The following is a 71,460-nucleotide window of genomic DNA, read 5'->3' on the forward strand; positions in this document are numbered from 1 at the left end:
CCCCTAACCCTAACCCTAACCCTAACCCTAACCCTAACCCTAACCCTAACCCTAACCCTAACCCTAACCCTAACCCTAACCCTAACCCTAACCCTAACCCTAACCCTAACCCTAACCCTAACCCTAACCCTAACCCTAACCCTAACCCTAACCCTAACCCTAACCCTAACCCTAACCCTAACCCTAACCCTAACCCTAACCCTAACCCTAACCCTAACCCTAACCCTAACCCTAACCCTAACCCTAACCCTAACCCTAACCCTAACCCTAACCCTAACCCTAACCCTAACCCTAACCCTAACCCTAACCCTAACCCTAACCCTAACCCTAACCCTAACCCTAACCCTAACCCTAACCCTAACCCTAACCCTAACCCTAACCCTAACCCTAACCCTAACCCTAACCCTAACCCTAACCCTAACCCTAACCCTAACCCTAACCCTAACCCTAACCCTAACCCTAACCCTAACCCTAACCCTAACCCTAACCCTAACCCTAACCCTAACCCTAACCCTAACCCTAACCCTAACCCTAACCCTAACCCTAACCCTAACCCTAACCCTAACCCTAACCCTAACCCTAACCCTAACCCTAACCCTAACCCTAACCCTAACCCTAACCCTAACCCTAACCCTAACCCTAACCCTAACCCTAACCCTAACCCTAACCCTAACCCTAACCCTAACCCTAACCCTAACCCTAACCCTAACCCTAACCCTAACCCTAACCCTAACCCTAACCCTAACCCTAACCCTAACCCTAACCCTAACCCTAACCCTAACCCTAACCCTAACCCTAACCCTAACCCTAACCCTAACCCTAACCCTAACCCTAACCCTAACCCTAACCCTAACCCTAACCCTAACCCTAACCCTAACCCTAACCCTAACCCTAACCCTAACCCTAACCCTAACCCTAACCCTAACCCTAACCCTAACCCTAACCCTAACCCTAACCCTAACCCTAACCCTAACCCTAACCCTAACCCTAACCCTAACCCTAACCCTAACCCTAACCCTAACCCTAACCCTAACCCTAACCCTAACCCTAACCCTAACCCTAACCCTAACCCTAACCCTAACCCTAACCCTAACCCTAACCCTAACCCTAACCCTAACCCTAACCCTAACCCTAACCCTAACCCTAACCCTAACCCTAACCCTAACCCTAACCCTAACCCTAACCCTAACCCTAACCCTAACCCTAACCCTAACCCTAACCCTAACCCTAACCCTAACCCTAACCCTAACCCTAACCCTAACCCTAACCCTAACCCTAACCCTAACCCTAACCCTAACCCTAACCCTAACCCTAACCCTAACCCTAACCCTAACCCTAACCCTAACCCTAACCCTAACCCTAACCCTAACCCTAACCCTAACCCTAACCCTAACCCTAACCCTAACCCTAACCCTAACCCTAACCCTAACCCTAACCCTAACCCTAACCCTAACCCTAACCCTAACCCTAACCCTAACCCTAACCCTAACCCTAACCCTAACCCTAACCCTAACCCTAACCCTAACCCTAACCCTAACCCTAACCCTAACCCTAACCCTAACCCTAACCCTAACCCTAACCCTAACCCTAACCCTAACCCTAACCCTAACCCTAACCCTAACCCTAACCCTAACCCTAACCCTAACCCTAACCCTAACCCTAACCCTAACCCTAACCCTAACCCTAACCCTAACCCTAACCCTAACCCTAACCCTAACCCTAACCCTAACCCTAACCCTAACCCTAACCCTAACCCTAACCCTAACCCTAACCCTAACCCTAACCCTAACCCTAACCCTAACCCTAACCCTAACCCTAACCCTAACCCTAACCCTAACCCTAACCCTAACCCTAACCCTAACCCTAACCCTAACCCTAACCCTAACCCTAACCCTAACCCTAACCCTAACCCTAACCCTAACCCTAACCCTAACCCTAACCCTAACCCTAACCCTAACCCTAACCCTAACCCTAACCCTAACCCTAACCCTAACCCTAACCCTAACCCTAACCCTAACCCTAACCCTAACCCTAACCCTAACCCTAACCCTAACCCTAACCCTAACCCTAACCCTAACCCTAACCCTAACCCTAACCCTAACCCTAACCCTAACCCTAACCCTAACCCTAACCCTAACCCTAACCCTAACCCTAACCCTAACCCTAACCCTAACCCTAACCCTAACCCTAACCCTAACCCTAACCCTAACCCTAACCCTAACCCTAACCCTAACCCTAACCCTAACCCTAACCCTAACCCTAACCCTAACCCTAACCCTAACCCTAACCCTAACCCTAACCCTAACCCTAACCCTAACCCTAACCCTAACCCTAACCCTAACCCTAACCCTAACCCTAACCCTAACCCTAACCCTAACCCTAACCCTAACCCTAACCCTAACCCTAACCCTAACCCTAACCCTAACCCTAACCCTAACCCTAACCCTAACCCTAACCCTAACCCTAACCCTAACCCTAACCCTAACCCTAACCCTAACCCTAACCCTAACCCTAACCCTAACCCTAACCCTAACCCTAACCCTAACCCTAACCCTAACCCTAACCCTAACCCTAACCCTAACCCTAACCCTAACCCTAACCCTAACCCTAACCCTAACCCTAACCCTAACCCTAACCCTAACCCTAACCCTAACCCTAACCCTAACCCTAACCCTAACCCTAACCCTAACCCTAACCCTAACCCTAACCCTAACCCTAACCCTAACCCTAACCCTAACCCTAACCCTAACCCTAACCCTAACCCTAACCCTAACCCTAACCCTAACCCTAACCCTAACCCTAACCCTAACCCTAACCCTAACCCTAACCCTAACCCTAACCCTAACCCTAACCCTAACCCTAACCCTAACCCTAACCCTAACCCTAACCCTAACCCTAACCCTAACCCTAACCCTAACCCTAACCCTAACCCTAACCCTAACCCTAACCCTAACCCTAACCCTAACCCTAACCCTAACCCTAACCCTAACCCTAACCCTAACCCTAACCCTAACCCTAACCCTAACCCTAACCCTAACCCTAACCCTAACCCTAACCCTAACCCTAACCCTAACCCTAACCCTAACCCTAACCCTAACCCTAACCCTAACCCTAACCCTAACCCTAACCCTAACCCTAACCCTAACCCTAACCCTAACCCTAACCCTAACCCTAACCCTAACCCTAACCCTAACCCTAACCCTAACCCTAACCCTAACCCTAACCCTAACCCTAACCCTAACCCTAACCCTAACCCTAACCCTAACCCTAACCCTAACCCTAACCCTAACCCTAACCCTAACCCTAACCCTAACCCTAACCCTAACCCTAACCCTAACCCTAACCCTAACCCTAACCCTAACCCTAACCCTAACCCTAACCCTAACCCTAACCCTAACCCTAACCCTAACCCTAACCCTAACCCTAACCCTAACCCTAACCCTAACCCTAACCCTAACCCTAACCCTAACCCTAACCCTAACCCTAACCCTAACCCTAACCCTAACCCTAACCCTAACCCTAACCCTAACCCTAACCCTAACCCTAACCCTAACCCTAACCCTAACCCTAACCCTAACCCTAACCCTAACCCTAACCCTAACCCTAACCCTAACCCTAACCCTAACCCTAACCCTAACCCTAACCCTAACCCTAACCCTAACCCTAACCCTAACCCTAACCCTAACCCTAACCCTAACCCTAACCCTAACCCTAACCCTAACCCTAACCCTAACCCTAACCCTAACCCTAACCCTAACCCTAACCCTAACCCTAACCCTAACCCTAACCCTAACCCTAACCCTAACCCTAACCCTAACCCTAACCCTAACCCTAACCCTAACCCTAACCCTAACCCTAACCCTAACCCTAACCCTAACCCTAACCCTAACCCTAACCCTAACCCTAACCCTAACCCTAACCCTAACCCTAACCCTAACCCTAACCCTAACCCTAACCCTAACCCTAACCCTAACCCTAACCCTAACCCTAACCCTAACCCTAACCCTAACCCTAACCCTAACCCTAACCCTAACCCTAACCCTAACCCTAACCCTAACCCTAACCCTAACCCTAACCCTAACCCTAACCCTAACCCTAACCCTAACCCTAACCCTAACCCTAACCCTAACCCTAACCCTAACCCTAACCCTAACCCTAACCCTAACCCTAACCCTAACCCTAACCCTAACCCTAACCCTAACCCTAACCCTAACCCTAACCCTAACCCTAACCCTAACCCTAACCCTAACCCTAACCCTAACCCTAACCCTAACCCTAACCCTAACCCTAACCCTAACCCTAACCCTAACCCTAACCCTAACCCTAACCCTAACCCTAACCCTAACCCTAACCCTAACCCTAACCCTAACCCTAACCCTAACCCTAACCCTAACCCTAACCCTAACCCTAACCCTAACCCTAACCCTAACCCTAACCCTAACCCTAACCCTAACCCTAACCCTAACCCTAACCCTAACCCTAACCCTAACCCTAACCCTAACCCTAACCCTAACCCTAACCCTAACCCTAACCCTAACCCTAACCCTAACCCTAACCCTAACCCTAACCCTAACCCTAACCCTAACCCTAACCCTAACCCTAACCCTAACCCTAACCCTAACCCTAACCCTAACCCTAACCCTAACCCTAACCCTAACCCTAACCCTAACCCTAACCCTAACCCTAACCCTAACCCTAACCCTAACCCTAACCCTAACCCTAACCCTAACCCTAACCCTAACCCTAACCCTAACCCTAACCCTAACCCTAACCCTAACCCTAACCCTAACCCTAACCCTAACCCTAACCCTAACCCTAACCCTAACCCTAACCCTAACCCTAACCCTAACCCTAACCCTAACCCTAACCCTAACCCTAACCCTAACCCTAACCCTAACCCTAACCCTAACCCTAACCCTAACCCTAACCCTAACCCTAACCCTAACCCTAACCCTAACCCTAACCCTAACCCTAACCCTAACCCTAACCCTAACCCTAACCCTAACCCTAACCCTAACCCTAACCCTAACCCTAACCCTAACCCTAACCCTAACCCTAACCCTAACCCTAACCCTAACCCTAACCCTAACCCTAACCCTAACCCTAACCCTAACCCTAACCCTAACCCTAACCCTAACCCTAACCCTAACCCTAACCCTAACCCTAACCCTAACCCTAACCCTAACCCTAACCCTAACCCTAACCCTAACCCTAACCCTAACCCTAACCCTAACCCTAACCCTAACCCTAACCCTAACCCTAACCCTAACCCTAACCCTAACCCTAACCCTAACCCTAACCCTAACCCTAACCCTAACCCTAACCCTAACCCTAACCCTAACCCTAACCCTAACCCTAACCCTAACCCTAACCCTAACCCTAACCCTAACCCTAACCCTAACCCTAACCCTAACCCTAACCCTAACCCTAACCCTAACCCTAACCCTAACCCTAACCCTAACCCTAACCCTAACCCTAACCCTAACCCTAACCCTAACCCTAACCCTAACCCTAACCCTAACCCTAACCCTAACCCTAACCCTAACCCTAACCCTAACCCTAACCCTAACCCTAACCCTAACCCTAACCCTAACCCTAACCCTAACCCTAACCCTAACCCTAACCCTAACCCTAACCCTAACCCTAACCCTAACCCTAACCCTAACCCTAACCCTAACCCTAACCCTAACCCTAACCCTAACCCTAACCCTAACCCTAACCCTAACCCTAACCCTAACCCTAACCCTAACCCTAACCCTAACCCTAACCCTAACCCTAACCCTAACCCTAACCCTAACCCTAACCCTAACCCTAACCCTAACCCTAACCCTAACCCTAACCCTAACCCTAACCCTAACCCTAACCCTAACCCTAACCCTAACCCTAACCCTAACCCTAACCCTAACCCTAACCCTAACCCTAACCCTAACCCTAACCCTAACCCTAACCCTAACCCTAACCCTAACCCTAACCCTAACCCTAACCCTAACCCTAACCCTAACCCTAACCCTAACCCTAACCCTAACCCTAACCCTAACCCTAACCCTAACCCTAACCCTAACCCTAACCCTAACCCTAACCCTAACCCTAACCCTAACCCTAACCCTAACCCTAACCCTAACCCTAACCCTAACCCTAACCCTAACCCTAACCCTAACCCTAACCCTAACCCTAACCCTAACCCTAACCCTAACCCTAACCCTAACCCTAACCCTAACCCTAACCCTAACCCTAACCCTAACCCTAACCCTAACCCTAACCCTAACCCTAAACCCTAACCCTAACCCTAACCCTAACCCTAACCCTAACCCTAACCCTAACCCTAACCCTAACCCTAACCCTAACCCTAACCCTAACCCTAACCCTAACCCTAACCCTAACCCTAACCCTAACCCTAACCCTAACCCTAACCCTAACCCTAACCCTAACCCTAACCCTAACCCTAACCCTAACCCTAACCCTAACCCTAACCCTAACCCTAACCCTAACCCTAACCCTAACCCTAACCCTAACCCTAACCCTAACCCTAACCCTAACCCTAACCCTAACCCTAACCCTAACCCTAACCCTAACCCTAACCCTAACCCTAACCCTAACCCTAACCCTAACCCTAACCCTAACCCTAACCCTAACCCTAACCCTAACCCTAACCCTAACCCTAACCCTAACCCTAACCCTAACCCTAACCCTAACCCTAACCCTAACCCTAACCCTAACCCTAACCCTAACCCTAACCCTAACCCTAACCCTAACCCTAACCCTAACCCTAACCCTAACCCTAACCCTAACCCTAACCCTAACCCTAACCCTAACCCTAACCCTAACCCTAACCCTAACCCTAACCCTAACCCTAACCCTAACCCTAACCCTAACCCTAACCCTAACCCTAACCCTAACCCTAACCCTAACCCTAACCCTAACCCTAACCCTAACCCTAACCCTAACCCTAACCCTAACCCTAACCCTAACCCTAACCCTAACCCTAACCCTAACCCTAACCCTAACCCTAACCCTAACCCTAACCCTAACCCTAACCCTAACCCTAACCCTAACCCTAACCCTAACCCTAACCCTAACCCTAACCCTAACCCTAACCCTAACCCTAACCCTAACCCTAACCCTAACCCTAACCCTAACCCTAACCCTAACCCTAACCCTAACCCTAACCCTAACCCTAACCCTAACCCTAACCCTAACCCTAACCCTAACCCTAACCCTAACCCTAACCCTAACCCTAACCCTAACCCTAACCCTAACCCTAACCCTAACCCTAACCCTAACCCTAACCCTAACCCTAACCCTAACCCTAACCCTAACCCTAACCCTAACCCTAACCCTAACCCTAACCCTAACCCTAACCCTAACCCTAACCCTAACCCTAACCCTAACCCTAACCCTAACCCTAACCCTAACCCTAACCCTAACCCTAACCCTAACCCTAACCCTAACCCTAACCCTAACCCTAACCCTAACCCTAACCCTAACCCTAACCCTAACCCTAACCCTAACCCTAACCCTAACCCTAACCCTAACCCTAACCCTAACCCTAACCCTAACCCTAACCCTAACCCTAACCCTAACCCTAACCCTAATGGCCCTAACCCTAACCCTAACCCTAACCCTAACCCTAACCCTAACCCTAACCCTAACCCTAACCCTAACCCTAACCCTAACCCTAACCCTAACCCTAACCCTAACCCTAACCCTAACCCTAACCCTAACCCCTAACCCCTAACCCCTAACCCCTAACCCTAACCCCTAACCCTAACCCTAACCCTGACCCTAACCCTAACCCTGACCCTAAACCCTAACCCTAACCCTAAACCCAACCCTAACCCTAACCCTACACCCCTACACCCCTACACCCCTAACCCTAAACTCTACTGCTAACGCCGATGAGGCCTAACCGGTACTGTAACCTGAAATGGTAACTCTAACAGTAACCTGCTAAACCGTTAACCCCTACTGTAACCCCCTAACCCCTGGAAGTGGAAATGTTAACCGCTCTGTAGTATGTAAGGTTCTGAAGCATTCTCCTGTATTTGGGTTTCTCGGTGGTGTGTGTTGTACTGGTTGGTTGGTTTGAGTGTTGGTAATTTTGTGTGTTGTAATTAGTTTTTGGGGTTCTGTGTGTTTGTGGTAGTGTGTGTTGTGGTTTCTGTGTTCTGCTGGGTAGTTCTGGTGTCTGGTGGAACAGATAATTGGGTCTGTGTGGTTATTTCTGGTTGTGTGTTCGGTGCCTATGTGTGTGTCTGGTAGAGTTCTGGTCGGGGGTGTTATTTGTCAAGGGTGTGTATTGGTGATTGTTGTGTTCTCTGTAGTGGTTACAGGGCTGGTTCTTGTGGGTGGTGATTGTTTTGTGTGGAGGTTTATGTTAGGTGTTGTGGTTTTGGTTTCTGAATGGTTATTGTTATGTGTAGTTTTTTCTTTATTAGTGTGTCTCTGGTGGGTGTTTTTCTATTTGTGGTTTTTGTTTTTTGGTTGTTGTGTGTTGTGGCAGGTGTTTATTTGTGTTTCAGATCGGGGGGGTTATTTTTTATTTGGTAGTACTGTCATCAGGAAGAGGAAAAAAATTAAAAATAATAAGAGTGGTGCAGCAGTAGAGAATGGCTTTTGGCTCTGGGAGTAAATTTTTTTCTTTTCATTGATAACATTTAGGTTTAATTTTTCTTATTTACTCAAAGAGCCAAAAGCCATTCTCTACTGCTGCTTTTTTTCCTTTAATTACCTCCCATAGAGTTTAAGGGCTACATAGAGCCCTGTGATTAAATCCCACCCGCTGGAAATTACACCCCGCCCACAAATAACACACAGGAGGCCTGAATAAAACAATGACACACATGTTTTCATTTCCTTTATTATTGTATTAGTAATGCTCTTTTATTATGCCTCCAGTTTTGGGAAACACTGGACATAAAGCGTGCTTTTCCACCTGTCGCATTCCTCTAGGACCTCTCCACCTGCAATGGAACAGAGGCATGATAAGCACAACTCCTAACAGCCTTCATTTCTGTTACTACACCACATTGTTACCATATCATTAGCATGGGAAACCCTCAAAGTGCCCCGCCTCCCCCCACCTAACCCCCCTCACTGCATGTAAACAACATGTGTTTCCACAACTTACGATACTTACAATACCTACTGCGGCAACATTTCTTTTCCTCCTCACACAACTACATTTACTCGGCCTGCCTCGCTCCTCTCCCTCCGATACCAGCTTCATCATTACCCTTATGCATCGAGTCGTTCCTTACCTAGCTCCCCGGCAACACCTCTACGTGCTTGTACACATCTCCACATCCACGCTTCAATCTCATCCTTGCACTGAGGCCGAGTGGTAGCGCTTAGGCCCGTGCAGTTATTTGCTGTTACTAATACAATCACTGTACTAGACAACATCTCCTACGCTTAAACCCCTTTTTCCCCCTGGATAAATCCATTTCCGCTGTTCATTCATCTACCGAGCGGTACCTGTCTCCTCTCATTGCCATAATTCACTTCTCCTGCAAGGATAACATTACCTCCCTAGGTCCGACACTTCCCGTCCCTACTAATTGGGTCAACTCTTACTCAATAGTCCTCTAATTGTACTACGACTGTAACTCCTTTAGGCTCCTAGCAAGCGCTTACCACCCGAGCCTCAGACCCTGTTACCTTACACACAAAGCTCGCTCTCATTATGTAGTCCACTTACTGCTCTGCTAATATAGCTTTTCCTCTCCCAAACCACACTGCCTCTGTGATGACGACATGCCTCCTCGCATCTCTGCGGACCTTAGACTTCAATGCCCCTATGACAGACAAACCGGCATCCTTATAACATACGCTAACCGCACAAAAGGTACTTCCCTACACCCTAGGCATACACAATTACCATAAACCCACATCATTCTCAAGCTGCCCCACCTAAACAATGGACACCTACTCCAACTCCCCATACCCAAAACCCACCGTATGCAATTTCATCAACACCGAGCCAGACCTATCATATCATACATCCCAACATCAACCCTTCAATGCCATATACCCAGACAGCACACAAAACCCTATGCCTAGCGGGACAGCTACCCAAACGTGCCTATTACGCATTGCCTGACACACTGGCTGTAGAATGCCTATAAACGCTTCAGGAAACCAGCACCGGCCATGGAAGACAAAACCCAGATTCAGAAATCCCCCATCTCTAAGCCTCTTCAAAGACTGGATCTCAGCCCCACAAGAACATCTCCAACAACACCCCACACCACCAAACATCAGACCTCTACTGACACACACATTCAACCCAGCAACCTCACAAAGGTTTCAAACAGACCGCTCATCCGCCCACCGGGTCCATCGCCCCTTCCTCTCCACCGAGCCGTTCCGCCGCCTGTCGCCCTGCTCCTCCGGCACTCCCTGGGAACTCCGCTCCCAGGTGCCTCAAAAAATTGCCCTGCCTGCCAAAACCCCGTCCCAGAGCCTGACCTCCGCCCAAACATTGGCGATGAACGTCGCCTCGCAGAGTGGCCGGGACCGGGGAAAAAAAACCCCAGCCGGGGGAGAAAAAAAAAATCCCCCAGCTGGGGTTTTTTTATTCTAATTTTATTTTTACTCCTGTGGAAAAAGTTTGCTGTTAGTTACCACCACCAAACCCAACCCTCAAAACACCATGAACACCCCACGCCGCACAACCCTATCAAAGGAGGTAGATGCAAAGGACTGCCACATACCAGGGACGCATGTAGTCCCATACCTACATTCACCCACAAAACCCAGGGCCTCAAGAAAGGGCCCTGCCTGCAAAAAACCCGTATCACCAAGCCTCACAACCCTACCGAAGCACGCATTCAACCCGGCAACCTCACAAAGGTTTCAAACAGACCGCTCATCCGCCCACCGGGTCCATCGCCCCTTCCTCTCCACCGAGCCGTTCCGCCACCTGTCGCCCTGCTCCTCCGGCACTCCCTGGGAACTCCGCTCCCAGGTGCCTCAAAAAATTGCCCTGCCTGCCAAAACCCCGTCCCAGATCCTGACCTCCGCCCAAACATTGGCGATGAACGTCACCTCGCAGAGTGGCCGGGACCGGGGAAAAAAAACCCCAGCCGGGGGAGAAAAAAAAAATCCCCCAGCTGGGGTTTTTTTATTCTAATTTTATTTTTACTCCTGTGGAAAAAGTATGCTGTTAGTTACCACCACCAAACCCAACCCTCAAAACACCGTGAACACCCCACGCCGCACAACCCTATCAAAGGAGGTAGATGCAAAGGACTGCCACATACCAGGGACGCATGTAGTCCCGTACCTACATTCACCCACACAACCCAGGGCCTCAAGAAAGGGCCCTGCCTGCAAAAAACCCATATCACCAAGCCTCACAACCCTACCGAAGCACGCATTCAACCCGGCAACCTCACAAAGGTTTCAAACAGACCGCTCATCCGCCCGCCGGGTCCATCGCCCCTTCCTCTCCACCGAGCCGTTCCGCCGCCTGTCGCCCTGCTCCTCCGGCACTCCCTGGGAACTCCGCTCCCAGGTGCCTCAAAAAATTGCCCTGCCTGCCAAAACCCCGTCCCAGATCCTGACCTCCGCCCAAACATTGGCGATGAACGTCGCCTCGCAGAGTGGCCGGGACCAGGGAAAAAAAACCCCAGCCGGGGGAGAAAAAAAAAAATCCCCCAGCTGGGGTTTTTTTATTCTGATTTTTGTTTTTCCACAGGAGTAACAAGTTTGCTGTTAGTTACCACCACCAAACCCAACCCTCAAAACACCGTGAACACCCCACACTGCACAACCCTATCAAAGACAGTTTCTACAAAATATATGTAACTACCCATGGCCCTGGTTCATTTCAAACTACATTCACCCATAGAACACAGGCAGCCAATATTGACTTCCGCATTCACTCAACCTCACTACGCAAGGATGTGTGAATGTACATCCAACAATACCACACCAGCTCTAATCAATCACACGCAGCAATGATGTACACGGGCGGATACTTCCGCCACGCCGCAGTGGTAGATTAACTATGGACATTCACTCACCTACAACAGGCAAACAGGGTACAACAAGCACTACATATGTGCAACTGTACAAGACAGCGGAGGTAAGTGCCTAGGTACACGCACTCAGCCACACGAGTCACACAGGACATCTATACAGATACACAACAATAAAGAACTGCACAATAGAAACTACATAGATATGTTCCAACAAACAAGAGCTGGAGGAATCTGTGCAGACATATACATACACCAATACAACAGTACGTGAATTCAACCGTACAAGTGTCGGAGGAAATTTAGTAGCGTGCAGTCACCCAAAGATGATGGTTACCAGAGGGAGGAACACATATTCCTTCACCTAAACAAAAAGACCACAACAATTCACACTCAATAGCGATGTCACAATCACATCGCTCCACAAGGACCTACCGCGCAACATCCCCCACCTCACATGCACCTGGCTTCTCCTCTCACTTGCTCCTTACCCGTGCTGGACTTGGATGGTCACCATCCTTTGCGGCCCCCTGGAGATAAAAGCACAGAGTTGCCACTGCAATTCCTAAAAAAATCACCAGCTACACCACCCCCTTCTCTGCAACCCAGTTCACCTCAAACGCTCCTGTATCACCTTGCCCTGACTCGACACCCCCGGGCAGGGCGGCTCCAAGCCAAGACACCACAACCACAGGCGAACCCTACACAGAACGCCAACAACAACACGCCTCAAAAAACAAGCCAAGCTGGTCGGCGAGACCGACGACGCACGGACAGAAAACCTCCATCCGGGAAGAGCACGCGCAGAACCCTAGCGTGCTCCTAGCGCCACGCCAGAAAACGACGAGACCTTCGTGGGCGGGGACAAGTGCTTCCTCTCAAAACTGACAAGATGGATGCACAAGCAGCCCGCCATCAAGACCTCAGCCCCTGAAGATGCAAGGAAGAAGCGCCACTCCCTAAAAGCGACAGCTAGCGAGCAGAGCCACTCACGCGGCCGGGAACGGCGCGGCACAAGACCACCGGCCAGAACCACCCGAGACGCCAAAACGATCCACGCTGGAAGCTTGCGACGCCAAAAGAGAAGCGCCCGATGGGCGCCGAGCCCACAACTAGGGCCTCGCCGGGCCCTACTAACGCTGCCGAGGCACCTGCCTCGATCCTACGGAAGAACGAACAACCGAGACCCGAGGAAGGTCAAACACACCCAACACCAAACACACAGACGCACTACACAACAACATGCACAGCCTGGAACCGCCCTGCCCAGGGCACACGTTCCTGTCATATTTCAGAGGAACCCGCTCCATTCCCCTGCTCAAAGGGGACCGCTTCCTAGACAACCCTCTCCCCTACGCTCTCTTTAAAACCCCTTCCTGCCACAGCCAACCGTGCCGCCCTCGCTCCCCCAACCCCTTCCCCAGCACCGTTGCCTCAACTTAGCTTTCAAGGGGCCGAGAGTCTCCCTCTTCCCTTCCTTCTGAAGGACAAGCACACGTCACTCCTCCAGTCACCAGCTGCCTCTTCGTCATCTGAAAAACAAAAACTATCACAAGCCCCACACAACAGCCCTGTCAGTCAGCATCCCGTCGCTCTACAAAGACCTAGGCCGCTGCATCCGTCTACCTCAGATGCGCCCAGCTGCTCTGCTCACTTGCTCTGTGGCCATGCCCAACTCACACTGTTGTCCTCCCTTGTGGCCCCTAGGGATACCAGGAGACCATGTTACCACTGCCCTTCCAAAGGAAGATCTCCCCAGCCCCACGCCCCTCCTCCCTGCAACCCAGCTCACCTCAAACGCGCATCCAGTCCCAAGGGCAGCCGCACACCATCTAAAAAACCAAACAGAAATGCTTCAACCCGCTTGCCGCACAACACCTTGGTACGGAACCACCGCCTTGACCACAATCGCCTCACCTTCTCAGACACCTCGTCGCCATGCGTCGTCTCCCCTCTGAAGGCTGATTGCGGCACCTGCAAAAATCCAAGCAGAAAGGCACCTGCTGAGAGGCTGCAGAACTGACAAGCTACCCACACCAATCCCCGTTTAAGACTCGCACCTTTTCCTCACCAGCTCACCTACCTGGACGCCATCAGTTCCAACTGCCATGTTCAAGCTCGACCACCACCTGCAAGACCCAAACAGGGGTTATTCATGACTCTAACTGCAAAGCCCCAAAGAGACACATCGCTACTTCAGCGCACCTAACATTGCCCACCCCGTGCAGTTCCCCTCCGGTGCCCGGATCCCGCTTGGCCCACCACATGCACCCTCAAATATTAATGCCATATTGCACTCACAGAGCCATCAGTCACCATTTCCTTCTACATACACCACGCACCAACTCACCTGCTTACAGCGCTATCCTCGGCCCTCCTCCATCGCCCTGCACGACTCCTCCCTCGGCATCTGCAAAAATATCAAACAAGTCCCCTCAATGAACAGCAATAGCTTAGCCATTCCACAGGCCTTGTTCCCAGGTAGCAAGCCCATCGAGAGCCCAGCTAGGCCTGCTCTGCCATCTAAGCACCGTAGACCAAGCATTACACCCGACCCACATCCAAGCCGGAACGCCCCTGAGATGCTCTCTGCTCCGCTGAAGCAGGAGCTCCCTCTCCCAGACAGCTACCGTCATCCCCTGGGAAGCCACAAAACACCATGGGAATTCTTCTTCTCACCCACTGACAACGGCTGCTCGATCTAAGAGGGCCACACATCATTTCCCCCAAAGAAGCAAAGCACTTTGACACATAAGCCATAGCCTCTCATCGTTCCTGTGCCACCTTGACCTGACTCGACACCCCCAGGCAGGGCGGCTCCAAGCCAAGACACCACAACCACAGGCGAACCCTACACAGAACGCCAACAACAACACGCCTCAAAAAACAAGCCAAGTTGGTCGGCGAGAGCGACGACGCACAGACAGAAAACCTCCATCCGGGAAGAGCACGCGCAGAACCCTAGCGTGCTCCTAGCGCCACGCCAGAAAACGACGAGACCTTCGTGGGCGGGGACAAGCGCTTCCTCTCAAAACTGACAAGATGGATGCACAAGCAGCCCGCCTTCAAGACCTCAGCCCCTGAAGATGCAAGGAAGAAGCGCCACTCCCTAAAAGCGACAGCTAGCGAGCAGAGCCGCTCATTCAGCCGGGAACGGCGCGGCACAAGACCACCGGCCAGAACCACCCGAGACGCCAAAACGATCCACGCTGGAAGCTTGCGACGCCAAAAGAGAAGCGCCCGATGGGCGCCGAGCCCACAACTAGGGCCTCGCCGGGCCCTACTAACGCTGCCGAGGCACCTGCCTCGATCCTACGGAAGAACGAACAACCGAGACCCGAGGAAGGTCAAAACACACCCAACACCAAACACACAGACGCACTACACAACAACATGCACAGCCTGGAACCGCCCTGCCCAGGGCACACGTTCCTGTCATATTTCAGAGGAACCCGCTCCATTCCCCTGCTCAAAGGGGACCGCTTCCTAGACAACCCTCTCCCCTACGCTCTCTTTAAAACCCCTTCCTGCCACAGCCAACCGTGCCCCCCTCGCTCCCCCAACCCCTTCCCCAGCACCGTTGCCTCAACTTAGCTTTCAAGGGGCCGAGAGTCTCCCTCTTCCCTTCCTTCTGAAGGACAAGCACACGTCACTCCTCCAGTCACCAGCTGCCTCTTCGTCATCTGAAAAACAAAAACTATCACAAGCCCCACACAACAGCCCTGTCAGTCAGCATCCCGTCGCTCTACAAAGACCTAGGCCGCTGCATCCGTCTACCTCAGATGCGCCCAGCTGCTCTGCTCACTTGCTCTGTGGCCGTGCCCAACTCACACTGTTGTCCTCCCTTGTGGCCCCTAGGGATACCAGGAGACCATGTTACCACTGCCCTTCCAAAGGAAGATCTCCCCAGCCCCACGCCCCTCCTCCCTGCAACCCAGCTCACCTCAAACGCGCATCCAGTCCCAAGGGCAGCCGCACACCATCTAAAAAACCAAACAGAAATGCTTCAACCCGCTTGCCGCACAACACCTTGGTACGGAACCGCCGCCCTGACCGCAATCGCCTCACCTTCTCGGACACCTCGTCGCCATGCGTCGTCTCCCCTCTGAAGGCTGATTGTGGCACCTGCAAAAATCCAAGCAGAAAGGCACCTGCTGAGAGGCTGCAGAACTGACAAGCTACCCACACCAATCCCCGTTTAAGACTCGCACCTTTTCCTCACCAGCTCACCTACCTGGACGCCATCAGATCCAACTGCCATGTTCAAGCTCGACCACCACCTGCAAGACCCAAACAGGGGTTATTCATGACTCTAACTGCAAAGCCCCAAAGAGACACATCGCTACTTCAGCGCACCTAACATTGCTCACCCCGTGCAGTTCCCCTCCGGTGCCCGGATCCCGCTTGGCCCACCACATGCACCCTCAAATATTAATGCCATATCGCACTCACAGAGCCATCAGTCACCATTTCCTTCTACATACACCACGCACCAACTCACCTGCTTACAGCGCTATCCTCGGCCCTCCTCCGTCGCCCTGCACGACTCCTCCCTCGGCATCTGCAAAAATATCAAACAAGTCCCCTCAATGAACAGCAATAGCTTAGCCATTCCACAGGCCTTGTTCCCAGGTAGCAAGCCCATCGAGAGCCCAGCTAGGCCTGCTCTGCCATCTAAACACCGTAAACCAAGCATTACGCCCGACCCACATCCAAGCCGGAATGCCCCTGAGATGCTCTCTGCTCCGCTGAAGCAGGAGCTCCCTCTCCCAGACAGCTACCGTCATCCCCTGGGAGGCCACAAAACACCATGGGAATTCTTCTTCTCACCCACTGACAACGGCCGCTCGATCTAAAAGGGCCACACATCTTTTCCCCCAAAGAAGCAAGGCACTTTGACACATGAGCGATGAGAGGCTGTGGCTTCTGTGCCGCCTCGCCCTGACTCTACACCCCCAGGCAGGGCGGCTCCAAGCCAAGACACCACAACCACAGGCGAACCCTACACAGAACGCCAACAACAACACGCCTCAAAAAACAAGCCAAGTTGGTCGGCGAGAGCGACGACGCACAGACAGAAAACCTCCATCCGGGAAGAGCACGCGCAGAACCCTAGCGTGCTCCTAGCGCCACGCCAGAAAACGACGAGACCTTCGTGGGCGGGGACAAGCGCTTCCTCTCAAAACTGACAAGATGGATGCACAAGCAGCCCGCCTTCAAGACCTCAGCCCCTGAAGATGCAAGGAAGAAGCGCCACTCCCTAAAAGCGACAGCTAGCGAGCAGAGCCGCTCATTCAGCCGGGAACGGCGCGGCACAAGACCACCGGCCAGAACCACCCGAGACGCCAAAACGATCCACGCTGGAAGCTTGCGACGCCAAAAGAGAAGCGCCCGATGGGCGCCGAGCCCACAACTAGGGCCTCGCTGGGCCCTACTAACGCTGCCGAGGCACCTGCCTCGATCCTACGGAAGAACGAACAACCGAGACCCGAGGAAGGTCAAAACACACCCAACACCAAACACACAGACGCACTACACAACAACATGCACAGCCTGGAACCGCCCTGCCCAGGGCACACGTTCCTGTCATATTTCAGAGGAACCCGCTCCATTCCCCTGCTCAAAGGGGACCGCTTCCTAGACAACCCTCTCCCCTACGCTCTCTTTAAAACCCCTTCCTGCCACAGCCAACCGTGCCCCCCTCGCTCCCCCAACCCCTTCCCCAGCACCGTTGCCTCAACTTAGCTTTCAAGGGGCCGAGAGTCTCCCTCTTCCCTTCCTTCTGAAGGACAAGCACACGTCACTCCTCCAGTCACCAGCTGCCTCTTCGTCATCTGAAAAACAAAAACTATCACAAGCCCCACACAACAGCCCTGTCAGTCAGCATCCCGTCGCTCTACAAAGACCTAGGCCGCTGCATCCGTCTACCTCAGATGCGCCCAGCTGCTCTGCTCACTTGCTCTGTGGCCGTGCCCAACTCACACTGTTGTCCTCCCTTGTGGCCCCTAGGGATACCAGGAGACCATGTTACCACTGCCCTTCCAAAGGAAGATCTCCCCAGCCCCACGCCCCTCCTCCCTGCAACCCAGCTCACCTCAAACGCGCATCCAGTCCCAAGGGCAGCCGCACACCATCTAAAAAACCAAACAGAAATGCTTCAACCCGCTTGCCGCACAACACCTTGGTACGGAACCGCCGCCCTGACCGCAATCGCCTCACCTTCTCGGACCTCTCGTCGCCATGCGTCGTCTCCCCTCTGAAGGCTGATTGCGGCACCTGCAAAAATCCAAGCAGAAAGGCACCTGCTGAGAGGCTGCAGAACTGACAAGCTACCCACACCAATCCCCGTTTAAGACTCGCACCTTTTCCTCACCAGCTCACCTACCTGGACGCCATCAGATCCAACTGCCATGTTCAAGCTCGACCACCACCTGCAAGACCCAAACAGGGGTTATTCATGACTCTAACTGCAAAGCCCCAAAGAGACACATCGCTACTTCAGCGCACCTAACATTGCCCACCCCGTGCAGTTCCCCTCCGGTGCCCGGATCCCGCTTGGCCCACCACATGCACCCTCAAATATTAATGCCATATTGCACTCACAGAGCCATCAGTCACCATTTCCTTCTACATACACCACGCACCAACTCACCTGCTTACAGCGCTATCCTCGGCCCTCCTCCATCGCCCTGCACGACTCCTCCCTCGGCATCTGCAAAAATATCAAACAAGTCCCCTCAATGAACAGCAATAGCTTAGCCATTCCACAGGCCTTGTTCCCAGGTAGCAAGCCCATCGAGAGCCCAGCTAGGCCTGCTCTGCCATCTAAACACCGTAAACCAAGCATTACGCCCGACCCACATCCAAGCCGGAATGCCCCTGAGATGCTCTCTGCTCCGCTGAAGCAGGAGCTCCCTCTCCCAGACAGCTACCGTCATCCCCTGGGAGGCCACAAAACACCATGGGAATTCTCCTTCTCACCCACTGACAACGGCCGCTCGATCTAAAAGGGCCACACATCATTTCCCCCAAAGAAGCAAGGCACTTTGACACATGAGCGATGAGAGGCTGTGGCTTCTGTGCCGCCTCGCCCTGACTCTACACCCCCAGGCAGGGCGGCTCCAAGCCAAGACACCACAACCACAGGCGAACCCTACACAGAACGCCAACAACAACACGCCTCAAAAAACAAGCCAAGTTGGTCGGCGAGACCGACGACGCACGGACAGAAAACCTCCATCCGGGAAGAGCACGCACAGAACCCTAGCGTGCTCCTAGCGCCACGCCAGAAAACGACGAGACCTTCGTGGGCGGGGACAAGTGCTTCCTCTCAAAACTGACAAGATGGATGCACAAGCAGCCCGCCTTCAAGACCTCAGCCCCTGAAGATGCAAGGAAGAAGCGCCACTCCCTAAAAGCGACAGCTAGCGAGCAGAGCCGCTCATTCAGCCGGGAACGGCGCGGCACAAGACCACCGGCCAGAACCACCCGAGACGCCAAAACGATCCACGCTGGAAGCTTGCGACGCCAAAAGAGAAGCGCCCGATGGGCGCCGAGCCCACAACTAGGGCCTCGCTGGGCCCTACTAACGCTGCCGAGGCACCTGCCTCGATCCTACGGAAGAACGAACAACCGAGACCCGAGGAAGGTCAAAACACACCCAACACCAAACACACAGACGCACTACACAACAACATGCACAGCCTGGAACCGCCCTGCCCAGGGCACACGTTCCTGTCATATTTCAGAGGAACCCGCTCCATTCCCCTGCTCAAAGGGGACCGCTTCCTAGACAACCCTCTCCCCTACGCTCTCTTTAAAACCCCTTCCTGCCACAGCCAACCGTGCCCCCCTCGCTCCCCCAACCCCTTCCCCAGCACCGTTGCCTCAACTTAGCTTTCAAGGGGCCGAGAGTCTCCCTCTTCCCTTCCTTCTGAAGGACAAGCACACGTCACTCCTCCAGTCACCAGCTGCCTCTTCGTCATCTGAAAAACAAAAACTATCACAAGCCCCACACAACAGCCCTGTCAGTCAGCATCCCATCGCTCTACAAAGACCTAGGCCGCTGCATCCGCCTACCTCAGATGCGCCCAGCTGCTCCGCTCACCCGGCTGCTCCGTGCCCATTCCGGACGAGGATGAACGCCACCCCCTGCAGCCCCTAGAGATACCACAGGATACACAAAGTTACCATCGCTCTGCCAAAAAAGGAAGAACGAACCACACCAGCCCCACGCCCCTCCCCTCTGCGACCCAGCTCACCTCAAACGCGCATCCAGGCCCAAAGGCAGCCGGCGCACAACCTGCAACGCCAAAGACAAACGCTTCAATTGGGTGGCCGTACGACACCTTGCTCTCAGACAACAGCCTGGCCTTCAAGCCCCTCACCTCTCGGACCTCTCGTCGCCATGCGGCGTCTCCCCTCCGAAGCCTGCGTGCGGCACCTGCAGGAACTCAAGCAAAAAAAGGACCCGCTCAGGTGCTGCGGGAGTCTCAGGATACCCGCACCAACCCCCCCATCTCAGACACGCACCTTTTCCTCGACAGCTCACCTGCCTGGCCTCCATCAGATACGGTCGCCATCTTGAGGCTCGCCCACCACCTGCAAGAGCCAAACGCATGTTGTTCACAACCACCTGCAACGCGACCCCTCAGGACGAATCGCTACGCTTCAGCCCACCCGTCACCGCTCGCCCTGTGCAATTCCCCTCCTGTGCCCGGATCCCGCTCGGCTCCTCGCACGCGCCCAAAGAAAAACACCATAATGGGCTCATAGAGCCAACAGCCGCATCTTCCCTCTAGATACATCGCACACCAACTCACCTGCTGACAGCGCCGTCCTCCATCACCCTGCACGACTCCTCCCTCGGCACCTGCCAAACCGATGTCAAACAAGTCACCTGCATGCACGGCGACAGCTGAAACACGACACAGGTCTCAATCGCATGCAGGAACACCCCTCGAGAGCCCAACTAGGGCGGCTCTTAAACATGAGCACAATACATCAAACATTAAGCCCAGCACACAGACAAGCCAGAACACCCTTGACATGCTACCTGCTCGGCTAAGACTCTAGCTCCCTCCCACAGACACCTACGGTTGTTCCCTGGGGGCCCACAAAACCCAACAGGAATTACTTCCCTCACCCACCGACAACAGCCAGTCGATCCGAGACGGCTGCAAAATTCCTTCCCCTCCTCCCCCACCCCCGCAAAGCCTGGGCGCATCCCTAGATGCCAGCACCACCCACCTCGCCCTGACTCTACATCCCCGGGCGGGGCGGCTCCAAGACAAACGCAGAACAACGCTACGCAGAACGCTACAAGCAACGGACCCCGAAGGATGAGAGGCAGCTCTCGGAGAGAACGACGACACCCAGACGGAACCCCCCGTCCGGCAAGACCGCCTGCGGGACCCCGACGGTGACGTCGGCAGGCCCTACGGCAACACCAGAGAACGCCAACAGCTTCGCGGACCGTGACAAGAGCTTCCTCTCACAACCGAGACGACAGACGCGCACGCAGCCCAGCTTCAAGACCTAACCGCCTAAGGACGCGAGGAAGAAATGCCAGTCCTCAAAAAACTCACAGCGACAGAGCGGCGCCGCTCACGCGGCCGGGAACGACGCCGCCCAAGACGACCGTCCGAGACGCCAAAACGATCCACGCCTGAAGCTTGCGACGCCAAAAGAGAAGCGCCCGATGGGCGCCGAGCCCACGACTAGGGCCTCGCCGGGCCCTAGTAACACTGCCGAGGCACCTGTCTGGCTCCTAAAGAACAAAGAGAACAACCGAGACCCGAGGAAGGTCGGAGACACCCAACACAAAACACACACGCTGCACAGTAACACACACAGCCTGGAGCCGCCCTGCCCGGCACACGCTCCCGTCACATTGAAGAGGAACCCGCTCCTTTTCCCTGCTCCCAAAGGGGACCGCTTCCCGGACAGCCCGCTCCGCTGCGCCATCTTTAAAACCCCTCCCTCCCGCAACCCCTTCCTCAGCACCGTTGCCTCAACTTAGCTTTCAAGGGGCCGAGAGTCTCGGTCCGCCCATCCTTCAGATACGGCTCACCCACCACCTGCAAGAGCCAAACGCATATTGCTCACAACCACCTGCAACGCGACCCCTCGGGACGAATCGCTACGCTTCAGCCCACCCATCACCGCTTACCGTAGCCTTCGCTGAGGTCTCATCACCACACTGTGTCTCTCCCACAAAGCCTACATGGAGCATGTGCAAGAACTTAAGGAAGAAGATACATGCTACGGTATTACCCACAACAGCAACCTACCCACGCCGAATCCCGTTCTCACACATCTTTTCTTTGACAGCTTGCCTGCCCAGCCTCTGTCAGTTCCAGCTGCCACTTTGAGGCTCACCCATCACCTGTAACACACAAGTAACACAGGTCACTTTTACCTTCGCTATCAACACAACACCTCAGAAAGAACCGCTACTTCAGCACACCAATCACCTCTCACCTTGATCCACTCCCCTCCCGTGTCCAGCTCACACTTGGCTCGTTCCTACCGCCTTCTAACCCCCCAAAACACACTGCAGACTCATTCAGCCATCAGTCACATCTTCCTTCTATATAGCACACACCGGCCTACCTTCTTACAGCATTTCCCCGGCTTTCCTCTGTCACCCTGAACAACTCCTCCACCGCCTCTGGAAAAAAAGGACATGGTGGAAGTCACCTGGATGCACAGCAATAGCTTAACCGATCCATAGGTTTTGCTCCCACGTAGGAATACCATGTAGAGCCCAACTACCACCTGCCGTTAAAAGACATACGGTAACTCAAGCATTACACCCTATACACGTACAAACCTGAAGACCGTTAGGATGTACTCTCAGCTAGCACTCTAGCTGCCAGCTACATTCATCCCCTTAACATCTACAAAATACTACTAATGTTACTGACCTTTCCCATTGCTTTTGGCTCTCGGCTCTGCACAAGGCTACGCAGGGTTTTACAGAAGTCTATGGATATTAACTATCCACTTGTATCGCTCTTCTTTTCCTAAAGAAACAGCATATATAAATTCCCATACGTAAAAGCATACGGAACACTCACCCTAACCCCTACCGCATCTTATCAATACCCTTAACAGTTAATGTCGACACCTTCCAGATTACACAAGAGAGTTAATGAAAATAATTTTAAGATTCAATAAAGTTGAGAATTCCAATAATAAAAAGAAACATACTTAAAACTAAAAAGAAAAAAATAACAGAACAGCATACTATCAAGCCATCTTACCACACCTGAACCTCCAATACAGTATTAGATAAGGAAAAACATATAAGTTTAGACACAAATGATCTTTCAAATTTAAATGCCACCAACCCTTATCGAGTTCTAAAAGCCTTACCTCCCACAAACATCTGCATTTCTTTAAATATCAAAACATACCTATCCAAAAGATTTAAACAGCTCAAAACTTACAATTAAGTGCACGAACACTAAAGCACCCACACTGGAGAAACCCAGGAGGAAAGTGAGCTCCCTCACCAGAGGCTGTGGCTCATATACCCCGGGCCCTGCCCACCACCCTTCCCACAATCACCTGGGAAAGGGGAGGGGTGAACCACCACAGGGTATAAAGGCAGCTGAAGGAACAGCAGGGAGTTTTCTCAAGTACTTTATGTTTACAGCATGGAAGAAAACTAAAAGAGTGGTTCTTACTGCAATTATACTACCGTTTGTTTTTCTTCACCTACGTGTATTGCAGCAGCAACGTAGCCAGGTAAGAAATTACATTTCATTTTCCTGGGATGCATACAGGGAAAAAACATGTCTTACTAATTTATAGAGAGGAACAGCTCCTGGATTATAACAACACTATTATGACCGTTAGTTGCATGTTTTACTTTTCTGTAAAACAGAAGAGTTATACAGTTATGGTTCACTTCTAGCAAAACCACACATACTATCTACATACTAGCAGAGCTATAGTCTAGCTATGACTGAATGGCAAAGTGAATTAAATCTCTGGTTCAAACAAAATTATTTTGTATAAATCACTGATAATTCAGAGTAATTTTGACACTCTCTGACTGATTTCCTTAAGAGATTGATAGCAGTCTCAAAGGACAAAAATTACGAAAGGGAAATACAGGAATGGTATCAAAAGTTATATGAAGAGTCCTAATGAGCATATAAGCAGCTAAATAAAGAATAAATGGGGAAGTGCAATAAAAACTCATTGAGACGTGTGTTGCTAAAAATAGATCCACGCTATTGATTCTCCGAGAACCTCGAGAGAAGATCAGAGCCACCCGTAGACATTTTTGGGGTACCAGATACCAAAGAGAAACATACAATAAGACAGAAAACAAATTAATTACTGCAGAGTACAAAGATGGCTTTAGGAAAGGTTCTGGCAGAACAAGAGGCGTTGTCACAGGGATAGAAATAGTTTCTAATGGACCAGAGAAACTAAAGCAGTGGTGAGAATGCAGGAAGCTCAAAAGGGAATTCACCAAACTAACAGATATTCTCGGGGGAGCCGGAACAGGGGGGCGGCAAAGAATTGAGAAAACAAAATGGGGATCGGGGTAACAGATACCGACTCAGGAATAGAGCTGGAGGGTAAAGAGGGGTGCAGAGTGCCCTTCTGAGCTAGAACAGAGTCCTGGGCTATAGGGGATGTCTCACGGGAACTCAGCAAACGGAGCAGAGGAGTGCCGAGGGAGCCCGAGACACCAAAGAACCCTTGGAGCGGGAGCCTGAGGGAAGTCTAGGAAAGGACCGTGACTAGGATAGAAGATGTCCTGAGGAAGGCAGAGAGACAGAAAAATATTTGGGGATGTGACAATTACATCCAGAGGGCATCTGAGCTCAGTAAACGCAACGTGAGAAAGCCAGGGAACAAATGGAGGCACAAACGGGAAGAAGAAAGGACAGAATGACTGCTGTGCGCAGCATATACAGACTCGGGAAATCTTCAGATGGTGAGAGGGGCGCAAGTGCCGCGGCAAAGCTAAAAGTGCGCAGAATGCGACCTCAAGGGGACCGATAGGTGTGGCGGCACCCTGAGGGGTCCCGGATGAGGCGCAGAGACAAAAGAATGCTCTGGGAAACGAGGATACGGTCTGGAGGGGTGTGACCAAATTACAGATCTCCTCAGGAGCCGGGGACCGGCTGGAGGTACCGTAGTCAGCAGACGGTATGCTAAGAGTGCTCCGAGGCACAAGCAAACCCGAAGACTGGGTTCAGAGATAACAAGGGAAGACCAAAGTCCACTACTGAGCTAAAACAGGGTTGTGGGACGCAAAGGGGCTCTCTGGACGCACGGCGACTGGGAGCGGAGGGGTCACGAAAGGCTCGCGGGGTAAGAGATTGAAAAGGAGAGTAAATGCTACCAAAATACTGTGGAGCACAGGGAAGGTCTCGGGAGGCATCCTAGATGGCATAGAAAAGAAAAAGATTGCTCTTTTTTGGGAACAGATGTCTCGGGAGAGGTGCGATTGTGACAACAATGTGCCGCTGGGGAACGTCTAAGACGGTGAGGTAAAAGGACGATGAGGTAAAAGAAGAAATTTAAAAAGCTGTGACACTAACAAAAGACAAGAAATGATTCAAGTGCTAATACAGCCAATGGATAACATGAGGCAGAAAGGTTAAAAACTGATAGTAAAGAAATAGGGAAAAACATAAATACCCAAGGGCAATTGAATTGGAGATGTAGAAAAAAAAAATTAAACACTGAGGGATGTTAAAAAAACAAAGAGAAAAATGAAAAGACAGAGACAGCAAACTGAAACGGGAGCGAAAAGAAAGTTAAAATGCAGCGGTACTAATGAAAGATAAGAAATAATTCTGAGAAACAGCAAAGGGAATAACAGTAGACAGAACACTTAGGAAGCAAGACATTAGGAATGGGAAGGGCAAAAATAAACAGGGACCGCAATCTAAAAGAGAAAGCAAATTTTTAAATCTGTGACACTAAGGGAAGAGAAGAAGTAATTTTAAAATAAGACAGCAAAGGGGGTTAAAATTGGCATAGAAAAGGTTTAAAAAGCAAGGGGGATTATGGAAATAAAGATAAAATTTAACCCATAGGGACAGCAAACAGAGATGGATAAAGAAAACTGGTAAAGTGATGGTGTTAAGGGAAGACATATACTTTAAAGAAAACAGAGCAAAATAAGCACAGGACACTGGCTAAAGGAAGAAATCTGAAAAATGACGGGGATTAGGGAAACCGAGAGCAAACTATTAATAATAGGGATGAAAAATAGAAAAATATTATAAAAGCAAAGGTACTGCTACTAAAGACAAGAAATAACTCTAAAACATAAAGACACCAGATAAAATTATACAAAATTTTAGAGGCAAATACAATTCAAGAAATGAGGCAAAAGATTTAAAAATAGCAAAGGTCAAGTAAAATGGAAATGTAGAAAGTGGAAAAAGCAAGGTCATTAGTGAAAGAGAAGAAATAATTTTTTAAAACTTCCAAAGGAATGAGAGTTAACTTACAAATAACATTTAAAAAGGAAGGGCTTATAGGGAAATAAAAGAAAAAAATTAAAACAGAGACGGTAACCTAGAAGAGAGGTAGAAAGAAAATGGAAAAAGCGAGGGCGCTAGAGAGAGACGAGAAATAATTTTGCAAAGACAGCAAAGGGAACGGAGGTTGCTGTAGAAAGAATGCTTAGCAAGCAGTGAGTATTAGGAAATAAAGACAATCTTATGAAATAGGGACAGCGACCCCAAAAAAGACATGAAAAGGAAATGTAAAAAGCGAGAGCGCTATGAAAAAGAAAAATAATTGAGAAGTAACACCAGCGAAAGAGACAAAAGGAGAAAACTTTAAAAGCCAAGGGATTAAGAGACAATAATAACTAAAAAATAGTAACAGAATTAAAACACAGACATAAAATTTAAAAAGTGATGGTGCTAAGGAAAATGCTGAAAATGAACAAGTGACCACAGCAAAGGTGATAATAGTACACAAAGAGAACACGATAAAAGCAAGGGTGGTTACGGTACCAATGGAAAAAAATTAAAAGGGATTGAATAAGGAGTTCCGCTATCTCAAAGGGGGAAAAGCATTCTTCCTTGGGAATTTGCAGGGCTCGGGGAGGCGGCTTTAAGGGAGACTTGAAGGGAAAGGGATATAGCCAGGCTCGCTAAAGAAGAGCCTAGGGGCGGCGTGCCGAGCTCGAGGGTGAAATCGATATCCCAGCTTGAGCGTGTCTATCCTGGTGCACGCAGCACGGATGCCGTAAGCCGGGAGATAGAAGCTGTTGTGCAGCGGGATAGCTTTGGTTTTCTTGCCGTCGCAGACATCGCAGAATCATAGAACATTCTGGGTCAGAAGGGACCCACGAGGATTAGAGTCCAACTCCTTTCCCTGCACAGGACAACCCAAAATTCACCCCACGCCTCCAATGGTGTTGCCCTAGTGCTGCTTGATTATTGTCAGGCTTGGCGTTGTGCCTGCTTCCCTGGGGAGCCTGTTCCATGTTCCGTGGCCCTCTGAGTGAAAAACCTTTTCCTAATACCCACCCTAAACCTCCCCTGGCCCATCCTCCTGCCGTTCCCTCAGGTCCTATTGTTGGTCACCGGAGAAAAATGATTGGCACCCCCTCCACCCCTTGTGAGGAAGCTGCAGAGGGAGATGAGGTCTCCCTGTCTCTAGGCTTAATAAACCAAGTGACTTTAGCTGCTCCTAGTACGGTTTCTCACCACATGTGGTGGGATGCCTCGTACGATTCGAGTGCTGTGACGGATGGCTCTAATCTCTTACGAAAGGTTAGGCAAGGAAGGAGATGTGGTGGGGTGGCTCTGTATGTTACGTACTGTTTTGGCTGTAGAGAGCTCAATGATTGGGAGGATGAGGTTGATGGCTTATGGGTAAGGATGAGGGGAAAGGCCAACGAGGCAGGTATCCAGCTGGGGGTCTGCTGTAGACCACCTGACTGTAATGAAGAAGTAGCTGAAGAATTCTACAGGCAGCTGGCAGAACTCTCCCAATTGCTACCCCTTATTTTCACAGGGCACTTGAACTTACCAGATGTCTGCTGGAAAGAAAACGCAGCAGAGGAAACTGTCTAGGAGGTTCGTGGAGCACGTGGAACGTAACTTCCTGATGCAGCTGGTAAATGAGCCTACTGGGGAGGTGCCTCGACTGACCTGCTCTTTAGAAACAGAAGAACTGGTGGGAGATGTGGGGGTTGGAAGCCATTTTGTGCCTAGCGACTGCACCCTGATGGAATTCCTGATGCCTGGCAAAATAAGGAAGGGGGGCTGGCAAAATCTATACCGTGGACTTGCGGAGGGCAGGCTTTGGACTCTTCGGGACGCTGGTTAAAAGGGTTCCTTGGGAGGAAGTCCTGAAGGGCTAAGGGGTCCTGGAAGGCTGGACGTTCAAGAAGGAAATCTGGAAGGTACAGAACCAGGTTGTCCCCGTGTGTAGTAAGACAAACGGGCAGGAAGATGACAGGCCTGGCTGAACAGAGAGCTTTTGTGGTGGCTCGGTGGGGGGTGAGGGGAAAGGAGAGTTTACTGCTTTTGAAGACTGGGTAGGCAAGTCAAGAACAGAACACAGAGCTTGTTATGCCAATCGGAGAGCAAACCAGGAAGGCAAAAGCCCAGCTAGAACTCAACTGGCCACTGTTGTTAGAGATGACAAAACATGCTTTTACACATATGCTAACAGCAGAAAGAGAGCCAAAGAGAATCTCCATCCTCTACTGGGGCCGGGGTGGGGAATGCTGCCACTGAGGAATAGACTGAGGTACTTGATGCCTTCTTGGCCTCAGTCTCTAGTAGACTGGCTGTTTATCACCAGGGTAGTAATGGGTCACCTTCAGTGCATTCACCAGGCATGTACAGGATGACCAGGGGATCAGGCCCAGACACCACAGGTTCTTGAAAGGCAGGTTCTGCCTGACCAACCCAGTCTCCTTCTATGACCAGGTGACCCACCCAGTGGATGAGGGAAGGGCCGTGGATGTTATCTACCTGTACTTCAGTAAAGCCTTTGACACTGTCTCCCACAGCATTTTGCTGGAGAAGCTGGTGGTTCCTAGCTTGGACAGGTGTACTCTTTGCTGAGTACAAAACTAGCTGGATGGCTGAGCCCCAAGAGTAGTGGTGAAAGAAGTTAAATCAAATTTGTGGCTGGTCATGAGCGCTGTTCCCCAGGGGTCAACTTTAGGACTAGTCTTGTTCCATGTCTTTATCAATGATCTGAATGAGGGGACAGTGTGCCTTCAGTAAGTTTGCAGATGATACCAAGTTGGCCGGGAGTGTTCATCTGTCTGAGGGTAGGAAGGCTCTGCAGAGGGATCTGGACAGGTCTCTTCCAACCTTAGGTCTATTAAAAAAATAAACAGTGACCTTGATAAAATATTTTAAAAGCAATGGGGTGCACGGACAACAAATAACCCTTAAAATTAGGGATTGGCAGCTTCGTAAAACTAAACCTAGAAAGAGAATTTTAAAAGCAATGGGGTAAGGGACAGACAGGAAAAAGTAAGAAATAAGGTCCGCAAACTAAATCAGTGAAGACAAACAAAACTGAAAAAGTGATTTAGTTGAGGACAGGCAGGAAGAAACAAACGTGGATGTGGAAATCAACGTAGACAGACAGCGCAAATGTAGAAATCAACGGGGTTCTGGCCACATGGGTAGAAGTGAAATATGAAGAGAGGGAGATGGATAGATGGCCACAGAGAAAGGACGTAGGAAGAGCAAACCGGGGCAGAGCAGAGGGAGTCACTTCAATGGAGATAGGTCGCTGGGTAGAGGCAGACCTGGAAATGCAATTTTTACAAGTAATAGGGAAGAAAGAAATAATAGCAGGTGTGGAGCCAGAAAAGGAGAGGTATAGGAAGGCCACATAGAAGGCGACGGGGTGCAGGGCAGTATTGGCAGAAGACCAAAAAGCTTTGGAGAACTGTGCAGCCCAAAAAGGAGACAGAGGCAGGGACAGGCAAGGAGGCAGACAGAGACTGGGAAAAGCATAGCGGGTGGAGTGAGCAAGCAACTCCCTGGTGCAGAGTTGCCAGCTGGGGCTAAACCACGGCACACGCTTGTCCTGGTTTGGCAGGGAGCGGACCGTCGGTCGCCTGGCTCCTGGAGCAGCAGGCTGCTGGGCAGAGGGGGAGGCCACCAAAGATAAGGAGCAGGGCACAGGACAGTAGGAAGAGAGAAGAGAAAAGTGGCATGCGGCTGGATGGGGCGGGGGGGACGTGTGTACGTGTAGTGAGAAAGCATGAGGCAGGGAACAGGACGGCCAGAGAAGGACAGGGAGCCTGACTGAGGTGGAGATAAAAGCAGCAGAGAGGGGAAGAGAGGGAGCAGAAAGAGGGAAGAGCAGGACAGAGACCAAGAAAGAACGATGAGGAGCAGGCTGGAAACACACAAAGAACCTGGGGCAGGCAGCACGACAGCGAGGGAGGAATGAAGACTAGGGGCAGAAAGCTGACAGAGCAAGATGGAGAAAGACAAGAAAAGCGACAAGAACAGGGCAGAGAGGGAAGAAAGAAGCCACAGGGACAGGGAGCCGAGACAGCCAACGACAGAGGGAAGGGGCCGGGGAGGGAAAACCACAAAACGAACGACGGGGCTACGTGGTACAGAGCATGAGCAGGGAGAGAATTAACAATTAGGGACAGGGAGCCAGAGGAAAAAGAAAATACACCAAAAGGGAGACGGAGAGCAACAGGAATCGCAATGCGTACAGAAAGAAGAGAGAAACAATTCTAAAATAGGGACATGGGGAAGCCAGAAAGGACAAAAGCTACAGGCTACAGGGCAGAGAGGGAAGAATTAACGAATAGACACAGAGAGCTGGGCAGGAAGAGACGGAGAAAGGCTAAAGATCACACGGCCACCAGGGAAGAGAGGGAGGAATTTAAAAAACAGGGGCAAGAAGCCAGAGAGAGGGAGGGAGAGGCACCAATAAAATGGGGACGGGCCACAGGGCAGCGAGGAGGGAACCGAGGAATAAGGAAAAGAGGCCAAAGAGAACACAATGTAGTATGGAAAAAAGGAACAGCGGCCTAGGGGGAAGGAGGAATTAAAGATCAGGCACTGGGAGGCAGACAGAGACAAACGAAGAAACAAGTGAAAACAAACCAACAGCAATGGGCTAGCAAGACAGAGAGGGAGGAAATTGGGCAATAAAACATAGCAGCAAGGAGCTGGACAGAGAGAGATGAGGACAAACAAACAGCACGGGTCTACGTGACAGAGAACGTGGAATTAGAACACAGAGAGGGAGCCTGTCAGAGGTGGAGATAAAAGCAGCAGAGAGGGGAAGAGAGGGAGCAGAAAGAGGGAAGAGCAGGACAGAGACCAAGAAAGAACGATGAGGAGCAGGCTGGAAACACACAAAGAACCTGGGGCAGGCAGCACGACAGCGAGGGAGGAATGAAGACTAGGGGCAGAAAGCTGACAGAGCAAGATGGAGAAAGACAAGAAAAGCGACAAGAACAGGGCAGAGAGGGAAGAAAGAAGCCACAGGGACAGGGAGCCGAGACAGCCAACGACAGAGGGAAGGGGCCGGGGAGGGAAAACCACAAAACGAACCATGGGCCTACGTGGTACAGAGCATGAGCAGGGAGGGAATTAACAATTAGGGACAGGGAGCCAGAGGAAAAAGAAAATACACCAAAAGGGAGATGGAGAGCAAAAGGAATCGCAATGCGTACAGAAAGAAAAGAGAACCAATTGTAAAATAGGGACATGGGGAAGCCAGAAAGGACAAAAGCTACAGGCTACAGGGCAGAGAGGGAAGAATTAACGAATAGACACAGAGAGCTGGGCAGGAAGAGACGGAGAAAGGCTAAAGATCACACAGCCACCAGGGAAGAGAGGGAGGAATTTAAAAAACAGGGGCAAGAAGCCAGAGAGAGGGAGGGAGAGGCACCAATAAAATGGGGACGGGCCACAGGGCAGCGAGGAGGGAACCGAGGAATAAGGAAAAGAGGCCAAAGAGAACACAATGTAGTATGGAAAAAAGGAACAGCGGCCTAGGGGGAAGGAGGAATTAAAGATCAGGCACTGGGAGGCAGACAGAGACAAACGAAGAAACAAGTGAAAACAAACCAACAGCAATGGGCTAGCAAGACAGAGAGGGAGGAAATAGGGCAATAAAACATAGCAGCAAGGAGCTGGACAGAGAGAGATGAGGACAAACAAACAGCACGGGTCTACGTGACAGAGAACGTGGAATTAGAACACAGAGAGGGAGCCTGTCAGAGGTGGAGATAAAAGCAGCAGAGAGGGGAAGAGAGGGAGCAGAAAGAGGGAAGAGCAGGACAGAGACCAAGAAAGAACGATGTGGAGCAGGCTGGAAACACACAAAGAACCTGGGGCAGGCAGCACGACAGCGAGGGAGGAATGAAGACTAGGGGCAGAAAGCTGACAGAGCAAGATGGAGAAAGACAAGAAAAGCGACAAGAACAGGGCAGAGAGGGAAGAAAGAAGCCACAGGGACAGGGAGCCGAGACAGCCAACGACAGAGGGAAGGGGCCGGGGAGGGAAAACCACAAAACGAACGACGGGGCTACGTGGTACAGAGCATGAGCAGGGAGAGAATTAACAATTAGGGACAGGGAGCCAGAGGAAAAAGAAAATACACCAAAAGGGAGACGGAGAGCAACAGGAATCGCAATGCGTACAGAAAGAAGAGAGAAACAATTGTAAAATAGGGACATGGGGAAGCCAGAAAGGACAAAAGCTACAGGCTACAGGGCAGAGAGGGAAGAATTAACGAATAGACACAGAGAGCTGGGCAGAAAGAGACGGAGAAAGGCTAAAGATCACACGGCCACCAGGGAAGAGAGGGAGGAATTTAAAAAACAGGGGCAAGAAGCCAGAGAGAGGGAGGGAGAGGCACCAATAAAATGGGGACGGGCCACAGGGCAGCGAGGAGGGAACCGAGGAATAAGGAAAAGAGGCCAAAGAGAACACAATGTAGTATGGAAAAAAGGAACAGCGGCCTAGGGGGAAGGAGGAATTAAAGATCAGGCACTGGGAGGCAGACAGAGACAAACGAAGAAACAAGTGAAAACAAACCAACAGCAATGGGCTAGCAAGACAGAGAGGGAGGAAATTGGGCAATAAAACATAGCAGCAAGGAGCTGGACAGAGAGAGATGAGGACAAACAAACAGCACGGGTCTACGTGACAGAGAACGTGGAATTAGAACACAGAGAGGGAGCCTGTCAGAGGTGGAGATAAAAGCAGCAGAGAGGGGAAGAGAGGGAGCAGAAAGAGGGAAGAGCAGGACAGAGACCAAGAAAGAACGATGAGGAGCAGGCTGGAAACACACAAAGAACCTGGGGCAGGCAGCACGACAGCGAGGGAGGAATGAAGACTAGGGGCAGAAAGCTGACAGAGCAAGATGGAGAAAGACAAGAAAAGCGACAAGAACAGGGCAGAGAGGGAAGAAAGAAGCCACAGGGACAGGGAGCCGAGACAGCCAACGACAGAGGGAAGGGGCCGGGGAGGGAAAACCACAAAACGAACCATGGGGCTACGTGGTACAGAGCATGAGCAGGGAGGGAATTAACAATTAGGGACAGGGAGCCAGAGGAAAAAGAAAATACACCAAAAGGGAGATGGAGAGCAAAAGGAATCGCAATGCGTACAGAAAGAAAAGAGAACCAATTCTAAAATAGGGACATGGGGAAGCCAGAAAGGACAAAAGCTACAGGCTACAGGGCAGAGAGGGAAGAATTAACGAATAGACACAGAGAGCTGGGCAGAAAGAGACGGAGAAAGGCTAAAGATCACACGGCCACCAGGGAAGAGAGGGAGGAATTTAAAAAACAGGGGCAAGAAGCCAGAGAGAGGGAGGGAGAGGCAACAATAAAATGGGGACGGGCCACAGGGCAGCGAGGAGGGAACCGAGGAATAAGGAAAAGAGGCCAAAGAGAACACAATGTAGTATGGAAAAAAGGAACAGCGGCCTAGGGGGAAGGAGGAATTAAAGATCAGGCACTGGGAGGCAGACAGAGACAAACGAAGAAACAAGTGAAAACAAACCAACAGCAATGGGCTAGCAAGACAGAGAGGGAGGAAATTGGGCAATAAATCATAGCAGCAAGGAGCTGGACAGAGAGAGATGAGGACAAACAAACAGCACGGGTCTACGTGACAGAGAACGTGGAATTAGAACACAGAGAGGGAGCCTGTCAGAGGTGGAGATAAAAGCAGCAGAGAGGGGAAGAGAGGGAGCAGAAAGAGGGAAGAGCAGGACAGAGACCAAGAAAGAACGATGAGGAGCAGGCTGGAAACACACAAAGAACCTGGGGCAGGCAGCACGACAGCGAGGGAGGAATGAAGACTAGGGGCAGAAAGCTGACAGAGCAAGATGGAGAAAGACAAGAAAAGCGACAAGAACAGGGCAGAGAGGGAAGAAAGAAGCCACAGGGACAGGGAGCCGAGACAGCCAACGACAGAGGGAAGGGGCCGGGGAGGGAAAACCACAAAACGAACCATGGGCCTACGTGGTACAGAGCATGAGCAGGGAGGGAATTAACAATTAGGGACAGGGAGCCAGAGGAAAAAGAAAATACACCAAAAGGGAGATGGAGAGCAAAAGGAATCGCAATGCGTACAGAAAGAAAAGAGAACCAATTCTAAAATAGGGACATGGGGAAGCCAGAAAGGACAAAAGCTACAGGCTACAGGGCAGAGAGGGAAGAATTAACGAATAGACACAGAGAGCTGGGCAGGAAGAGACGGAGAAAGGCTAAAGATCACACGGCCACCAGGGAAGAGAGGGAGGAATTTAAAAAACAGGGGCAAGAAGCCAGAGAGAGGGAGGGAGAGGCACCAATAAAATGGGGACGGGCCACAGGGCAGCGAGGAGGGAACCGAGGAATAAGGAAAAGAGGCCAAAGAGAACACAATGTAGTATGGAAAAAAGGAACAGCGGCCTAGGGGGAAGGAGGAATTAAAGATCAGGCACTGGGAGGCAGACAGAGACAAACGAAGAAACAAGTGAAAACAAACCAACAGCAATGGGCTAGCAAGACAGAGAGGGAGGAAATAGGGCAATAAATCATAGCAGCAAGGAGCTGGACAGAGAGAGATGAGGACAAACAAACAGCACGGGTCTACGTGACAGAGAACGTGGAATTAGAACACAGAGAGGGAGCCTGTCAGAGGTGGAGATAAAAGCAGCAGAGAGGGGAAGAGAGGGAGCAGAAAGAGGGAAGAGCAGGACAGAGACCAAGAAAGAACGATGTGGAGCAGGCTGGAAACACACAAAGAACCTGGGGCAGGCAGCACGACAGCGAGGGAGGAATGAAGACTAGGGGCAGAAAGCTGACAGAGCAAGATGGAGAAAGACAAGAAAAGCGACAAGAACAGGGCAGAGAGGGAAGAAAGAAGCCACAGGGACAGGGAGGCGAGACAGCCAACGACAGAGGGAAGGGGCCGGGGAGGGAAAACCACAAAACGAACGACGGGGCTACGTGGTACAGAGCATGAGCAGGGAGAGAATTAACAATTAGGGACAGGGAGCCAGAGGAAAAAGAAAATACACCAAAAGGGAGACGGAGAGCAACAGGAATCGCAATGCGTACAGAAAGAAGAGAGAAACAATTCTAAAATAGGGACATGGGGAAGCCAGAAAGGACAAAAGCTACAGGCTACAGGGCAGAGAGGGAAGAATTAACGAATAGACACAGAGAGCTGGGCAGAAAGAGACGGAGAAAGGCTAAAGATCACACGGCCACCAGGGAAGAGAGGGAGGAATTTAAAAAACAGGGGCAAGAAGCCAGAGAGAGGGAGGGAGAGGCACCAATAAAATGGGGACGGGCCACAGGGCAGCGAGGAGGGAACCGAGGAATAAGGAAAAGAGGCCAAAGAGAACACAATGTAGTATGGAAAAAAGGAACAGCGGCCTAGGGGGAAGGAGGAATTAAAGATCAGGCACTGGGAGGCAGACAGAGACAAACGAAGAAACAAGTGAAAACAAACCAACAGCAATGGGCTAGCAAGACAGAGAGGGAGGAAATTGGGCAATAAAACATAGCAGCAAGGAGCTGGACAGAGAGAGATGAGGACAAACAAACAGCACGGGTCTACGTGACAGAGAACGTGGAATTAGAACACAGAGAGGGAGCCTGTCAGAGGTGGAGATAAAAGCAGCAGAGAGGGGAAGAGAGGCAGCAGAAAGAGGGAAGAGCAGGACAGAGACCAAGAAAGAACGATGAGGAGCAGGCTGGAAACACACAAAGAACCTGGGGCAGGCAGCACGACAGCGAGGGAGGAATGAAGACTAGGGGCAGAAAGCTGACAGAGCAAGATGGAGAAAGACAAGAAAAGCGACAAGAACAGGGCAGAGAGGGAAGAAAGAAGCCACAGGGACAGGGAGCCGAGACAGCCAACGACAGAGGGAAGGGGCCGGGGAGGGAAAACCACAAAACGAACCATGGGCCTACGTGGTACAGAGCATGAGCAGGGAGGGAATTAACAATTAGGGACAGGGAGCCAGAGGAAAAAGAAAATACACCAAAAGGGAGATGGAGAGCAAAAGGAATCGCAATGCGTACAGAAAGAAAAGAGAACCAATTCTAAAATAGGGACATGGGGAAGCCAGAAAGGACAAAAGCTACAGGCTACAGGGCAGAGAGGGAAGAATTAACGAATAGACACAGAGAGCTGGGCAGGAAGAGACGGAGAAAGGCTAAAGATCACACGGCCACCAGGGAAGAGAGGGAGGAATTTAAAAAACAGGGGCAAGAAGCCAGAGAGAGGGAGGGAGAGGCACCAATAAAATGGGGACGGGCCACAGGGCAGCGAGGAGGGAACCGAGGAATAAGGAAAAGAGGCCAAAGAGAACACAATGTAGTATGGAAAAAAGGAACAGCGGCCTAGGGGGAAGGAGGAATTAAAGATCAGGCACTGGGAGGCAGACAGAGACAAACGAAGAAACAAGTGAAAACAAACCAACAGCAATGGGCTAGCAAGACAGAGAGGGAGGAAATAGGGCAATAAATCATAGCAGCAAGGAGCTGGACAGAGAGAGATGAGGACAAACAAACAGCAAGGGTCTACGTGACAGAGAACGTGGAATTAGAACACAGAGAGGGAGCCTGTCAGAGGTGGAGATAAAAGCAGCAGAGAGGGGAAGAGAGGGAGCAGAAAGAGGGAAGAGCAGGACAGAGACCAAGAAAGAACGATGTGGAGCAGGCTGGAAACACACAAAGAACCTGGGGCAGGCAGCACGACAGCGAGGGAGGAATGAAGACTAGGGGCAGAAAGCTGACAGAGCAAGATGGAGAAAGACAAGAAAAGCGACAAGAACAGGGCAGAGAGGGAAGAAAGAAGCCACAGGGACAGGGAGCCGAGACAGCCAATGACAGAGGGAAGGGGCCGGGGAGGGAAAACCACAAAACGAACCATGGGGCTACGTGGTACAGAGCATGAGCAGGGAGGGAATTAACAATTAGGGACAGGGAGCCAGAGGAAAAAGAAAATACACCAAAAGGGAGATGGAGAGCAAAAGGAATCGCAATGCGTACAGAAAGAAGAGAGAACCAATTCTAAAATAGGGACATCGGGAAGCCAGAAAGGACAAAAGCTACAGGCTACAGGGCAGAGAGGGAAGAATTAACGAATAGACACAGAGAGCTGGGCAGGAAGAGACGGAGAAAGGCTAAAGATCACACGGCCACCAGGGAAGAGAGGGAGGAATTTAAAAAACAGGGGCAAGAAGCCAGAGAGAGGGAGGGAGAGGCACCAATAAAATGGGGACGGGCCACAGGGCAGCGAGGAGGGAACCGAGGAATAAGGAAAAGAGGCCAAAGAGAACACAATGTAGTATGGAAAAAAGGAACAGCGGCCTAGGGGGAAGGAGGAATTAAAGATCAGGCACTGGGAGGCAGACAGAGACAAACGAAGAAACAAGTGAAAACAAACCAACAGCAATGGGCTAGCAAGACAGAGAGGGAGGAAATTGGGCAATAAAACATAGCAGCAAGGAGCTGGACAGAGAGAGATGAGGACAAACAAACAGCACGGGTCTACGTGACAGAGAACGTGGAATTAGAACACAGAGAGGGAGCCTGTCAGAGGTGGAGATAAAAGCAGCAGAGAGGGGAAGAGAGGCAGCAGAAAGAGGGAAGAGCAGGACAGAGACCAAGAAAGAACGATGTGGAGCAGGCTGGAAACACACAAAGAACCTGGGGCAGGCAGCACGACAGCGAGGGAGGAATGAAGACTAGGGGCAGAAAGCTGACAGAGCAAGATGGAGAAAGACAAGAAAAGCGACAAGAACAGGGCAGAGAGGGAAGAAAGAAGCCACAGGGACAGGGAGCCGAGACAGCCAACGACAGAGGGAAGGGGCCGGGGAGGGAAAACCACAAAACGAACCATGGGCCTACGTGGTACAGAGCATGAGCAGGGAGGGAATTAACAATTAGGGACAGGGAGCCAGAGGAAAAAGAAAATACACCAAAAGGGAGATGGAGAGCAAAAGGAATCGCAATGCGTACAGAAAGAAAAGAGAACCAATTGTAAAATAGGGACATGGGGAAGCCAGAAAGGACAAAAGCTACAGGCTACAGGGCAGAGAGGGAAGAATTAACGAATAGACACAGAGAGCTGGGCAGGAAGAGACGGAGAAAGGCTAAAGATCACACGGCCACCAGGGAAGAGAGGGAGGAATTTAAAAAACAGGGGCAAGAAGCCAGAGAGAGGGAGGGAGAGGCACCAATAAAATGGGGACGGGCCACAGGGCAGCGAGGAGGGAACCGAGGAATAAGGAAAAGAGGCCAAAGAGAACACAATGTAGTATGGAAAAAAGGAACAGCGGCCTAGGGGGAAGGAGGAATTAAAGATCAGGCACTGGGAGGCAGACAGAGACAAACGAAGAAACAAGTGAAAACAAACCAACAGCAATGGGCTAGCAAGACAGAGAGGGAGGAAATAGGGCAATAAATCATAGCAGCAAGGAGCTGGACAGAGAGAGATGAGGACAAACAAACAGCACGGGTCTACGTGACAGAGAACGTGGAATTAGAACACAGAGAGGGAGCCTGTCAGAGGTGGAGATAAAAGCAGCAGAGAGGGGAAGAGAGGGAGCAGAAAGAGGGAAGAGCAGGACAGAGACCAAGAAAGAACGATGTGGAGCAGGCTGGAAACACACAAAGAACCTGGGGCAGGCAGCACGACAGCGAGGGAGGAATGAAGACTAGGGGCAGAAAGCTGACAGAGCAAGATGGAGAAAGACAAGAAAAGCGACAAGAACAGGGCAGAGAGGGAAGAAAGAAGCCACAGGGACAGGGAGCCGAGACAGCCAATGACAGAGGGAAGGGGCCGGGGAGGGAAAACCACAAAACGAACCATGGGGCTACGTGGTACAGAGCATGAGCAGGGAGGGAATTAACAATTAGGGACAGGGAGCCAGAGGAAAAAGAAAATACACCAAAAGGGAGATGGAGAGCAACAGGAATCGCAATGCGTACAGAAAGAAGAGAGAACCAATTCTAAAATAGGGACATGGGGAAGCCAGAAAGGACAAAAGCTACAGGCTACAGGGCAGAGAGGGAAGAATTAACGAATAGACACAGAGAGCTGGGCAGAAAGAGACGGAGAAAGGCTAAAGATCACACGGCCACCAGGGAAGAGAGGGAGGAATTTAAAAAACAGGGGCAAGAAGCCAGAGAGAGGGAGGGAGAGGCAACAATAAAATGGGGACGGGCCACAGGGCAGCGAGGAGGGAACCGAGGAATAAGGAAAAGATGCCAAAGAGAACACAATGTAGTATGGAAAAAAGGAACAGCGGCCTAGGGGGAAGGAGGAATTAAAGATCAGGCACTGGGAGGCAGACAGAGACAAACGAAGAAACAAGTGAAAACAAACCAACAGCAATGGGCTAGCAAGACAGAGAGGGAGGAAATAGGGCAATAAATCATAGCAGCAAGGAGCTGGACAGAGAGAGATGAGGACAAACAAACAGCACGGGTCTACGTGACAGAGAACGTGGAATTAGAACACAGAGAGGGAGCCTGTCAGAGGTGGAGATAAAAGCAGCAGAGAGGGGAAGAGAGGCAGCAGAAAGAGGGAAGAGCAGGACAGAGACCAAGAAAGAACGATGTGGAGCAGGCTGGAAACACACAAAGAACCTGGGGCAGGCAGCACGACAGCGAGGGAGGAATGAAGACTAGGGGCAGAAAGCTGACAGAGCAAGATGGAGAAAGACAAGAAAAGCGACAAGAACAGGGCAGAGAGGGAAGAAAGAAGCCACAGGGACAGGGAGCCGAGACAGCCAACGACAGAGGGAAGGGGCCGGGGAGGGAAAACCACAAAACGAACCATGGGGCTACGTGGTACAGAGCATGAGCAGGGAGGGAATTAACAATTAGGGACAGGGAGCCAGAGGAAAAAGAAAATACACCAAAAGGGAGATGGAGAGCAAAAGGAATCGCAATGCGTACAGAAAGAAGAGAGAACCAATTCTAAAATAGGGACATGGGGAAGCCAGAAAGGACAAAAGCTACAGGCTACAGGGCAGAGAGGGAAGAATTAACGAATAGACACAGAGAGCTGGGCAGAAAGAGACGGAGAAAGGCTAAAGATCACACGGCCACCAGGGAAGAGAGGGAGGAATTTAAAAAACAGGGGCAAGAAGCCAGAGAGAGGGAGGGAGAGGCAACAATAAAATGGGGACGGGCCACAGGGCAGCGAGGAGGGAACCGAGGAATAAGGAAAAGAGGCCAAAGAGAACACAATGTAGTATGGAAAAAAGGAACAGCGGCCTAGGGGGAAGGAGGAATTAAAGATCAGGCACTGGGAGGCAGACAGAGACAAACGAAGAAACAAGTGAAAACAAACCAACAGCAATGGGCTAGCAAGACAGAGAGGGAGGAAATTGGGCAATAAAACATAGCAGCAAGGAGCTGGACAGAGAGAGATGAGGACAAACAAACAGCACGGGTCTACGTGACAGAGAACGTGGAATTAGAACACAGAGAGGGAACCTGTCAGAGGTGGAGATAAAAGCAGCAGAGAGGGGAAGAGAGGGAGCAGAAAGAGGGAAGAGCAGGACAGAGACAAGAAAGAACGATGTGGAGCAGGCTGGAAACACACAAAGAACCTGGGGCAGGCAGCACGACAGCGAGGGAGGAATGAAGACTAGGGGCAGAAAGCTGACAGAGCAAGATGGAGAAAGACAAGAAAAGCGACAAGAACAGGGCAGAGAGGGAAGAAAGAAGCCACAGGGACAGGGAGCCGAGACAGCCAACGACAGAGGGAAGGGGCCGGGGAGGGAAAACCACAAAACGAACCATGGGCCTACGTGGTACAGAGCATGAGCAGGGAGGGAATTAACAATTAGGGACAGGGAGCCAGAGGAAAAAGAAAATACACCAAAAGGGAGACGGAGAGCAACAGGAATCGCAATGCGTACAGAAAGAAGAGAGAAACAATTCTAAAATAGGGACATGGGGAAGCCAGAAAGGACAAAAGCTACAGGCTACAGGGCAGAGAGGGAAGAATTAACGAATAGACACAGAGAGCTGGGCAGAAAGAGACGGAGAAAGGCTAAAGATCACACGGCCACCAGGGAAGAGAGGGAGGAATTTAAAAAACAGGGGCAAGAAGCCAGAGAGAGGGAGGGAGAGGCAACAATAAAATGGGGACGGGCCACAGGGCAGCGAGGAGGGAACCGACGAATGAGAAAGAGGCCAAAGAGAACACAATGTAGTATGGAAAAAAGGAACAGCGGCCTAGGGGGAAGGAGGAATTAAAGATCAGGCACTGGGAGGCAGACAGAGACAAACGAAGAAACAAGTGAAAACAAACCAACAGCAATGGGCTAGCAAGACAGAGAGGGAGGAAATAGGGCAATAAAACATAGCAGCAAGGAGCTGGACAGAGAGAGATGAGGACAAACAAACAGCACGGGTCTACGTGACAGAGAACGTGGAATTAGAACACAGAGAGAGGGAGCCGGACAGAGAGGGGCCGAGAGAAAAATCTAGACAGGCTACAGTGGGCAGAGGCAGGAATTAAAACCTAGGGACAGGGAGCTGGACAGAGAGAGATGGAGATCACAGGGAACAGCGGTGGGTGCAGGAAGAGCAAGAATTCAAGAATAGGGAAAGGGAGCTGGACAGAGAAGAACTCAGAAAGGCAAGAACAGTAGCAGGGTACAGAGCAGAGAAGACGAATAAAAAGCGTGGGGGGAGCGTTGAGGCAGACAGAGAGATTAAGAAAATGTCACGGGCTACGTGGCAAAGCAGGAGGAATTCAGAAACGGGGACGGGAACCAAGGAAGAGTGAGTTGGTGAAGGATAACGGGCATTAAAAGTGAGGGATGGGGAGCTGGGAAAAGCGAGAGGCAGAGAAAAACAGGATCACACAAAGCCAAAAAAGAAGAAACAGAACAACAGGAACAAGTGTAACCAAAGCAATGAAATCAATCAACCAGAGACGTTGTTACACTATGGGAACATGGAGCGTACGAATCAGTGTATCTGTTGATCTGCATTTTAGTCCCTAGGTAATCATTAATGTGAACAGAACAATAGGCAATGTGCTTCTGTCAGAAAAGGATGACAAAACGCGGTTTCGTGTAGCGGACTGAGAAAACTAGCCAAGACTGGCAAGATTAAGAGCCAAGAAGGTAAAAGGTAATTCCGGCAGGGGGAAGATCGCGACCACCGACTCAAGTAACACCACCTACTCAGAAGAGGACAACCGAGCCTGCGCAGTAATTTACATAAGGAAAGAGCAAGTTTGTACCAATCAGTAGACAGGACAATAATGAATATGTCTGACTACGTAAAATTTTGAGCTATAAATTGTAGGGGAAAGGTGTGTGAGGTACGCATGTTAGGAGGAGCGATCCCCCGTGCATCTGGCGCCGTGAATAAAGAATGCCTGCTCTTTAATACTAAATTGGAGTTACAGAGTTGTTTCCAATTTTACCACGTTTTTCAGTAACACAGGGAGTCACACCAAGAGAGCCAGAGAAAGACAAAATACCGACAGGCTACAGGACAGAGCAGGAGGAATACAAAAAAACAGAGCCAGAGCCAGGCAGAGAGAGGCAGAGAAAGAAAAAGTAGCCACAGGCTACAGGACAGAGAGAGGGAGGACTGAAAAGACAGGGAGGCAGGGAGCCACTCAGAGCGAGATGGAGAAAGACGGTGCGGGGGGGGGGGAGCGCAAAAAAAAAAATTTTGCAGCAGGTAAGGAAAGAGAGGGGGCCAGGGGAGAGACAGGGAGGGCCCAGGACGCACAAGAGAGGCAATGGGGCCCCAGTGGCCCAGGACTCACCGTGACTCTCGCTCTCAGCGCTGCTGGCACAATTTAGCCGTTCAGATGCTTCTTTCCCCTTCTCTCCTCCCTGCCTCTTCTGCAGCTCCAGACTCTAGGCCATCCTCCACCTAAAGAGAATACATGGGTGTCTTACAGCTCTTACAAGATGAGGCTTCCTAGGCACGTGGCCTAGCTCGCTCGTGCACTACACGCCCGTACCGAACTCCGGGTTACGCGTACAGACCCTGCGGTGCACGTTGGTGGCCTGGCCCGCTGCGGACTATGAAGGGGGATCCTTCCTCCCTCACCTGCAGGGACAGGCTCTCTCTTGCCTGCGGCAGGAAGGCAGCTGTCAGCCAGAGCGCCTTCAATTTCTTCTTCTTTACCTTTCGTTGGTGTCTCCAGCTTCAGCCGAGGCAGGTCCTGTCCACAGCCGGGAAGGGCTTTGTCTATCCCTTTTGAGCCCCGCGCTGCAAGGACGGCGAGGCCGGGCAGAGAGAAGCCACGCGAGCCTGAGACGGCCACAGTCAACGGCATCCCCGGGGGAAGGACAGACAACCACGTCCGCAGCAAGGTCTCTGGGAGAGGGAAAGAAGAAAGAGCGACCATCATTACCGTCGATCGACCCTGGCCAAAGCCTCTCCTTGCGCAGGGGGCTTCTGGACCCCCCGCTCCTTCCCTGCGCTAGTGCTAAGGGCCCCTGCGCCGAGGGGGAATCCAGTGCGCTTGAGGGCCGGCTCGCTGCCTTCACGACAGGGCCTGGGGACGGCCTAGGCCTATGCAGCACGCTTCAGGAGAGGTGCCGGAGCTGCGGGCAGGCGCGTGGGGCGAGGGCGGGGGGGGGGCAGGCGCGCGGGGGGGGGGGAAGGGGCAGGCGCCGGAGGGGGGGCAGGCGCGCGGGGGGGGGGGGGGCAGGCGCCGGAGGGGGGGCAGGCGCGCGGGGCGAGGGGGTGGGGGGGGGGCAGGCGCCGGAGGGAGGGCAGGCGCGCGGGGCGAGGGGGTGGGGGGGGGGGGCAGGCGCCGGAGGGGGGGCAGGCGCGCGGGGCGAGGGGGTGGGGGGGGGGGGCAGGCGCCGGAGGGGGGGCAGGCGCGCGGGGCGAGGGGGTGGGGGGGGGGGGGGCAGGCGCCGGAGGGGGGGCAGGCGCGCGGGGCGAGGGGGTGGGGGGGGGGGGCAGGCGCCGGAGGGGGGGCAGGCGCGCGGGGCGAGGGGGTGGGGGGGGGGGGGCAGGCGCCGGAAGGGGGGCAGGCGCGCGGGGCGAGGGGGTGGGGGGGGGGGCAGGCGCCGGAAGGGGGGCAGGCGCGCGGGGCGAGGGGGTGGGGGGAGGGCAGGCGCCGGAGGGGGGGCAGGCGCGCGGGGCGAGGGGGTGGGGGGGGGGGCAGGCGCCGGAGGGGGGGCAGGCGCGCGTGGCGAGGGGGTGGGGGGGGGCAGGCGCCGGAGGGGGGGCAGGCGCGCGGGGCGACGGGGTGGGGGGGGCAGGCGCCGGAGGGGGGTGCAGGCGCGCGGGGCGAGGGAGGGGGGGCAAGCGCGCCGCGCGAGGGAGGGGGGGCAGGCGCGCGGGCAAGGCGGGCCAGGGGAGGCTGAGGGGGAGCTCCGGTGAGCCGGGGAGGCGGCCATCTTAGGCGTCCTGGGCAGGGGAAAAGAGCATCATCCTCCTCCCTTCTGTCAGCTCTCGGGGAACTCACCGCTTCTCGGGGAGCGGCCGCACCTGGAAGCCCCCAGAAATCAACACGAATCCAACCCCAAAAATACACCGCGCGTACCGTACGGGGCACGGCCGCCCGGCACCCGAGCGCCGGAACACCGCGCCTCCCGCCGCGCCCCGGCGAACCACGTGACAGGGCCGGCGGCCGCGCGCCACAAGGACTACAGCTCCCGGCACGCCGCGAGCCCGCCCTCCCCGCTCTCTGACCCTGCGGGGCACCGTTCTTCCCGCCGATCCACCCGGAAGCCCCACCGAGCCCTCAGCACAGCCTCGCTCTCCCCACCGCCCGCTCCGACCCGCCACTGCCCCGCCGCAGCCGTCCTCGGGGCTTCACCCGGGACCCAGCCGTCCACCACCCAGCTCCCGCTCACCTCCTCCGTCGCTACAGTCGCAGCCCGCTGACGCTCGGCCACAGCTCCGCCCCGTCCCGCCCTCGGCTCGCACTGGCCCCCCGGAGCAGGGCACCACCCCTTTTCCAGGTAGGAGCCGGCACCGGCAGCCCCACTGCCCGCACCTGGGGCTCCTCCATCCAGACCCCGCCCACAGCTGAGGCGCAGCAGCAACGGGGGACCCCTCCCCTCACCCCCACAGTGCACCACCTCCTCCCCGGGCTCCATCACAGCCCCTTGCCCCACGCAAAGGGAGCGCAAACGCAGCCCCGAGGGCAAAGGAGAGGGCAGGTGTTTGTGCAGGCAGCGTGCATGTAACAAGTCCCAGGAGCGATTCGTGGCTCAGGGTCCCCAAAGCTCCCCCTGCCCCAAGGCCACCTCGGCCGCCGTTGCCGCAGCCGCACGGAGCTGGTGGTGGCTGGGATAGTGCTCATTTTCTCCACAGTAGCTAGGAAAGGATAAGTTTTGGATTTATGTTCAAAACAGTGTTAACAATGTAGAGATGTGCTGAGCACTGCTTCCACAGTCAGAGCCTCTTCTGGTTCTCTCAGTGCCCCACCAGCAAGTAAGCTGGGAGAGGACACAGCTGGGAAAGCTTTCCCAGCTAACTGACCAAAGGGATATTCAATACCATTTGACATCACGCTGAGTACATGCAGCTGGGGAAGAAGGGGGAGTCCTTAGGGGCTACGGCATTTCACTCCCTAAGTAACCATTACACTTGACAGAGCCCTGCTTTCCCAGAGAAGGCTCAACAACTGCCCACCGAAAAGGAGGAGTGAATTAATTCCTTGCTTTGCTTTCACGCACAGCTGTTGCTCTACCTATTAAACACCCATGATTTTTCTCACTTTTACCCTTCCAGCTCTCTCCCCCAGCCCACTGAGGGTGGAGTGAGCAAGCAGCTCCCTGGTGCAGAGTTGCCAGCTGGGGCTAAACCACGGCACACGCTTGTCCTCGTTTGGCAGGGAGCGGACCGTCCATTGCCTGGCTCCTGGAGCGACGGGCTGCTGGGCAGAGGGGGAGGCCACCAAAGGTAAGGAGCAGGGCACAGGACAGTAGGAACAGAGAAGAGAAAAGCGGCAGCCAGCTGGACGGGGGCGGGGGGGCGTGTGCATGTAGTGAGAAGGCACAAGGCAGGGAACAGGACAGCCAGAGAAGGACAGGGAGCCTGACTGAGGTGGAGATAAAAGCAGCAGAGAGAGGGGAAGAGAGGCAGCAGAAAGTGGGAAGAGCAGGACAGAGACCAAGAAAGAACGATGAGGAGCAGGCTGGAAACAAAGAACCTGGGGCAGGCAGCACAACAGCGAGGGAGGAATGAAGACTAGGGGCAGAAAGCTGACAGAGCAAGATGGAGAAAGACAAGAAAAGCGACAAGAACAGGGCAGAGAGGGAAGAAAGAAGCCACAGGGACAGGGAGCCGAGACAGCCAACGACAGAGGGAAGGGGCCGGGGAGGGAAAACCACAAAACGAACCATGGGCCTACGTGGTACAGAGCATGAGCAGGGAGGGAATTAACAATTAGGGACAGGGAGCCAGAGGAAAAAGAAAATACACCAAAAGGGAGACGGAGAGCAACAGGAATCGCAATGCGTACAGAAAGAAGAGAGAACCAATTCTAAAATAGGGACATGGGGAAGCCAGAAAGGACAAAAGCTACAGGCTACAGGGCAGAGAGGGAAGAATTAACGAATAGACACAGAGAGCTGGGCAGGAAGAGACGGAGAAAGGCTAAAGATCACACGGCCACCAGGGAAGAGAGGGAGGAATTTAAAAAACAGGGGCAAGAAGCCAGAGAGAGGGAGGGAGAGGCACCAATAAAATGGGGACGGGCCACAGGGCAGCGAGGAGGGAACCGAGGAATAAGGAAAAGAGGCCAAAGAGAACACAATGTAGTATGGAAAAAAGGAACAGCGGCCTAGGGGGAAGGAGGAATTAAAGATCAGGCACTGGGAGGCAGACAGAGACAAACGAAGAAACAAGTGAAAACAAACCAACAGCAATGGGCTAGCAAGACAGAGAGGGAGGAAATAGGGCAATAAATCATAGCAGCAAGGAGCTGGACAGAGAGAGATGAGGACAAACAAACAGCACGGGTCTACGTGACAGAGAACGTGGAATTAGAACACAGAGAGGGAGCCTGTCAGAGGTGGAGATAAAAGCAGCAGAGAGGGGAAGAGAGGGAGCAGAAAGAGGGAAGAGCAGGACAGAGACCAAGAAAGAACGATGAGGAGCAGGCTGGAAACACACAAAGAACCTGGGGCAGGCAGCACAACAGCGAGGGAGGAATGAAGACTAGGGGCAGAAAGCTGACAGAGCAAGATGGAGAAAGACAAGAAAAGCGACAAGAACAGGGCAGAGAGGGAAGAAAGAAGCCACAGGGACAGGGAGCCGAGACAGCCAACGACAGAGGGAAGGGGCCGGGGAGGGAAAACCACAAAACGAACCATGGGCCTACGTGGTACAGAGCATGAGCAGGGAGGGAATTAACAATTAGGGACAGGGAGCCAGAGGAAAAAGAAAATACACCAAAAGGGAGATGGAGAGCAAAAGGAATCGCAATGCGTACAGAAAGAAAAGAGAACCAATTGTAAAATAGGGACATGGGGAAGCCAGAAAGGACAAAAGCTACAGGCTACAGGGCAGAGAGGGAAGAATTAACGAATAGACACAGAGAGCTGGGCAGAAAGAGACGGAGAAAGGCTAAAGATCACACGGCCACCAGGGAAGAGAGGGAGGAATTTAAAAAACAGGGGCAAGAAGCCAGAGAGAGGGAGGGAGAGGCACCAATAAAATGGGGACGGGCCACAGGGCAGCGAGGAGGGAACCGAGGAATAAGGAAAAGAGGCCAAAGAGAACACAATGTAGTATGGAAAAAAGGAACAGCGGCCTAGGGGGAAGGAGGAATTAAAGATCAGGCACTGGGAGGCAGACAGAGACAAACGAAGAAACAAGTGAAAACAAACCAACAGCAATGGGCTAGCAAGACAGAGAGGGAGGAAATTGGGCAATAAATCATAGCAGCAAGGAGCTGGACAGAGAGAGATGAGGACAAACAAACAGCACGGGTCTACGTGACAGAGAACATGGAATTAGAACACAGAGAGGGAGCCTGTCAGAGGTGGAGATAAAAGCAGCAGAGAGGGGAAGAGAGGGAGCAGAAAGAGGGAAGAGCAGGACAGAGACCAAGAAAGAACGATGAGGAGCAGGCTGGAAACACACAAAGAACCTGGGGCAGGCAGCACGACAGCGAGGGAGGAATGAAGACTAGGGGCAGAAAGCTGACAGAGCAAGATGGAGAAAGACAAGAAAAGCGACAAGAACAGGGCAGAGAGGGAAGAAAGAAGCCACAGGGACAGGGAGCCGAGACAGCCAACGACAGAGGGAAGGGGCCGGGGAGGGAAAACCACAAAACGAACCATGGGGCTACGTGGTACAGAGCATGAGCAGGGAGGGAATTAACAATTAGGGACAGGGAGCCAGAGGAAAAAGAAAATACACCAAAAGGGAGATGGAGAGCAAAAGGAATCGCAATGCGTACAGAAAGAAAAGAGAACCAATTGTAAAATAGGGACATGGGGAAGCCAGAAAGGACAAAAGCTACAGGCTACAGGGCAGAGAGGGAAGAATTAACGAATAGACACAGAGAGCTGGGCAGAAAGAGACGGAGAAAGGCTAAAGATCACACGGCCACCAGGGAAGAGAGGGAGGAATTTAAAAAACAGGGGCAAGAAGCCAGAGAGAGGGAGGGAGAGGCACCAATAAAATGGGGACGGGCCACAGGGCAGCGAGGAGGGAACCGAGGAATAAGGAAAAGAGGCCAAAGAGAACACAATGTAGTATGGAAAAAAGGAACAGCGGCCTAGGGGGAAGGAGGAATTAAAGATCAGGCACTGGGAGGCAGACAGAGACAAACGAAGAAACAAGTGAAAACAAACCAACAGCAATGGGCTAGCAAGACAGAGAGGGAGGAAATAGGGCAATAAAACATAGCAGCAAGGAGCTGGACAGAGAGAGATGAGGACAAACAAACAGCACGGGTCTACGTGACAGAGAACGTGGAATTAGAACACAGAGAGGGAGCCTGTCAGAGGTGGAGATAAAAGCAGCAGAGAGGGGAAGAGAGGGAGCAGAAAGAGGGAAGAGCAGGACAGAGACCAAGAAAGAACGATGAGGAGCAGGCTGGAAACACACAAAGAACCTGGGGCAGGCAGCACGACAGCGAGGGAGGAATGAAGACTAGGGGCAGAAAGCTGACAGAGCAAGATGGAGAAAGACAAGAAAAGCGACAAGAACAGGGCAGAGAGGGAAGAAAGAAGCCACAGGGACAGGGAGCCGAGACAGCCAACGACAGAGGGAAGGGGCCGGGGAGGGAAAACCACAAAACGAACCATGGGGCTACGTGGTACAGAGCATGAGCAGGGAGGGAATTAACAATTAGGGACAGGGAGCCAGAGGAAAAAGAAAATACACCAAAAGGGAGATGGAGAGCAAAAGGAATCGCAATGCGTACAGAAAGAAAAGAGAACCAATTGTAAAATAGGGACATGGGGAAGCCAGAAAGGACAAAAGCTACAGGCTACAGGGCAGAGAGGGAAGAATTAACGAATAGACACAGAGAGCTGGGCAGAAAGAGACGGAGAAAGGCTAAAGATCACACGGCCACCAGGGAAGAGAGGGAGGAATTTAAAAAACAGGGGCAAGAAGCCAGAGAGAGGGAGGGAGAGGCACCAATAAAATGGGGACGGGCCACAGGGCAGCGAGGAGGGAACCGAGGAATAAGGAAAAGAGGCCAAAGAGAACACAATGTAGTATGGAAAAAAGGAACAGCGGCCTAGGGGGAAGGAGGAATTAAAGATCAGGCACTGGGAGGCAGACAGAGACAAACGAAGAAACAAGTGAAAACAAACCAACAGCAATGGGCTAGCAAGACAGAGAGGGAGGAAATTGGGCAATAAAACATAGCAGCAAGGAGCTGGACAGAGAGAGATGAGGACAAACAAACAGCACGGGTCTACGTGACAGAGAACGTGGAATTAGAACACAGAGAGGGAGCCTGTCAGAGGTGGAGATAAAAGCAGCAGAGAGGGGAAGAGAGGGAGCAGAAAGAGGGAAGAGCAGGACAGAGACCAAGAAAGAACGATGAGGAGCAGGCTGGAAACACACAAAGAACCTGGGGCAGGCAGCACGACAGCGAGGGAGGAATGAAGACTAGGGGCAGAAAGCTGACAGAGCAAGATGGAGAAAGACAAGAAAAGCGACAAGAACAGGGCAGAGAGGGAAGAAAGAAGCCACAGGGACAGGGAGCCGAGACAGCCAACGACAGAGGGAAGGGGCCGGGGAGGGAAAACCACAAAACGAACCATGGGGCTACGTGGTACAGAGCATGAGCAGGGAGGGAATTAACAATTAGGGACAGGGAGCCAGAGGAAAAAGAAAATACACCAAAAGGGAGATGGAGAGCAAAAGGAATCGCAATGCGTACAGAAAGAAAAGAGAACCAATTGTAAAATAGGGACATGGGGAAGCCAGAAAGGACAAAAGCTACAGGCTACAGGGCAGAGAGGGAAGAATTAACGAATAGACACAGAGAGCTGGGCAGAAAGAGACGGAGAAAGGCTAAAGATCACACGGCCACCAGGGAAGAGAGGGAGGAATTTAAAAAACAGGGGCAAGAAGCCAGAGAGAGGGAGGGAGAGGCACCAATAAAATGGGGACGGGCCACAGGGCAGCGAGGAGGGAACCGAGGAATAAGGAAAAGAGGCCAAAGAGAACACAATGTAGTATGGAAAAAAGGAACAGCGGCCTAGGGGGAAGGAGGAATTAAAGATCAGGCACTGGGAGGCAGACAGAGACAAACGAAGAAACAAGTGAAAACAAACCAACAGCAATGGGCTAGCAAGACAGAGAGGGAGGAAATAGGGCAATAAATCATAGCAGCAAGGAGCTGGACAGAGAGAGATGAGGACAAACAAACAGCACGGGTCTACGTGACAGAGAACGTGGAATTAGAACACAGAGAGGGAGCCTGTCAGAGGTGGAGATAAAAGCAGCAGAGAGGGGAAGAGAGGGAGCAGAAAGAGGGAAGAGCAGGACAGAGACCAAGAAAGAACGATGAGGAGCAGGCTGGAAACACACAAAGAACCTGGGGCAGGCAGCACAACAGCGAGGGAGGAATGAAGACTAGGGGCAGAAAGCTGACAGAGCAAGATGGAGAAAGACAAGAAAAGCGACAAGAACAGGGCAGAGAGGGAAGAAAGAAGCCACAGGGACAGGGAGCCGAGACAGCCAACGACAGAGGGAAGGGGCCGGGGAGGGAAAACCACAAAACGAACCATGGGCCTACGTGGTACAGAGCATGAGCAGGGAGGGAATTAACAATTAGGGACAGGGAGCCAGAGGAAAAAGAAAATACACCAAAAGGGAGATGGAGAGCAAAAGGAATCGCAATGCGTACAGAAAGAAAAGAGAACCAATTCTAAAATAGGGACATGGGGAAGCCAGAAAGGACAAAAGCTACAGGCTACAGGGCAGAGAGGGAAGAATTAACGAATAGACACAGAGAGCTGGGCAGGAAGAGACGGAGAAAGGCTAAAGATCACACGGCCACCAGGGAAGAGAGGGAGGAATTTAAAAAACAGGGGCAAGAAGCCAGAGAGAGGGAGGGAGAGGCACCAATAAAATGGGGACGGGCCACAGGGCAGCGAGGAGGGAACCGAGGAATAAGGAAAAGAGGCCAAAGAGAACACAATGTAGTATGGAAAAAAGGAACAGCGGCCTAGGGGGAAGGAGGAATTAAAGATCAGGCACTGGGAGGCAGACAGAGACAAACGAAGAAACAAGTGAAAACAAACCAACAGCAATGGGCTAGCAAGACAGAGAGGGAGGAAATAGGGCAATAAATCATAGCAGCAAGGAGCTGGACAGAGAGAGATGAGGACAAACAAACAGCACGGGTCTACGTGACAGAGAACGTGGAATTAGAACACAGAGAGGGAGCCTGTCAGAGGTGGAGATAAAAGCAGCAGAGAGGGGAAGAGAGGGAGCAGAAAGAGGGAAGAGCAGGACAGAGACCAAGAAAGAACGATGAGGAGCAGGCTGGAAACACACAAAGAACCTGGGGCAGGCAGCACGACAGCGAGGGAGGAATGAAGACTAGGGGCAGAAAGCTGACAGAGCAAGATGGAGAAAGACAAGAAAAGCGACAAGAACAGGGCAGAGAGGGAAGAAAGAAGCCACAGGGACAGGGAGCCGAGACAGCCAACGACAGAGGGAAGGGGCCGGGGAGGGAAAACCACAAAACGAACCATGGGGCTACGTGGTACAGAGCATGAGCAGGGAGGGAATTAACAATTAGGGACAGGGAGCCAGAGGAAAAAGAAAATACACCAAAAGGGAGATGGAGAGCAAAAGGAATCGCAATGCGTACAGAAAGAAAAGAGAACCAATTCTAAAATAGGGACATGGGGAAGCCAGAAAGGACAAAAGCTACAGGCTACAGGGCAGAGAGGGAAGAATTAACGAATAGACACAGAGAGCTGGGCAGAAAGAGACGGAGAAAGGCTAAAGATCACACGGCCACCAGGGAAGAGAGGGAGGAATTTAAAAAACAGGGGCAAGAAGCCAGAGAGAGGGAGGGAGAGGCACCAATAAAATGGGGACGGGCCACAGGGCAGCGAGGAGGGAACCGAGGAATAAGGAAAAGAGGCCAAAGAGAACACAATGTAGTATGGAAAAAAGGAACAGCGGCCTAGGGGGAAGGAGGAATTAAAGATCAGGCACTGGGAGGCAGACAGAGACAAACGAAGAAACAAGTGAAAACAAACCAACAGCAATGGGCTAGCAAGACAGAGAGGGAGGAAATTGGGCAATAAAACATAGCAGCAAGGAGCTGGACAGAGAGAGATGAGGACAAACAAACAGCACGGGTCTACGTGACAGAGAACGTGGAATTAGAACACAGAGAGGGAGCCTGTCAGAGGTGGAGATAAAAGCAGCAGAGAGGGGAAGAGAGGGAGCAGAAAGAGGGAAGAGCAGGACAGAGACCAAGAAAGAACGATGAGGAGCAGGCTGGAAACACACAAAGAACCTGGGGCAGGCAGCACGACAGCGAGGGAGGAATGAAGACTAGGGGCAGAAAGCTGACAGAGCAAGATGGAGAAAGACAAGAAAAGCGACAAGAACAGGGCAGAGAGGGAAGAAAGAAGCCACAGGGACAGGGAGCCGAGACAGCCAACGACAGAGGGAAGGGGCCGGGGAGGGAAAACCACAAAACGAACCATGGGCCTACGTGGTACAGAGCATGAGCAGGGAGGGAATTAACAATTAGGGACAGGGAGCCAGAGGAAAAAGAAAATACACCAAAAGGGAGATGGAGAGCAAAAGGAATCGCAATGCGTACAGAAAGAAAAGAGAACCAATTGTAAAATAGGGACATGGGGAAGCCAGAAAGGACAAAAGCTACAGGCTACAGGGCAGAGAGGGAAGAATTAACGAATAGACACAGAGAGCTGGGCAGGAAGAGACGGAGAAAGGCTAAAGATCACACGGCCACCAGGGAAGAGAGGGAGGAATTTAAAAAACAGGGGCAAGAAGCCAGAGAGAGGGAGGGAGAGGCACCAATAAAATGGGGACGGGCCACAGGGCAGCGAGGAGGGAACCGAGGAATAAGGAAAAGAGGCCAAAGAGAACACAATGTAGTATGGAAAAAAGGAACAGCGGCCTAGGGGGAAGGAGGAATTAAAGATCAGGCACTGGGAGGCAGACAGAGACAAACGAAGAAACAAGTGAAAACAAACCAACAGCAATGGGCTAGCAAGACAGAGAGGGAGGAAATTGGGCAATAAATCATAGCAGCAAGGAGCTGGACAGAGAGAGATGAGGACAAACAAACAGCACGGGTCTACGTGACAGAGAACGTGGAATTAGAACACAGAGAGGGAGCCTGTCAGAGGTGGAGATAAAAGCAGCAGAGAGGGGAAGAGAGGGAGCAGAAAGAGGGAAGAGCAGGACAGAGACCAAGAAAGAACGATGAGGAGCAGGCTGGAAACACACAAAGAACCTGGGGCAGGCAGCACGACAGCGAGGGAGGAATGAAGACTAGGGGCAGAAAGCTGACAGAGCAAGATGGAGAAAGACAAGAAAAGCGACAAGAACAGGGCAGAGAGGGAAGAAAGAAGCCACAGGGACAGGGAGCCGAGACAGCCAACGACAGAGGGAAGGGGCCGGGGAGGGAAAACCACAAAACGAACCATGGGGCTACGTGGTACAGAGCATGAGCAGGGAGGGAATTAACAATTAGGGACAGGGAGCCAGAGGAAAAAGAAAATACACCAAAAGGGAGATGGAGAGCAAAAGGAATCGCAATGCGTACAGAAAGAAAAGAGAACCAATTGTAAAATAGGGACATGGGGAAGCCAGAAAGGACAAAAGCTACAGGCTACAGGGCAGAGAGGGAAGAATTAACGAATAGACACAGAGAGCTGGGCAGAAAGAGACGGAGAAAGGCTAAAGATCACACGGCCACCAGGGAAGAGAGGGAGGAATTTAAAAAACAGGGGCAAGAAGCCAGAGAGAGGGAGGGAGAGGCACCAATAAAATGGGGACGGGCCACAGGGCAGCGAGGAGGGAACCGAGGAATAAGGAAAAGAGGCCAAAGAGAACACAATGTAGTATGGAAAAAAGGAACAGCGGCCTAGGGGGAAGGAGGAATTAAAGATCAGGCACTGGGAGGCAGACAGAGACAAACGAAGAAACAAGTGAAAACAAACCAACAGCAATGGGCTAGCAAGACAGAGAGGGAGGAAATAGGGCAATAAATCATAGCAGCAAGGAGCTGGACAGAGAGAGATGAGGACAAACAAACAGCACGGGTCTACGTGACAGAGAACGTGGAATTAGAACACAGAGAGGGAGCCTGTCAGAGGTGGAGATAAAAGCAGCAGAGAGGGGAAGAGAGGGAGCAGAAAGAGGGAAGAGCAGGACAGAGACCAAGAAAGAACGATGAGGAGCAGGCTGGAAACACACAAAGAACCTGGGGCAGGCAGCACAACAGCGAGGGAGGAATGAAGACTAGGGGCAGAAAGCTGACAGAGCAAGATGGAGAAAGACAAGAAAAGCGACAAGAACAGGGCAGAGAGGGAAGAAAGAAGCCACAGGGACAGGGAGCCGAGACAGCCAACGACAGAGGGAAGGGGCCGGGGAGGGAAAACCACAAAACGAACCATGGGGCTACGTGGTACAGAGCATGAGCAGGGAGGGAATTAACAATTAGGGACAGGGAGCCAGAGGAAAAAGAAAATACACCAAAAGGGAGATGGAGAGCAAAAGGAATCGCAATGCGTACAGAAAGAAAAGAGAACCAATTGTAAAATAGGGACATGGGGAAGCCAGAAAGGACAAAAGCTACAGGCTACAGGGCAGAGAGGGAAGAATTAACGAATAGACACAGAGAGCTGGGCAGGAAGAGACGGAGAAAGGCTAAAGATCACACGGCCACCAGGGAAGAGAGGGAGGAATTTAAAAAACAGGGGCAAGAAGCCAGAGAGAGGGAGGGAGAGGCACCAATAAAATGGGGACGGGCCACAGGGCAGCGAGGAGGGAACCGAGGAATAAGGAAAAGAGGCCAAAGAGAACACAATGTAGTATGGAAAAAAGGAACAGCGGCCTAGGGGGAAGGAGGAATTAAAGATCAGGCACTGGGAGGCAGACAGAGACAAACGAAGAAACAAGTGAAAACAAACCAACAGCAATGGGCTAGCAAGACAGAGAGGGAGGAAATTGGGCAATAAAACATAGCAGCAAGGAGCTGGACAGAGAGAGATGAGGACAAACAAACAGCACGGGTCTACGTGACAGAGAACGTGGAATTAGAACACAGAGAGGGAGCCTGTCAGAGGTGGAGATAAAAGCAGCAGAGAGGGGAAGAGAGGGAGCAGAAAGAGGGAAGAGCAGGACAGAGACCAAGAAAGAACGATGAGGAGCAGGCTGGAAACACACAAAGAACCTGGGGCAGGCAGCACGACAGCGAGGGAGGAATGAAGACTAGGGGCAGAAAGCTGACAGAGCAAGATGGAGAAAGACAAGAAAAGCGACAAGAACAGGGCAGAGAGGGAAGAAAGAAGCCACAGGGACAGGGAGCCGAGACAGCCAACGACAGAGGGAAGGGGCCGGGGAGGGAAAACCACAAAACGAACCATGGGCCTACGTGGTACAGAGCATGAGCAGGGAGGGAATTAACAATTAGGGACAGGGAGCCAGAGGAAAAAGAAAATACACCAAAAGGGAGATGGAGAGCAAAAGGAATCGCAATGCGTACAGAAAGAAAAGAGAACCAATTGTAAAATAGGGACATGGGGAAGCCAGAAAGGACAAAAGCTACAGGCTACAGGGCAGAGAGGGAAGAATTAACGAATAGACACAGAGAGCTGGGCAGGAAGAGACGGAGAAAGGCTAAAGATCACACGGCCACCAGGGAAGAGAGGGAGGAATTTAAAAAACAGGGGCAAGAAGCCAGAGAGAGGGAGGGAGAGGCACCAATAAAATGGGGACGGGCCACAGGGCAGCGAGGAGGGAACCGAGGAATAAGGAAAAGAGGCCAAAGAGAACACAATGTAGTATGGAAAAAAGGAACAGCGGCCTAGGGGGAAGGAGGAATTAAAGATCAGGCACTGGGAGGCAGACAGAGACAAACGAAGAAACAAGTGAAAACAAACCAACAGCAATGGGCTAGCAAGACAGAGAGGGAGGAAATTGGGCAATAAAACATAGCAGCAAGGAGCTGGACAGAGAGAGATGAGGACAAACAAACAGCACGGGTCTACGTGACAGAGAACGTGGAATTAGAACACAGAGAGGGAGCCTGTCAGAGGTGGAGATAAAAGCAGCAGAGAGGGGAAGAGAGGGAGCAGAAAGAGGGAAGAGCAGGACAGAGACCAAGAAAGAACGATGAGGAGCAGGCTGGAAACACACAAAGAACCTGGGGCAGGCAGCACGACAGCGAGGGAGGAATGAAGACTAGGGGCAGAAAGCTGACAGAGCAAGATGGAGAAAGACAAGAAAAGCGACAAGAACAGGGCAGAGAGGGAAGAAAGAAGCCACAGGGACAGGGAGCCGAGACAGCCAACGACAGAGGGAAGGGGCCGGGGAGGGAAAACCACAAAACGAACCATGGGCCTACGTGGTACAGAGCATGAGCAGGGAGGGAATTAACAATTAGGGACAGGGAGCCAGAGGAAAAAGAAAATACACCAAAAGGGAGATGGAGAGCAAAAGGAATCGCAATGCGTACAGAAAGAAAAGAGAACCAATTGTAAAATAGGGACATGGGGAAGCCAGAAAGGACAAAAGCTACAGGCTACAGGGCAGAGAGGGAAGAATTAACGAATAGACACAGAGAGCTGGGCAGGAAGAGACGGAGAAAGGCTAAAGATCACACGGCCACCAGGGAAGAGAGGGAGGAATTTAAAAAACAGGGGCAAGAAGCCAGAGAGAGGGAGGGAGAGGCACCAATAAAATGGGGACGGGCCACAGGGCAGCGAGGAGGGAACCGAGGAATAAGGAAAAGAGGCCAAAGAGAACACAATGTAGTATGGAAAAAAGGAACAGCGGCCTAGGGGGAAGGAGGAATTAAAGATCAGGCACTGGGAGGCAGACAGAGACAAACGAAGAAACAAGTGAAAACAAACCAACAGCAATGGGCTAGCAAGACAGAGAGGGAGGAAATTGGGCAATAAATCATAGCAGCAAGGAGCTGGACAGAGAGAGATGAGGACAAACAAACAGCACGGGTCTACGTGACAGAGAACGTGGAATTAGAACACAGAGAGGGAGCCTGTCAGAGGTGGAGATAAAAGCAGCAGAGAGGGGAAGAGAGGGAGCAGAAAGAGGGAAGAGCAGGACAGAGACCAAGAAAGAACGATGAGGAGCAGGCTGGAAACACACAAAGAACCTGGGGCAGGCAGCACGACAGCGAGGGAGGAATGAAGACTAGGGGCAGAAAGCTGACAGAGCAAGATGGAGAAAGACAAGAAAAGCGACAAGAACAGGGCAGAGAGGGAAGAAAGAAGCCACAGGGACAGGGAGCCGAGACAGCCAACGACAGAAGGAAGGGGCCGGGGAGGGAAAACCACAAAACGAACCATGGGGCTACGTGGTACAGAGCATGAGCAGGGAGGGAATTAACAATTAGGGACAGGGAGCCAGAGGAAAAAGAAAATACACCAAAAGGGAGATGGAGAGCAAAAGGAATCGCAATGCGTACAGAAAGAAAAGAGAACCAATTGTAAAATAGGGACATGGGGAAGCCAGAAAGGACAAAAGCTACAGGCTACAGGGCAGAGAGGGAAGAATTAACGAATAGACACAGAGAGCTGGGCAGAAAGAGACGGAGAAAGGCTAAAGATCACACGGCCACCAGGGAAGAGAGGGAGGAATTTAAAAAACAGGGGCAAGAAGCCAGAGAGAGGGAGGGAGAGGCACCAATAAAATGGGGACGGGCCACAGGGCAGCGAGGAGGGAACCGAGGAATAAGGAAAAGAGGCCAAAGAGAACACAATGTAGTATGGAAAAAAGGAACAGCGGCCTAGGGGGAAGGAGGAATTAAAGATCAGGCACTGGGAGGCAGACAGAGACAAACGAAGAAACAAGTGAAAACAAACCAACAGCAATGGGCTAGCAAGACAGAGAGGGAGGAAATAGGGCAATAAAACATAGCAGCAAGGAGCTGGACAGAGAGAGATGAGGACAAACAAACAGCACGGGTCTACGTGACAGAGAACGTGGAATTAGAACACAGAGAGGGAGCCTGTCAGAGGTGGAGATAAAAGCAGCAGAGAGGGGAAGAGAGGGAGCAGAAAGAGGGAAGAGCAGGACAGAGACCAAGAAAGAACGATGAGGAGCAGGCTGGAAACACACAAAGAACCTGGGGCAGGCAGCACGACAGCGAGGGAGGAATGAAGACTAGGGGCAGAAAGCTGACAGAGCAAGATGGAGAAAGACAAGAAAAGCGACAAGAACAGGGCAGAGAGGGAAGAAAGAAGCCACAGGGACAGGGAGCCGAGACAGCCAACGACAGAGGGAAGGGGCCGGGGAGGGAAAACCACAAAACGAACCATGGGGCTACGTGGTACAGAGCATGAGCAGGGAGGGAATTAACAATTAGGGACAGGGAGCCAGAGGAAAAAGAAAATACACCAAAAGGGAGATGGAGAGCAAAAGGAATCGCAATGCGTACAGAAAGAAAAGAGAACCAATTGTAAAATAGGGACATGGGGAAGCCAGAAAGGACAAAAGCTACAGGCTACAGGGCAGAGAGGGAAGAATTAACGAATAGACACAGAGAGCTGGGCAGAAAGAGACGGAGAAAGGCTAAAGATCACACGGCCACCAGGGAAGAGAGGGAGGAATTTAAAAAACAGGGGCAAGAAGCCAGAGAGAGGGAGGGAGAGGCACCAATAAAATGGGGACGGGCCACAGGGCAGCGAGGAGGGAACCGAGGAATAAGGAAAAGAGGCCAAAGAGAACACAATGTAGTATGGAAAAAAGGAACAGCGGCCTAGGGGGAAGGAGGAATTAAAGATCAGGCACTGGGAGGCAGACAGAGACAAACGAAGAAACAAGTGAAAACAAACCAACAGCAATGGGCTAGCAAGACAGAGAGGGAGGAAATAGGGCAATAAATCATAGCAGCAAGGAGCTGGACAGAGAGAGATGAGGACAAACAAACAGCACGGGTCTACGTGACAGAGAACGTGGAATTAGAACACAGAGAGGGAGCCTGTCAGAGGTGGAGATAAAAGCAGCAGAGAGGGGAAGAGAGGGAGCAGAAAGAGGGAAGAGCAGGACAGAGACCAAGAAAGAACGATGAGGAGCAGGCTGGAAACACACAAAGAACCTGGGGCAGGCAGCACGACAGCGAGGGAGGAATGAAGACTAGGGGCAGAAAGCTGACAGAGCAAGATGGAGAAAGACAAGAAAAGCGACAAGAACAGGGCAGAGAGGGAAGAAAGAAGCCACAGGGACAGGGAGCCGAGACAGCCAACGACAGAGGGAAGGGGCCGGGGAGGGAAAACCACAAAACGAACCATGGGCCTACGTGGTACAGAGCATGAGCAGGGAGGGAATTAACAATTAGGGACAGGGAGCCAGAGGAAAAAGAAAATACACCAAAAGGGAGATGGAGAGCAAAAGGAATCGCAATGCGTACAGAAAGAAAAGAGAACCAATTGTAAAATAGGGACATGGGGAAGCCAGAAAGGACAAAAGCTACAGGCTACAGGGCAGAGAGGGAAGAATTAACGAATAGACACAGAGAGCTGGGCAGGAAGAGACGGAGAAAGGCTAAAGATCACACGGCCACCAGGGAAGAGAGGGAGGAATTTAAAAAACAGGGGCAAGAAGCCAGAGAGAGGGAGGGAGAGGCACCAATAAAATGGGGACGGGCCACAGGGCAGCGAGGAGGGAACCGAGGAATAAGGAAAAGAGGCCAAAGAGAACACAATGTAGTATGGAAAAAAGGAACAGCGGCCTAGGGGGAAGGAGGAATTAAAGATCAGGCACTGGGAGGCAGACAGAGACAAACGAAGAAACAAGTGAAAACAAACCAACAGCAATGGGCTAGCAAGACAGAGAGGGAGGAAATTGGGCAATAAATCATAGCAGCAAGGAGCTGGACAGAGAGAGATGAGGACAAACAAACAGCACGGGTCTACGTGACAGAGAACGTGGAATTAGAACACAGAGAGGGAGCCTGTCAGAGGTGGAGATAAAAGCAGCAGAGAGGGGAAGAGAGGGAGCAGAAAGAGGGAAGAGCAGGACAGAGACCAAGAAAGAACGATGAGGAGCAGGCTGGAAACACACAAAGAACCTGGGGCAGGCAGCACGACAGCGAGGGAGGAATGAAGACTAGGGGCAGAAAGCTGACAGAGCAAGATGGAGAAAGACAAGAAAAGCGACAAGAACAGGGCAGAGAGGGAAGAAAGAAGCCACAGGGACAGGGAGCCGAGACAGCCAACGACAGAAGGAAGGGGCCGGGGAGGGAAAACCACAAAACGAACCATGGGGCTACGTGGTACAGAGCATGAGCAGGGAGGGAATTAACAATTAGGGACAGGGAGCCAGAGGAAAAAGAAAATACACCAAAAGGGAGATGGAGAGCAAAAGGAATCGCAATGCGTACAGAAAGAAAAGAGAACCAATTGTAAAATAGGGACATGGGGAAGCCAGAAAGGACAAAAGCTACAGGCTACAGGGCAGAGAGGGAAGAATTAACGAATAGACACAGAGAGCTGGGCAGAAAGAGACGGAGAAAGGCTAAAGATCACACGGCCACCAGGGAAGAGAGGGAGGAATTTAAAAAACAGGGGCAAGAAGCCAGAGAGAGGGAGGGAGAGGCACCAATAAAATGGGGACGGGCCACAGGGCAGCGAGGAGGGAACCGAGGAATAAGGAAAAGAGGCCAAAGAGAACACAATGTAGTATGGAAAAAAGGAACAGCGGCCTAGGGGGAAGGAGGAATTAAAGATCAGGCACTGGGAGGCAGACAGAGACAAACGAAGAAACAAGTGAAAACAAACCAACAGCAATGGGCTAGCAAGACAGAGAGGGAGGAAATTGGGCAATAAAACATAGCAGCAAGGAGCTGGACAGAGAGAGATGAGGACAAACAAACAGCACGGGTCTACGTGACAGAGAACGTGGAATTAGAACACAGAGAGGGAGCCTGTCAGAGGTGGAGATAAAAGCAGCAGAGAGGGGAAGAGAGGGAGCAGAAAGAGGGAAGAGCAGGACAGAGACCAAGAAAGAACGATGAGGAGCAGGCTGGAAACACACAAAGAACCTGGGGCAGGCAGCACGACAGCGAGGGAGGAATGAAGACTAGGGGCAGAAAGCTGACAGAGCAAGATGGAGAAAGACAAGAAAAGCGACAAGAACAGGGCAGAGAGGGAAGAAAGAAGCCACAGGGACAGGGAGCCGAGACAGCCAACGACAGAGGGAAGGGGCCGGGGAGGGAAAACCACAAAACGAACCATGGGCCTACGTGGTACAGAGCATGAGCAGGGAGGGAATTAACAATTAGGGACAGGGAGCCAGAGGAAAAAGAAAATACACCAAAAGGGAGATGGAGAGCAAAAGGAATCGCAATGCGTACAGAAAGAAAAGAGAACCAATTGTAAAATAGGGACATGGGGAAGCCAGAAAGGACAAAAGCTACAGGCTACAGGGCAGAGAGGGAAGAATTAACGAATAGACACAGAGAGCTGGGCAGGAAGAGACGGAGAAAGGCTAAAGATCACACGGCCACCAGGGAAGAGAGGGAGGAATTTAAAAAACAGGGGCAAGAAGCCAGAGAGAGGGAGGGAGAGGCACCAATAAAATGGGGACGGGCCACAGGGCAGCGAGGAGGGAACCGAGGAATAAGGAAAAGAGGCCAAAGAGAACACAATGTAGTATGGAAAAAAGGAACAGCGGCCTAGGGGGAAGGAGGAATTAAAGATCAGGCACTGGGAGGCAGACAGAGACAAACGAAGAAACAAGTGAAAACAAACCAACAGCAATGGGCTAGCAAGACAGAGAGGGAGGAAATTGGGCAATAAATCATAGCAGCAAGGAGCTGGACAGAGAGAGATGAGGACAAACAAACAGCACGGGTCTACGTGACAGAGAACGTGGAATTAGAACACAGAGAGGGAGCCTGTCAGAGGTGGAGATAAAAGCAGCAGAGAGGGGAAGAGAGGGAGCAGAAAGAGGGAAGAGCAGGACAGAGACCAAGAAAGAACGATGAGGAGCAGGCTGGAAACACACAAAGAACCTGGGGCAGGCAGCACGACAGCGAGGGAGGAATGAAGACTAGGGGCAGAAAGCTGACAGAGCAAGATGGAGAAAGACAAGAAAAGCGACAAGAACAGGGCAGAGAGGGAAGAAAGAAGCCACAGGGACAGGGAGCCGAGACAGCCAACGACAGAGGGAAGGGGCCGGGGAGGGAAAACCACAAAACGAACCATGGGGCTACGTGGTACAGAGCATGAGCAGGGAGGGAATTAACAATTAGGGACAGGGAGCCAGAGGAAAAAGAAAATACACCAAAAGGGAGATGGAGAGCAAAAGGAATCGCAATGCGTACAGAAAGAAAAGAGAACCAATTGTAAAATAGGGACATGGGGAAGCCAGAAAGGACAAAAGCTACAGGCTACAGGGCAGAGAGGGAAGAATTAACGAATAGACACAGAGAGCTGGGCAGAAAGAGACGGAGAAAGGCTAAAGATCACACGGCCACCAGGGAAGAGAGGGAGGAATTTAAAAAACAGGGGCAAGAAGCCAGAGAGAGGGAGGGAGAGGCACCAATAAAATGGGGACGGGCCACAGGGCAGCGAGGAGGGAACCGAGGAATAAGGAAAAGAGGCCAAAGAGAACACAATGTAGTATGGAAAAAAGGAACAGCGGCCTAGGGGGAAGGAGGAATTAAAGATCAGGCACTGGGAGGCAGACAGAGACAAACGAAGAAACAAGTGAAAACAAACCAACAGCAATGGGCTAGCAAGACAGAGAGGGAGGAAATAGGGCAATAAATCATAGCAGCAAGGAGCTGGACAGAGAGAGATGAGGACAAACAAACAGCACGGGTCTACGTGACAGAGAACGTGGAATTAGAACACAGAGAGGGAGCCTGTCAGAGGTGGAGATAAAAGCAGCAGAGAGGGGAAGAGAGGGAGCAGAAAGAGGGAAGAGCAGGACAGAGACCAAGAAAGAACGATGAGGAGCAGGCTGGAAACACACAAAGAACCTGGGGCAGGCAGCACAACAGCGAGGGAGGAATGAAGACTAGGGGCAGAAAGCTGACAGAGCAAGATGGAGAAAGACAAGAAAAGCGACAAGAACAGGGCAGAGAGGGAAGAAAGAAGCCACAGGGACAGGGAGCCGAGACAGCCAACGACAGAGGGAAGGGGCCGGGGAGGGAAAACCACAAAACGAACCATGGGGCTACGTGGTACAGAGCATGAGCAGGGAGGGAATTAACAATTAGGGACAGGGAGCCAGAGGAAAAAGAAAATACACCAAAAGGGAGATGGAGAGCAAAAGGAATCGCAATGCGTACAGAAAGAAAAGAGAACCAATTGTAAAATAGGGACATGGGGAAGCCAGAAAGGACAAAAGCTACAGGCTACAGGGCAGAGAGGGAAGAATTAACGAATAGACACAGAGAGCTGGGCAGGAAGAGACGGAGAAAGGCTAAAGATCACACGGCCACCAGGGAAGAGAGGGAGGAATTTAAAAAACAGGGGCAAGAAGCCAGAGAGAGGGAGGGAGAGGCACCAATAAAATGGGGACGGGCCACAGGGCAGCGAGGAGGGAACCGAGGAATAAGGAAAAGAGGCCAAAGAGAACACAATGTAGTATGGAAAAAAGGAACAGCGGCCTAGGGGGAAGGAGGAATTAAAGATCAGGCACTGGGAGGCAGACAGAGACAAACGAAGAAACAAGTGAAAACAAACCAACAGCAATGGGCTAGCAAGACAGAGAGGGAGGAAATTGGGCAATAAAACATAGCAGCAAGGAGCTGGACAGAGAGAGATGAGGACAAACAAACAGCACGGGTCTACGTGACAGAGAACGTGGAATTAGAACACAGAGAGGGAGCCTGTCAGAGGTGGAGATAAAAGCAGCAGAGAGGGGAAGAGAGGGAGCAGAAAGAGGGAAGAGCAGGACAGAGACCAAGAAAGAACGATGAGGAGCAGGCTGGAAACACACAAAGAACCTGGGGCAGGCAGCACGACAGCGAGGGAGGAATGAAGACTAGGGGCAGAAAGCTGACAGAGCAAGATGGAGAAAGACAAGAAAAGCGACAAGAACAGGGCAGAGAGGGAAGAAAGAAGCCACAGGGACAGGGAGCCGAGACAGCCAACGACAGAGGGAAGGGGCCGGGGAGGGAAAACCACAAAACGAACCATGGGCCTACGTGGTACAGAGCATGAGCAGGGAGGGAATTAACAATTAGGGACAGGGAGCCAGAGGAAAAAGAAAATACACCAAAAGGGAGATGGAGAGCAAAAGGAATCGCAATGCGTACAGAAAGAAAAGAGAACCAATTGTAAAATAGGGACATGGGGAAGCCAGAAAGGACAAAAGCTACAGGCTACAGGGCAGAGAGGGAAGAATTAACGAATAGACACAGAGAGCTGGGCAGGAAGAGACGGAGAAAGGCTAAAGATCACACGGCCACCAGGGAAGAGAGGGAGGAATTTAAAAAACAGGGGCAAGAAGCCAGAGAGAGGGAGGGAGAGGCACCAATAAAATGGGGACGGGCCACAGGGCAGCGAGGAGGGAACCGAGGAATAAGGAAAAGAGGCCAAAGAGAACACAATGTAGTATGGAAAAAAGGAACAGCGGCCTAGGGGGAAGGAGGAATTAAAGATCAGGCACTGGGAGGCAGACAGAGACAAACGAAGAAACAAGTGAAAACAAACCAACAGCAATGGGCTAGCAAGACAGAGAGGGAGGAAATTGGGCAATAAAACATAGCAGCAAGGAGCTGGACAGAGAGAGATGAGGACAAACAAACAGCACGGGTCTACGTGACAGAGAACGTGGAATTAGAACACAGAGAGGGAGCCTGTCAGAGGTGGAGATAAAAGCAGCAGAGAGGGGAAGAGAGGGAGCAGAAAGAGGGAAGAGCAGGACAGAGACCAAGAAAGAACGATGAGGAGCAGGCTGGAAACACACAAAGAACCTGGGGCAGGCAGCACGACAGCGAGGGAGGAATGAAGACTAGGGGCAGAAAGCTGACAGAGCAAGATGGAGAAAGACAAGAAAAGCGACAAGAACAGGGCAGAGAGGGAAGAAAGAAGCCACAGGGACAGGGAGCCGAGACAGCCAACGACAGAGGGAAGGGGCCGGGGAGGGAAAACCACAAAACGAACCATGGGCCTACGTGGTACAGAGCATGAGCAGGGAGGGAATTAACAATTAGGGACAGGGAGCCAGAGGAAAAAGAAAATACACCAAAAGGGAGATGGAGAGCAAAAGGAATCGCAATGCGTACAGAAAGAAAAGAGAACCAATTGTAAAATAGGGACATGGGGAAGCCAGAAAGGACAAAAGCTACAGGCTACAGGGCAGAGAGGGAAGAATTAACGAATAGACACAGAGAGCTGGGCAGGAAGAGACGGAGAAAGGCTAAAGATCACACGGCCACCAGGGAAGAGAGGGAGGAATTTAAAAAACAGGGGCAAGAAGCCAGAGAGAGGGAGGGAGAGGCACCAATAAAATGGGGACGGGCCACAGGGCAGCGAGGAGGGAACCGAGGAATAAGGAAAAGAGGCCAAAGAGAACACAATGTAGTATGGAAAAAAGGAACAGCGGCCTAGGGGGAAGGAGGAATTAAAGATCAGGCACTGGGAGGCAGACAGAGACAAACGAAGAAACAAGTGAAAACAAACCAACAGCAATGGGCTAGCAAGACAGAGAGGGAGGAAATTGGGCAATAAATCATAGCAGCAAGGAGCTGGACAGAGAGAGATGAGGACAAACAAACAGCACGGGTCTACGTGACAGAGAACGTGGAATTAGAACACAGAGAGGGAGCCTGTCAGAGGTGGAGATAAAAGCAGCAGAGAGGGGAAGAGAGGGAGCAGAAAGAGGGAAGAGCAGGACAGAGACCAAGAAAGAACGATGAGGAGCAGGCTGGAAACACACAAAGAACCTGGGGCAGGCAGCACGACAGCGAGGGAGGAATGAAGACTAGGGGCAGAAAGCTGACAGAGCAAGATGGAGAAAGACAAGAAAAGCGACAAGAACAGGGCAGAGAGGGAAGAAAGAAGCCACAGGGACAGGGAGCCGAGACAGCCAACGACAGAAGGAAGGGGCCGGGGAGGGAAAACCACAAAACGAACCATGGGGCTACGTGGTACAGAGCATGAGCAGGGAGGGAATTAACAATTAGGGACAGGGAGCCAGAGGAAAAAGAAAATACACCAAAAGGGAGATGGAGAGCAAAAGGAATCGCAATGCGTACAGAAAGAAAAGAGAACCAATTGTAAAATAGGGACATGGGGAAGCCAGAAAGGACAAAAGCTACAGGCTACAGGGCAGAGAGGGAAGAATTAACGAATAGACACAGAGAGCTGGGCAGAAAGAGACGGAGAAAGGCTAAAGATCACACGGCCACCAGGGAAGAGAGGGAGGAATTTAAAAAACAGGGGCAAGAAGCCAGAGAGAGGGAGGGAGAGGCACCAATAAAATGGGGACGGGCCACAGGGCAGCGAGGAGGGAACCGAGGAATAAGGAAAAGAGGCCAAAGAGAACACAATGTAGTATGGAAAAAAGGAACAGCGGCCTAGGGGGAAGGAGGAATTAAAGATCAGGCACTGGGAGGCAGACAGAGACAAACGAAGAAACAAGTGAAAACAAACCAACAGCAATGGGCTAGCAAGACAGAGAGGGAGGAAATAGGGCAATAAAACATAGCAGCAAGGAGCTGGACAGAGAGAGATGAGGACAAACAAACAGCACGGGTCTACGTGACAGAGAACGTGGAATTAGAACACAGAGAGGGAGCCTGTCAGAGGTGGAGATAAAAGCAGCAGAGAGGGGAAGAGAGGGAGCAGAAAGAGGGAAGAGCAGGACAGAGACCAAGAAAGAACGATGAGGAGCAGGCTGGAAACACACAAAGAACCTGGGGCAGGCAGCACGACAGCGAGGGAGGAATGAAGACTAGGGGCAGAAAGCTGACAGAGCAAGATGGAGAAAGACAAGAAAAGCGACAAGAACAGGGCAGAGAGGGAAGAAAGAAGCCACAGGGACAGGGAGCCGAGACAGCCAACGACAGAGGGAAGGGGCCGGGGAGGGAAAACCACAAAACGAACCATGGGGCTACGTGGTACAGAGCATGAGCAGGGAGGGAATTAACAATTAGGGACAGGGAGCCAGAGGAAAAAGAAAATACACCAAAAGGGAGATGGAGAGCAAAAGGAATCGCAATGCGTACAGAAAGAAAAGAGAACCAATTGTAAAATAGGGACATGGGGAAGCCAGAAAGGACAAAAGCTACAGGCTACAGGGCAGAGAGGGAAGAATTAACGAATAGACACAGAGAGCTGGGCAGAAAGAGACGGAGAAAGGCTAAAGATCACACGGCCACCAGGGAAGAGAGGGAGGAATTTAAAAAACAGGGGCAAGAAGCCAGAGAGAGGGAGGGAGAGGCACCAATAAAATGGGGACGGGCCACAGGGCAGCGAGGAGGGAACCGAGGAATAAGGAAAAGAGGCCAAAGAGAACACAATGTAGTATGGAAAAAAGGAACAGCGGCCTAGGGGGAAGGAGGAATTAAAGATCAGGCACTGGGAGGCAGACAGAGACAAACGAAGAAACAAGTGAAAACAAACCAACAGCAATGGGCTAGCAAGACAGAGAGGGAGGAAATAGGGCAATAAATCATAGCAGCAAGGAGCTGGACAGAGAGAGATGAGGACAAACAAACAGCACGGGTCTACGTGACAGAGAACGTGGAATTAGAACACAGAGAGGGAGCCTGTCAGAGGTGGAGATAAAAGCAGCAGAGAGGGGAAGAGAGGGAGCAGAAAGAGGGAAGAGCAGGACAGAGACCAAGAAAGAACGATGAGGAGCAGGCTGGAAACACACAAAGAACCTGGGGCAGGCAGCACGACAGCGAGGGAGGAATGAAGACTAGGGGCAGAAAGCTGACAGAGCAAGACGGAGAAAGACAAGAAAAGCGACAAGAACAGGGCAGAGAGGGAAGAAAGAAGCCACAGGGACAGGGAGCCGAGACAGCCAACGACAGAGGGAAGGGGCCGGGGAGGGAAAACCACAAAACGAACCATGGGCCTACGTGGTACAGAGCATGAGCAGGGAGGGAATTAACAATTAGGGACAGGGAGCCAGAGGAAAAAGAAAATACACCAAAAGGGAGATGGAGAGCAAAAGGAATCGCAATGCGTACAGAAAGAAAAGAGAACCAATTGTAAAATAGGGACATGGGGAAGCCAGAAAGGACAAAAGCTACAGGCTACAGGGCAGAGAGGGAAGAATTAACGAATAGACACAGAGAGCTGGGCAGGAAGAGACGGAGAAAGGCTAAAGATCACACGGCCACCAGGGAAGAGAGGGAGGAATTTAAAAAACAGGGGCAAGAAGCCAGAGAGAGGGAGGGAGAGGCACCAATAAAATGGGGACGGGCCACAGGGCAGCGAGGAGGGAACCGAGGAATAAGGAAAAGAGGCCAAAGAGAACACAATGTAGTATGGAAAAAAGGAACAGCGGCCTAGGGGGAAGGAGGAATTAAAGATCAGGCACTGGGAGGCAGACAGAGACAAACGAAGAAACAAGTGAAAACAAACCAACAGCAATGGGCTAGCAAGACAGAGAGGGAGGAAATTGGGCAATAAATCATAGCAGCAAGGAGCTGGACAGAGAGAGATGAGGACAAACAAACAGCACGGGTCTACGTGACAGAGAACGTGGAATTAGAACACAGAGAGGGAGCCTGTCAGAGGTGGAGATAAAAGCAGCAGAGAGGGGAAGAGAGGGAGCAGAAAGAGGGAAGAGCAGGACAGAGACCAAGAAAGAACGATGAGGAGCAGGCTGGAAACACACAAAGAACCTGGGGCAGGCAGCACGACAGCGAGGGAGGAATGAAGACTAGGGGCAGAAAGCTGACAGAGCAAGATGGAGAAAGACAAGAAAAGCGACAAGAACAGGGCAGAGAGGGAAGAAAGAAGCCACAGGGACAGGGAGCCGAGACAGCCAACGACAGAAGGAAGGGGCCGGGGAGGGAAAACCACAAAACGAACCATGGGGCTACGTGGTACAGAGCATGAGCAGGGAGGGAATTAACAATTAGGGACAGGGAGCCAGAGGAAAAAGAAAATACACCAAAAGGGAGATGGAGAGCAAAAGGAATCGCAATGCGTACAGAAAGAAAAGAGAACCAATTGTAAAATAGGGACATGGGGAAGCCAGAAAGGACAAAAGCTACAGGCTACAGGGCAGAGAGGGAAGAATTAACGAATAGACACAGAGAGCTGGGCAGAAAGAGACGGAGAAAGGCTAAAGATCACACGGCCACCAGGGAAGAGAGGGAGGAATTTAAAAAACAGGGGCAAGAAGCCAGAGAGAGGGAGGGAGAGGCACCAATAAAATGGGGACGGGCCACAGGGCAGCGAGGAGGGAACCGAGGAATAAGGAAAAGAGGCCAAAGAGAACACAATGTAGTATGGAAAAAAGGAACAGCGGCCTAGGGGGAAGGAGGAATTAAAGATCAGGCACTGGGAGGCAGACAGAGACAAACGAAGAAACAAGTGAAAACAAACCAACAGCAATGGGCTAGCAAGACAGAGAGGGAGGAAATTGGGCAATAAAACATAGCAGCAAGGAGCTGGACAGAGAGAGATGAGGACAAACAAACAGCACGGGTCTACGTGACAGAGAACGTGGAATTAGAACACAGAGAGGGAGCCTGTCAGAGGTGGAGATAAAAGCAGCAGAGAGGGGAAGAGAGGGAGCAGAAAGAGGGAAGAGCAGGACAGAGACCAAGAAAGAACGATGAGGAGCAGGCTGGAAACACACAAAGAACCTGGGGCAGGCAGCACGACAGCGAGGGAGGAATGAAGACTAGGGGCAGAAAGCTGACAGAGCAAGATGGAGAAAGACAAGAAAAGCGACAAGAACAGGGCAGAGAGGGAAGAAAGAAGCCACAGGGACAGGGAGCCGAGACAGCCAACGACAGAGGGAAGGGGCCGGGGAGGGAAAACCACAAAACGAACCATGGGGCTACGTGGTACAGAGCATGAGCAGGGAGGGAATTAACAATTAGGGACAGGGAGCCAGAGGAAAAAGAAAATACACCAAAAGGGAGATGGAGAGCAAAAGGAATCGCAATGCGTACAGAAAGAAAAGAGAACCAATTGTAAAATAGGGACATGGGGAAGCCAGAAAGGACAAAAGCTACAGGCTACAGGGCAGAGAGGGAAGAATTAACGAATAGACACAGAGAGCTGGGCAGAAAGAGACGGAGAAAGGCTAAAGATCACACGGCCACCAGGGAAGAGAGGGAGGAATTTAAAAAACAGGGGCAAGAAGCCAGAGAGAGGGAGGGAGAGGCACCAATAAAATGGGGACGGG

At 51.7% G+C, this 71,460-nt stretch overlaps 5 long non-coding RNA genes across 6 annotated transcripts; all 5 read right to left on the reverse strand.

The window, feature by feature from the left end:
* Positions 1 to 13,363: 13,363 nt before the first annotated feature.
* On the reverse strand, positions 13,364 to 13,810 carry LOC135311030 (uncharacterized). Its single transcript, XR_010370941.1, has 3 exons — positions 13,774 to 13,810; positions 13,608 to 13,684; positions 13,364 to 13,513 (listed from the first exon to the last, which is right to left on the reverse strand). It is a non-coding gene; the product is annotated as an uncharacterized LOC135311030 (long non-coding RNA).
* Positions 13,811 to 13,896: 86 nt separating this feature from the next.
* LOC135311028 (uncharacterized) lies at positions 13,897 to 15,837 on the reverse strand. The gene is made up of 5 exons (XR_010370939.1): positions 15,759 to 15,837; positions 15,572 to 15,664; positions 14,332 to 14,391; positions 14,065 to 14,110; positions 13,897 to 13,955 (listed from the first exon to the last, which is right to left on the reverse strand). It is a non-coding gene; the product is annotated as an uncharacterized LOC135311028 (long non-coding RNA).
* A 214-nt stretch (positions 15,838 to 16,051) lies between these two features.
* LOC135311029 (uncharacterized) lies at positions 16,052 to 17,025 on the reverse strand. Its single transcript, XR_010370940.1, has 3 exons — positions 16,483 to 17,025; positions 16,216 to 16,261; positions 16,052 to 16,106 (listed from the first exon to the last, which is right to left on the reverse strand). It is a non-coding gene; the product is annotated as an uncharacterized LOC135311029 (long non-coding RNA).
* Positions 17,026 to 18,074: 1,049 nt separating this feature from the next.
* LOC135311031 (uncharacterized) lies at positions 18,075 to 18,947 on the reverse strand. The gene is made up of 4 exons (XR_010370942.1): positions 18,634 to 18,947; positions 18,367 to 18,412; positions 18,201 to 18,257; positions 18,075 to 18,115 (listed from the first exon to the last, which is right to left on the reverse strand). It is a non-coding gene; the product is annotated as an uncharacterized LOC135311031 (long non-coding RNA).
* Positions 18,948 to 20,237: 1,290 nt separating this feature from the next.
* LOC135311027 (uncharacterized) lies at positions 20,238 to 22,028 on the reverse strand. 2 transcript variants are annotated; one of them, XR_010370938.1, is made up of 5 exons: positions 21,999 to 22,028; positions 20,804 to 20,963; positions 20,514 to 20,582; positions 20,369 to 20,424; positions 20,238 to 20,283 (listed from the first exon to the last, which is right to left on the reverse strand). It is a non-coding gene; the product is annotated as an uncharacterized LOC135311027 (long non-coding RNA). The 2 variants fall into 2 exon arrangements; XR_010370937.1 differs by lacking the exon at positions 21,999 to 22,028 and having other exon boundaries at positions 20,804 to 21,088.
* Positions 22,029 to 71,460: the final 49,432 nt, after the last annotated feature.

Source organism: Phalacrocorax carbo, unplaced genomic scaffold (genome assembly GCF_963921805.1).
Source record: "Phalacrocorax carbo unplaced genomic scaffold, bPhaCar2.1 SCAFFOLD_57, whole genome shotgun sequence".
Taxonomy (NCBI): domain Eukaryota; kingdom Metazoa; phylum Chordata; class Aves; order Suliformes; family Phalacrocoracidae; genus Phalacrocorax; species Phalacrocorax carbo.